The following is a 72,089-nucleotide window of genomic DNA, read 5'->3' as shown; positions in this document are numbered from 1 at the left end:
ATACAAAACAAAATAGCTGCCTTATGCATATGGTATGGCAATTGGCCAACAATTTCAACGTCACGGAGGCCCCCCTAAACGACTTCGGAATAATTTTAAATTTGGTGTGGGGTAATATTTTGCCCAATGGAACATTTTGAGACTAGGGACAAGAAATTTGTGTAACATAAGGGGCAAGAGATGCACCCTAACGTTTATTTCAAAAAACACTACAACAACATTTGAAAAATGTTGTCCACGATTTTACCCCAACACAGTTCATTAACTGATAAATGTTTGCAATATGTCTCTGGTTTTATTGGATTCTCTAAATCACTGCTCGATTGGCTCAAATCTACCAATCTATCTCTAATCAATGTTTGCGTTATCTGACACCTGATCCCGTTAATCGAGTGATGATAATTAAGTATAGTTAAAGGTGGATGCTCAGATTTTTTTCATATTTTATTTTCCATCTAACATTGAGGACTACCGTTAAAACGATAATTATTTTTTTCCTAATTTTGCATTCACTCCCCCATCATAGCATGCCCAGCTCCCATCATTTACAAAGTGTAATTGACGTTAATGCAAGAAAGTTGCATGTATAAACAATAGCATTCTGAAAATTGTATTTTAAAATTTCATATTTTGGCAGACTCAAAATATTTTAGATGTAACGAGTCAGGCCTTAAAGGTTATTTGTAACACTGATGTGTATGCCTCTAGTGGTGACTCAGTTGGTCCAGGAACCATTCTATTATATAATATGTAGCAGATGGTAGGGATTTGGCTCTTTTTCGCCAACCTGACACAATGTACAAAGTGAGTAACACTTCAAGTTCACAATGAGTTAAGGCCTGTGATAATTGTTTTCAAGTTTTCAAGCTCATTTGACGTAACAGGATTTTTGTTTAATTCTAAAGCTGTGTATGTGTAAAGGCAAGATTATATGATTGGATTTGAAGTTAAAATACTGCAAGCCTGCATATCTAGCTGCTTCACACGTATATCTGCTTCACACGTTTATCAGCAACAAGTTAAAACACTAGAGATATCTATGATATTGATATTGGACAAGAATATGAAAGTCAACAAATATGGGTTCATTTTTAGTTTAATCAGTGTACAGCAAATAGTCAACTCTAAGGTGGGTCATGAATTGAAGGTAATTGAGCAAAGTACACTTAGGAGTTGTTGTCACATAGGCTGCAGGTTTACTTAAGGCCATAATGTACGATCTTATAATATGAAATTGGGTAATTTATTTTAAATCTGAGTTTTTGGCATATTTGTAATGTTCCAACTTACAGCTACATGAAACCAGCAATTTTGACATAATGTCGTATTCCCGGGGTCGTATTCCACTTACACGGATGAGTGACCTGTTTGATAGCCTCGTCCCCACACCTTTTTCTTTGAAGTGAAGATTTTGATGTCAGAAGAAACTCATATTTTGTCTCATAATCCCAGTGAAATTTTAGGACCAGAATAATTATACTCCGTTTAAATGTTACGAAAAAGTGATAGCCTCATCCCCAGATGTGGTATACCACACATACCATTCTATGGACCATTGTGATTGGATTATTTTTGTACAGGCCTCAATGTGAGGTACAAAACACAATACAGCTCAACTGATCATACTTTTCCTACATTCGACCTTGCATGATTTTTGAGTTGACACAGTCATGAAAATAACTATAGATACTTGACAGACCATTAGTAGCCCAGTTCTGAACCTTTTCATTGATCATTCATAACAATAGGTATCTGATGGATCAGTGAAGATAAGAAGGGATTATAATATATCCGTAACCTTGATATTATAGTACATCTCGAGGAAAAAGTGCAATGGACATGTTTTCATTTTATGTTTCAAATATCCCGCGCATGAAAATTGAGTATTTAACCCAAAATGGAAAATGGAACAATTTATTGGAATTTTTTGATCTTTTTCTGCACTGTATTATACCTAAATTAAGAAATTTGATAAATATTCAAAGAAAATATAGGTCATCCAAAAATGTGATTTTTACACATTTTGGGGCAAAAAGGAAAAATAAGCAAAAATATCAAAATCTGTTTTAACAGCTTCATTCATCAAGTCATAACAAACGGCCTACATGCTTAATTTCTAATAAAATATTGAAATTGTGAAAAATATAGGTATTTATTGATTTTCATGTTTTTTCTTGCAAATATGCTAATAATATGCAAATTATGAAATTGCAAAATAAAGTTTCTACATAGCATACATCTTTCAAGTGTGATGTTCAAAATGACAGACATCAAAAAGAGATTCGATGAAATGTAAAGGTGTAGTAACAATTTTGGCATGGACTGTCTGGTTAGGCAAAGTACGGTAAGTTGAGCTGTACGAAAAATTCTCTGACCACCTAACTTTAAGTGCAGAACTCCGCATTAAACGACCAAGGGATTTCTTCCACTTTACCTTGTTATGAACAGACACCTTTACTGACAGGTATTACTAACACTATTTCAGCATTTTGAGTAAAGAATAACTAAATTAAAATTTGATGGAAATCGTACATTATGGCATCAAGGGAATAGTAATGGGCGGACCATTTCCGACTTCATTGTTTCTGAAGTTTTAGAAAAAACTATATAAAACTACATTTTGAAAGGGAAATGAGTCGAGGAATCCTATGGTAACGTCAGATTTTAAACAAAAACCTCCAGTTTTTGAAGAAATAAAAGTCACAAAAATGCACTCAATATTTTGGTGACAACATAAAAACAAATCAGTTCGGAATAGAACTTTTAGTTAGCGTTTCATTAAGTATAGACACGAAATTTTGAATGTTTGTTATGTTTTGGAAAGTCACCTTAATTTTTTCGAAGTATTTAAAAAAAACATGTGAAAAAGTAATGATGTCACCATATTCATATTCAGCACAAAATTGCACATATTGTGTATGGTTATGGTGTATATTTTTTGAGAAAACATTCCCTAGACATCGATGTGCTTTAAATTCTAGTGTAAAAAGTTAACAATTTGCTTGCATACTTTTTGATTATCTTGTCACAAAGATCGTGTAACGTTGTCAAAAGTGAACTAAAGAAAGTAAACATTTTAGTAAACGAAAACCAGACTGATACAGACTACAACATCCGGCATAAAAAAAAAACACTCGCGTATTCATGCCCAAACGACGTGAGTTAATCGTAGATTCATCATTTGAGCTCCATATTAGTTGTATAATATATAACCCTAGCACCTTACCCGGGGGTAGGACTGATAATCAAAAGTGACCGGGGGTGAGGCCCACCATAGGTTTCTACAGTAAAATCTTTGAATTTCATTTTGATCTTGTAAACGTTTTAGTAATACCAACAGACTATAAAACAACCCTCCCCATTAGTTTTTATCCGTCATGAACAAACGCACGTATTCACACCCAAACGACTTGAGCTAATCGTAGATCCATCCTTTCTAACCCGGGGGTAGGACCGACCATTGAAAGTGACCATGGGGAGGGGGAAGGCCCACTATAATGTTTCTACAGTAAAATCCATGATTTTTATTTTGCTCTTGTAAAATTAACTCAAGAGCTATCAACTTTTGACTTGGTACTTATGTTGAAATAGTCATTTCCTGTCATATTTAGTAAACGTTTTAGTAAAAAAATACCAACAGACTATACAACCAAACATTGTACCAACCCTCCCCATTAGGTTTCCATCCGTCATGAACAAACGCGCGTATTCACGCCCAAACGGGTAGGACTGATAATCAAAAGTGACCGGGGGTGAGGCCCACCACAGGTTTCTACAGTAAAATCTTTGAATTTCATTTTGATCTTGTAAACGTTTTAGTAATACCAACAGACTATAAAACAACCCTCCCCATTAGTTTTTTATCCGTCATGAACAAACGCACGTATTCACACCCAAACGACTTGAGCTAATCGTAGATCCATCCTTTCTAACCCGGGGGTAGGACCGACCATTGAAAGTGACCATGGGGAGGGGGAAGGCCCACTATAATGTTTCTACAGTAAAGTCCATGATTTTTATTTTGCTCTTGTAAAATTAACTCAAGAGCTATCAACTTTTGACTTGGTACTTATGTTGAAATAGTCATTTCCTGTCATATTTAGTAAACGTTTTAGTAAAAAATACCAACAGACTATACAACCAAACATTGTACCAACCCTCCCCATTAGGTTTCCATCCGTCATGAACAAACGCGCGTATTCACGCCCAAACGACTTGCTAATCGTAGATCCATCCTTTCTTACCCGGGGGTAGGGCAGACCATCGAAAATGACAATGGGGGCCGGGGAGGGGTGAGGCCCACCATATGTTTCTACAGTAAAATCCGTGATTTTCATTTTAATCTTGTAAAATTATTCCAAAAGATATCAACTTTTGGTCGTTATGTTGAAATAGTCATTTACTTTCATATTTAATAAACGTTTAAATACCAACAGACTACAACCAGTTACCAACCATTGTACCAACCCTCCCCATTATGTTTTCATCCGTCATGAACAAACGCACGTATTCACACCCAAACGACTTGAGCTAATCGTAGATCCATCCTTTCTTACCCAGGGGTAGGGGCGACCATCGAAAGTCCTTTCATAATAGGAGAAACTGGTGAAAATGACATGCTCGTAAATTTAGCCAAACTATATTTTGCCTATACATAGCTCTCATTATGACGTCATAGCAACATTACGTGGGGATGTTTGTACTTATTTTGGTATCACTGGATAGAAGAGACCCATAGCTATACACGGGGGCAATACATTGTTACCAAATATGACGTTTAATATTGAAAACTATTGCAACCCCCCTTGTTACAGGTTTTTTTTAAAATGAAAACCAAACCTTAGTAGCTTTTCGCATGATAAATACCAAACAGTCATTAGAAATCCAAATTTGATGACGTAATTAAAAATATTTATTTACTGGAGCTAAAATACAATAGATACAAAATAATAAAAGAAAACAAGCCAACACCCTTCTGATATGTATAGTATCATTCTAATTAGTATTACACCACACTTGGACATAAAGCAGTGTGGTACAAGCAGGACACACCCATACAATAGCACTTTGACAGTATAAGCACTTCGATGACTTGTGTCATGTCATTAGCACTGATAATACAAATGGTTAATTGCTCATCGTTTATATTCAGATAAGATATTAATTTCAGATAAAGATATTTTTGTCACAGAGGGCACACAACGGACTGTCTTACCGCGCATCTAAACAAAGTAGATCCCACAGCAAACATAAAGTTCACTTATGAAACCAAGAAGAAGGATGGAAAAAATCCATTCCTTGACACCTTAATCATCAGAAAGCTAGACATTTCTGTGAAATTGCTCGTCTATAGGAAACAAACACACACAGATCAAGGTCTGTCATTCTCATCTCACCCCCCCCCCCCCCCACACCACATATTCAGTGTTATGCGCACGTTGCTAGACAGAGGTTAAGAGATCATCGCCGAGGATGGGGATAAAATCGCAGAAGAGAATCACATCAAGAACACGTTACAAAAGTGCGGTTACCCTAGTTGGACAATAGAAAAAGTCAAAACGGACAGAGCTAATAAGGTCAAAAATCAACCAAACACAATCCAAGCGCGGAAAAGAGCAAAGGATGTGTAGTGATTCCATAGATAGCAGACATCTCGGAAAGGATAACCCGTATTATGAAAAAGCACAACATCTCGACGGCCATGAAGCCCCATACTACCATCAAAAAGATGTCCCTTCACCCGAAGGACAAACAAGAAAAAGAAAGAACTGACCTATAAAATCTCGTGCAAAAGTGGCCCCAAACAACATCGGTGAGACTAAAAGACATTTCGACGTCCGCATGAGTAAGCACAAAAGGGAAGCAGAGAAAGCTAGTCAGCATAAATACATCCGCCCCTATTACATAAATAAACAAATCCGCAATTACTGATCATAAAAATGTGAAGAGAAAACCATATCATAGACTTGGACAGTTCAATCATTGACAGAGAAGAAAATCGCAGAGCAAGATGGGTAAAGGAAGTGATATTGATTCGAAAGAGAGGGGGCAACATCATGAACAGAGACGAGGGCACGTTCTTTCATCACATCAGTCACATCTTTGATCCTCTACTTAAGACCAACGCTGGAGACAGGAACACCACTACCGGGAAAATCAAAACATCCGGTCAAGGCTCCCGCTCCAAGCAGATGGATCAATATTCATCAACGCTTTGAGAAAGGTGTCTGGCGAAACTGTCAGCAGAAAAGTTTTTCATTTGGTCTTGACAAATAAACTCAAAATAGATGGTAGCCTTGTACATAACGAGAAGGCATTTGATTCTGTCGAAACCAGCTCAGTTCTAAATGCACTTAAAGAACAAGGAATCAACAATGCATACGTGAAGATTTTCAAAGACATCTACTCAGATTGTTACAACACAGTCAAAATGCAAAAGACAGTGACAGAATTATGATAAAGAAGGGAGTGCGCCAAGGAGACGCTATTTCACCGAAGCTCTTTACAGCCACCCTAGAAGAAATTTTCAAAACAATTCTATCTATCTATCTAGGCTATGTCAATCCACTGTTGGATGTAGCCCTCCTCATGATCACTCCATACCTTTCTATCTAATGCTACTCTCGCCCATGTTGTACCAATATATGATGTTATATCATCTCTCCACCTCCTCTTCTGTCTACCTCTTCTTCTTTTTCCCATTCTTGGTTGCCATTCTAACAATCTCTTTGTCCATCTGTTATCATTTTTCTGGCAACATGTCCAGCCCATCTCCATTTTGATTGTTTGATTTTTCTCAAAATGTCTGCAACGCCGGTCAGCTGTCTGATGGTTGAGCACCTTACTTTGTCTCGCAGTGAGATGTTTAACATTTGCCGTTCCATTGCTCTTTGAGCGGATTGTAGTTTAGTTTCTAAGTATTTAGTTAATGACCATGTTTTAGAGCCATACGTCATTGTTGGAAGGACACATTGATTATATACTTTCCTTCTGAGTGACATGGGTATATTTTTGTTGCATAAGATTTCTTTATGTCTTCCAAAGCAACTTCATCCTGCTTTTATCCTTCTCCATATTTCTTCCTTCGAACAATCCTTTAACCTCAGTGTTTGGCCCAGATATTTACACTCCTCAACTCTTTCAATTTCCTGATCTTCAATAACGATCTTTTTATCTGTTGCCATATTTGTCATATATTTTGTTTTTCCTTTGTGCATTTTCAATCCCACCTTCTTGCTTTCTTTGTTCAAGTCAGTAACTGGAGCAAAAAAGAAAGCAACATAAACGGAAAGCACATGAGTCACTTACACTTTGCAGATGACATTGTCACTATGTATCAAGCAACCTAAATGAACTTGAGACAATGCTGCAAGAGTTGGACGAGGCAAGCAGGGTAACTGGACTGCAAATGGATAATATGAAGAAAACAAAGGTCATGACAGGATTAGAAACAGTTCCAAAGATAGTGAAAGTAAAAATAGTTAAAAAATAGAGCGGGTCGGGGAGAGACAAAAACCAAGAGTCTAAAATCCGAAGGAGAATTAAAGCCGGAAGGCAAGCCTTTGGAAGATACAGCACCATCATGAAAGGCAATCTCCCAATATGCCTTAAAAAGAAAGGTCTACATTAACCAATGCATCCTCCCAGCTATTTGGCGCAGAATCATGGACTCTAACATGGAAAGACAACTAGCAGCAGCTCAGCACAACGTGAAAAGAAGCATATTAAACATCACCTACAAGGACAGAAAAACTAACAAATGGATCAGGGAGCAGACCCAATTTCAAGACATCTTGGAAACCATCAAACGCAGAATCCTGGGCCGGCCATATCAGCAGCAGACAAGACAATCTTTGGAGCTCAACACTCCTACATTGGACACCTTATGTGAGGAAGCAAAAATAGAGGACGCCAACGGAAGCAATGGAGGGATGAGCTGCAAACCTCCTGAGGGAGAAGTGAACTGGTACCAACAAGCACAAAACAGACAAACATGGAGACATCATGTGGACTGCGGAGGCCTTCATCCTGCAGTGGATTGATAATGACTGAAAAAGTAAAAAGGTCAAGTAAATTTTTCGGTTCGGAGTCCTGGCGCACATCCCCACCCAAACCAAAGTTGAGAATCCCTTGGGTCTTGCTTTGATAGTTTCTGTTTCGGAAAATTCAAATGGTTTCGGACGAAAACTTGCACGTTCCTCCAGTGCATTCGCCATCGTGTCCCCTACAATGTCTCTGATATTTACACTTAAATATTAATGTTCCACCTGTTCCACCTGAAAATTTGAAACGTTCAAAATCACTCATATTTTTAACCACTGGAATCTCAAGGCAGCCAATGTGTAGCATATAGCTCAATTTGGACTCAAACTTGTATATTTTGCATAGGGTTCCATGTAAAATTAAAACTTCAAGTGCATATTTCTGGAATTCCAAGTGCTTTTTTCCTCTGGCGTCAAAAAATTAGAATTGATTCCGGATCAAAGTTTCGCAACGAGAACGCGCATATTACTTAGGGCTTTCGAGATAAAAAAAAAAAAAAAAAAAAAAAAAGCCGCAAAAATTGAAATCGATATTTTGCTCCACAGGCTGTGTACTGTACATACTCAATGTGTAGCTGATACAGTGAAATTTGACTGCCACACTCTTGCAGCCAATGGGCTATTCCATTTGACATGCATACACCCCTAGATGGAGGTCATGACCTCAATCGTGCACACAGGGGTGTAGATCTCAAATGGCATCACCAATTCAGGTAACAACATTTGAAATTCACACTCCTGTGTGGAAGATTAAGGGCATGTCTTCCATAGGGGGTGTATGGAATTCAACTGGAATAGCCCAATGGTTTAATCACCTGTTTGAGTTCTGCATGTAAAATCATCTGCAAGTAAGTCAAAAAATTAGAATTGATTCCGGATCAAAGTTTCGCAACGAGAACGCGCATATCACTTAGGGCTTTCGAAAGAAGCGGGAAATTTAAATCAAATTTGCTCCACAGGTTCCAAAGTACACAATGTGCTTACACTCAGTGATTTACCAGCCTACCTTGTATGTCCGATGTGTGAAATGCAGCCAATGCTTAATGGGCTGTTCCAGTTAAAATCCTTACACCCTCTAGATGGAGGTCATGACGTCAATCTTGCACAGAGGAGTGTAAAAAAGCGGAAATTTAAATCAAATTTGCTCCACAGCTCCAAAGTACACAATGTGCTGACACTGTGATTTACCAGCATACCTTGTATGTCCTATGTGTGAAATGCAGCCAATGGCCTGTTCCAGTTAAAATCCTTACACCCTCTAGATGGAGGTCATGACGTCAATCTTGCACACAGGAGTGTAGATATCAAATGTGGTCACCCATTCAGGCAACTCCATTTGATATTTAGACTCCCTGTGTGGAAGATGTCTTGCCGGGTGGGGAGTATGGAATTCAAATGGAATAGCCCAACATTTCTTCTTTTGTAGGATTTGAAGGATTTCAATATTTAGGCCCTATGTCACATGGGGAAAATGGTAAATCACACATATTTAGCAGCATTTCTCCTCATTTTTCACAATTTTGCAGAATTCAGCAGCCTGTTTTAACAGATTTTGTCGTTATTTTAGAAAATCTGGCTGTTTTGTGTGATCTCCCATTTTCCCCCATGCGTCATGGGGCCTTCTAGTACGACTTTCATCTTGTGCAGCATCGTTTAAGGAAATCTGGAACCTAATAACGTCCAACTTGAGTAGATGTGGCATTTAAGACAGAAACATCACCATTTATGCAAATTAGGGTTAGAGGTTAGGGTCAGGGTTATGGTTATGGTTAGGGATTAGGTTTAGAGGTCGTTTGTCTTTTACCCAACTTTGAACCTTGTGGCACGATCACCTCTGAGAAATAGCCTAAGAGTGTATACACTGTAGACGATCGTGGAGGAAATCGCTACAGCTAGTGGTCCATCCCTGAAGCACATTGCTGAATTTAACCAACATGATCCCAACATAATTATTCAATTTTACCACATTTTTAGAGTACATTAAACTGTAGTTTTGGTAACTGATTTTTTTACGATGGACTTTGCTCGGGACGTCTCTGGATGGCTTCAACACGAGGTAATACTGAAAGTGTAGATAAATAAAAGATAATAACTTGAATCGTGTTGCATTCAGATTGTGTCAAAGCAGGTCATCTCAATGTTTCAAATAGTATAATTCAATATCCATCGTGAGTGAAAGACAAATATCATCCATATAGACACAAAAACACAAGAGTGGCTTTATATTGTCGTTGATAAGAAAATGGAGAACCAATTCCTATGCAATTGGTTATACAAATGGCTTCCTGACATTTAGAAATGTCTCTCAGACGACTTTTCAGGAACAAAGTTGTAAACAGGGTTGAACAAGCCAGTGGAGTAGATTGTTTTGTTGAAAAGGGGGAGGGGGATTGGAAAACAAATCTTGAAGTATAGTGAATCCAGCACCTTTTGATGATAGATTCAGTTTGTGGCACAAATGCGCGCGAAACATTTTGCCATACTAAAGTGGAACAAGTCGCGCGAAGATGCCAAAAAATTGGCAATTTTAGGCTAGTATGAGGTTAATTTGGTCAGAAACCCACTACAGGCGTCAACATTGTGGAATGATTGTATGGACCATACCCCCTAATCAAAATATTTGGGGATTCATCCCCCGGGATCTACTCCTGTGGAACAAGCAAACGATAACAAACTCACCGTACTGTAACCTATCTAGACACATGCCAAACAAATTTGTGATTAACTCCAATGCCATATTTTGACCCAGGAATACCAATAATATAATGCGAACAACAACTAAGGGATGAAATCAAAACTCGACCTCCGGTTCCGTCCGATTGGAGCCGGTTTCTATTGTTCTAAACAATAGAAATCGGTTCAATCGCCGGTTGACCGGCAGTCTAGTTTTGATTTCATCCCTAATAGGGAATTTCCACTGCCTGGTCCATTTGCACACTTCTTCTGACCATAAACTAACGGTAATCCCTAGTCCCAAATCATATCTAGGCCTATATATTCACACACAAAATGTGCCCGGGATAATGGCGGGTTATGAAATGAAAACCCTACTACACGAACAAAATAATGTCACATCCCAAACACATTGGTTGTGTTTGTAGCCGGTATTATCTATCCGAGATATAAACACGTTTGTTAAATCATTTCATTTGCAGACATCAAATCCAACCAGTGTCGTTTCATATTCGTTTCAGCATGTCTACATGGGGACGGCAAAGAGTAAGTTGTCCTTAAAATGACTACAAATGGAACCAAAAATTGACAAATTAATGGGAACGAAAACTTGGCTTCCACCCCCCCCCCCCCTCATAATGGGACAAAAAATTACAAATGGGAACGAAATTTTGGCTTTGCCCCCTCACACTAAAAAGCTGGCTATAGCTCCTAATAAATGCCAAAAGGGCAACTGTTCTTTGGATACTGATCATACTGTGTGACAGGAAAGTGAATATTATGACCTGTTTTTGGAAATCAATGCAGTATCAATAGTGATAAATCGTTAAAAGTGATTCACTTTGATTTTGGATTCCGGGTGTCAACCCGGTACGAGGGTCGTACTGGGTTGGGTCAACTCAAGATAAATGAGTCTCTGGCCAAGTGGTACTATATAGTACTCCAAACAGAAAGTACCAATGTTAGAATATTCGGTAGTCCAAGAGTTGTTGATTCTGGCGAGATATGGACTGTTTGCTTTCAGTCTGTTCAGATCAGTACACCACTGTGTAACCAATGCCAAATCCCTGTCAGATAGTCATGGTAGTAGATTGCGTTTTAATTATTCTGTTGTTTCAAAATATCTAAAGATCCAATCGGAGAGAGCTTATTCACTGGTACTGGTAGCTTATGGATCCAGTCACATCGGGTACTTTGTTGCATCCTTTTTTCCATTGTAATTAATCTGTGAAGGTTTCTAATTATAATGTAAATGGTCATCGTATTAAATAATATGTTGCAATGTTGAGTAAAATAAGAGAAGAGATAAGGAACATCTTCTCTGGTAAACTCGCCCCAACTCCATGTAGTTTAATTTTGACACCAATTTGATATCAAAATAACGACCCATCTCAACATATTTGGGATTGGGGTCCACCCCATTCCGATGAGGAGGTACAAAATGTATTACGTATGACGCCACTCATGTACTTCAGTTCAAGCTGTAATTTAAAAGGGTAGCCATATATACTGCGCCAAAAAGTATCCGTACACTTGGAAAAATAATCACAATCATGCACATTATGACACCACATTGAATCCAATGTGACCTCCAAAAGTAAAGTTACAAGCAATTGACTAGTCGAAGGTCCAGTTTTAAAAGTGACAAACTGGCCTATATACAAGGTGCAAAAAGATTCCAACAAGCGCAACAAAGAGACAACACGGTTTCTTCAATGAAGCTTTTATATTTAAAACAGTTTTTATTTCAGTTTTTACTTCTCTGTACTTTTCATAACTTTCATTTTATTTGTCAGCTCTTTTGTTTCAGTTTTCTTTTGTTCCGTTTGTTTTAAATTAAAGGCACACACAAATTAGCCATTCACCACTCTCAAACCAGATGTCTTGTCCTTGGAGATTTGAATAGGCCAGTTTGTCACTTTTAAAACTGGACCTTCGTCTAATCAAATGCTTGTAACTTTGCTTCTTAAAGACACATTGGATTCAATGTGGTGCAGGATTAGGGAGTGCATCTATTAAAAAAACAAATTTACCCCAATATGGTTCCGTTTTGAAATTGTGATTATTTTTCCAAGTGTAAGGATACTATTTTGGTGCAGGATAGTATTTGGCTCCATCTCTGAGATAGTGAATGTCAGTCCCATAGAGATTTGTACAAAGTCTGCGTCGACATTTGTTTGTTTTGTACAAAATAGCTTATTATATTCAAATGTCCCTTCCTACCTGACGAAGCGACTCAGTTTTTGAAAGTAATGTTGATTGATTGCTTGAAGTATTCAACATTTTAATGTTGTGATCTTTAAAACAGAAAACAATACTGCGCAAAATTTTATACATCTTAAAATGTAAAAAAAAATACATTAAAAATAAAAAGATGACAATTCCAAATAAAATGTTGTTAAACCAGGATCACCCATGAAAGTCATAAATAGTAACTTATTTCCAATGTGGTCCTTGGGAGGAGGCTAAAATTGAAAAAGCAGGCACAGATTTGAAGGAAGAATATTAAACATCATAAAATGAAATAAGTTGCTCTACTACTGTTGAATTGCGCGTACAAGAATAAATTTATAATGTTTTCTTTAATGACGAACAAACAAACAAGTTATTAATATTGACCATTGGTTTTTTAAACTACTGAACCACGAAGACTATAAAGTTTGTTCATCCCATCTTCAGAATTGATATAGCACCACTCGAAAGCAGATAGCTTGATTAAAAATCTGGATAAAACCTGGAATCCCGGCCTGGAATCTTGTTCAAACTTAGTAGGTGCCCACATTTAAGCCCATTTAGCCCAAATTTAATACCTGCATGGCACAGAATTTTCACAATATAGTGCCCAATATTTTCATTTAGAATGTCAAAACATCGTCAATTAACACGATACACCTTGAGGGACAGACATTATTTGGTGTACAGAATCTGTTTTTGTGTATCAGTTCTTTAGCACAAGTTCCCAAATTCTTACAGATTGTCACGCTTTACATAATCATGATAGTATTAAAATCAAATACTTTGGACTCGGTTAATGAGGTCACTATATTTGAACCCCATGGTTAAAGCCCATGAATGTAAAAATAGATAGGTATTATCCAATTTTACCATTATAGTATTCTATACTATGATACAGAGTTGACTCTGATAGTAATGACCTATGTTCTGCAATCGGATGTTCCTTACCATTCATTTTCTATCAATTAAACAGATTCTATCAATAACAGATAATTACATTATTATATGATTAAGGGAAGTTTCCGAAATGATGCACAGTGTCATCGCCCCGATATCTTCATGGCAGAAATCGCCATGGTAGGTTGAATCCACCGCCATGCATGGCCATTTTGTATCGACCTGTTTAATAGTTTTGAGTCGTATAATGGGCCGAAGGACATCTGACTAAGGCTACTGAAAATAGCCCCGATTAGCAGCTATTAGCTCGGTGACTGACTTCGCTGTGTGTCAGTCGAGCATGGTACATCATAGGTCATATGCTTTTAGATTACCTCCACGATTGGCCTATACACTGCGCTATTTATATAATTCGGCACATATAAATCAGAATTATTGTCAGTTTTTGACTCAATACGCAAGCTACTCTCTCAAGACGCAAGCTAACGACTATCATATCTGTTCAAAATATATATTCAAGTGCAAGGAACCACATCTGGTTTCTTTTTACGAAATCATTTACGGGAGATATTCATCATTTTCTATCCCGGTATCCAAAGATTTTCTTCTCATATCAAACTCGTGCATAGCAAATTCACGTGTATCGATCCCGGGTATTTATTTTAGTATCTCTGCTGACAAAGTAATTATAAGCCAGGCGATGTCGGTGTTTGATGTTCCTCGCCAGTGGCGTAGCGTGAGGAGGAGCGGTCTGTAGTTCCCCCGGTCATCATGGTCCCTCATGTGTACCGACAGTCCACATAATATGAGTAAAAAAATTGGCCAAAACTCGATGCTTTTTTTTTTTTGATTAGCCTGTTTTTGGGGAAATTAAATTTGCGTTGGTGGTTGGATCAAAGATACGCAATATACTCGTATAAGCATCATTAATTACTAAAGCATTATAACATCTCCCTATTAAGATATTAAGTTGAACACAAACACACCCCATTATCTTTAATTCAACATTTCATACGATCAAACGCACTGGCGGCATGGGGGGCATTTCCCATATTTTTCTTGCCCCCCCCCCCGTAAAACCATAAAATATCCTCAATGCCGCAGCTTGCCGCCGCCCCGAAAAAAATTCCAGGCGCCGACACTGATCAGACTCAACCCCAGACAATCTTGTATCGAAGCAGTGATATTTTTGGGTTAATTCGGATCTTTGCACAAACTGGGCGGTTCTTGGACCCTTAACCTGATAAGGTGTCAAATATTAACCCTTAAATCTATGTCAATTATTACACCTTTTAACCATTTGGTTACTTGAAGTTCCCTTTCCAAAAAAAATATGTATCGATAACGTAAGCAAGAAAAATAAAAACAAAAAACACAGTAAGACAGAAAAACGAAGAAAATGACATGAAAATTAAGACTAGATAAGTATGTCAATTTTTTAGATATAAAGTACAGCAATCCTGTCCTCCTTTCGTCGTTAATTTAAAATTGTTTTGCGATTATATCGTTTATAACATTCATGTTAGCTTTATAAATTACAAATCGTGCGGGGAAACACTACAGCTATACCTTTGTTTTTAGGTATCACAACTGAAAGTAAAGGTTATCAATATTCTGACTTATCAGCTTGTACAAGAATAATTTTCTATAACAATATTAGAGAACTTCCTCTAACCAAAATATCTGAATGAATGTTTTAAGGATCTGTTACCCTTCGAATAGTCAGTACAGCATATAGATGGCTATCATATCACAAGCGTAGCAGATATCGGCAATAGGCCGACTCTGATTGATTAATGGACTTTCGAATTTGAACTTTTTTGCGTCGATCCTTGTGACGAATAGTGAGTTTTACATCCAGAAGAGCCAGGCGAGCGGTTAAACCAGCACGCCCAAACCAACCCGTCCGACCTGGATATTCTCCTATAAAAGGAACCACATTTTACACCCCTGCTACTTGGACCTAATTTGGTTCAGTACGAGGGGAACATAACTACAGTCACCATGGTTACAAGGTTACGCGCTCTCGTGGCTCTTCTTATTGGTAAGTAGTTTGTACTTTTTTATACACCAAATTAGCAATGTTTCTTTTCACGACATTAACTTGGGTAAGGGTATGCCAAGTCATAATTCGTACTTTATTCCTCTTCTGAATCCTGATTCGCTTTGTTTGTTGGTTCAATTCGACACATCAAAGCCTTTTTTAACTAAACGAAACGTGATTTCCACATTTCTTGAATTGTTTAGGTGCTATGAAGGTAATTTGAAAGAGAGCAACATGATGCTCTATCTGTCTATAGCGAACTCTATATGACTAACATGGCTAAGGGGCGTGGCAGGACAAATTTCCAAGGATTTGCTACGGGCAATGTGTCTTCTTATTCCATGGAGTTGAAATAACCTGGAGTTTGACACAAACTTGGATGTCGTTTTTGGAATAATTATTGGAGCAGCTTAAGAATATGGAGACTTTCTGCTATTGTGAATCCTCAAACTAAAAGAGTTTCAAAATGTTTTTCCTCGTTTGTTTTTTCACTTCGGACATGTCTGAAGCAAACTCGGTTGTAGGGTGTCTAAAATGGCAAATACATGTTGAATTCAATTGATTGATGATACACTAGTCTCCAGTGGTTAACTCATAATCGGGCCGTTGCGGGTTCGAGCCCCGGCGATGCCATCGTGTTGTACCCTTGCGTAAGGCACTTTATCTCGATTATTCATCTCCTGGGTACCGGCATTCTTAAATGCTGGGAAGGTAACAGACTCGCTGTGGAGGAGTGTGGCGATCTTTCACAGTGGAGTCTGGCCTAATCGCTAACAAAAGAAAAAAATGCAGATTCGACCCGTGTGTACGTAAAACTGATGGATACATATAAGAGCTCGATACATATCCTTTGATGCCCGCTTTGATGCTACCTGTATACGAATTAAAACCCCGTTAAGGTTTCTGCAACAAATACAAATCAACCTTCCTCAAATTGTTGTCCAAAATTGTGTTTTCATTGCTGAAGTCATGTCAACTGCAAGTAAATTTAACCAATGACCTTGAACAAATCTGGACGATAGGCAGGTATTATTATTTATTCTGCACTTAAGATATCTAGCAAAGTAGGATTTCCCTAAACTTTCCTAGGTCAATTTGACATGATTCTAGACATGAGTTTGGGCCAAATTTGACTAGGATATATAGAAATATAGCTAGATCGTTTTAAGAGTGTGACATAGAAGACAAGACTCTTGATTCAGTTGGAACACCTGCTTAAAAAACAGTGTATATAGGATTGTGTGATTCGCGGTTTTCATAGTTTTAGGCTACTTGGAATATGAAATGATTGTCCCAACGTGGATCATAGATCAAATCCAAATTCAACTTTAATTTCAAAGATGATGAAACTTAACGTGGGTCTTTCAGGTGCGTTGAGAATAAAATCACGGAGTACGAGCGCGGATTGTAGGACATTTTTGAATGAATCTCATAATTGTTGAATGAACCTCGTAAATTGCGACATAATTGGTTAAAATGCAAACGTTACAAGTTTAAAGATCACCAAGTATGTAGACATTGTGATGTGATCGATGCCCTGTCTGATAGGGACCTGATATTCAAAGTTCCGTTCTAGTTCACGAGATGAAAATTATCAGACTAGTATATTTGAATAGCTAAATATGAATACGTTATCAAAGAGAAAAGTTCAATGACAATAAAGGCATGGTCATAGAAAGAGATATTCTCATAATGTGACCCTATGAAGCAAAATGAGGACAATAACGGCAGGGCCATTAATTTTGTGAGTCTTACTAAAATGGTCAAAATGGGCTAAAAAGTACAAAGAAGGCATAAAAAGTCTTATAGACCAGGGCGGCCTGCATCTCACGGAGGAGGGGGATAACACTGCAGTGTCCCCTACTGCATAATGGAATGGAGATTATGACGTCATATGAGGCATGTTGGTATTCTTGTATCAATGGAAAGAGAATACAATACCTATCCCATGATGGTATACCAAATAAGCAGACGTACAATATGTATATGAAAATCAGGGGGAATTTTTGCCACTTTTTTTTTTTAATGAGCGCAAATGATAGTCCTACAATAATAAATTACATAGAGGTGTTTGGCAATAGCGTTTTGCCCCATGGTAAAGCGTGTTGACAAGAAAGCAGAAGGCATGTATAGCACGCTAAATGCAGGGTTTAGAAGATGTAAATTCCCCTAATACATTTTGGTATATAAAATCCAAAAACTACTTTATCAATTCTCTTGATTTAAATTTTGGAACACACATTGATTAGTTATGAATCAAGTGCTACACGCTTTCGTCACTTTCACAGAGCAATACAGGGTTTATGAAATTTCCGGCATAATAAAATAAGGTTGCATTTTTTAAGATAGGCTTTTTATGTATAACATCATCTCATTTACTCTCCTAAATACTCCAAAAAAGAGTTTGAACTGGAGGTGGGTCGGAGAGAGTAGTCTGGTTGGTGGAAATTGAAGGGTCCGAGAGAAGTGCCTTTTTGAAAACCATTGGTGAAAGCTGGGCTACTGTGGTGTGAAAGAAAGAGTATGTTCCATTATCTGGTGGTGCGGATGAAGGAGCTTGCAAGATCCTCTGTGCTTGAGTGCTGCTTGGGAGTGTCCTTTTTTGGATCTGGTCAGTGTTAATGTCTAGTAAGCCGTGACACTTCCTTCTTTCCTGAAGCGAGGTCCACTTCAGTTCTTCCAGGATGGCAGTAATACTGGTATCTTTCCCGTAATTATGTTGGACACAAACCTAGCTGCCCTCTTCTGAACTCTTTCAATGATGTCGATATTCTTGTAAGAATCCCAAGAAGATGTGGCATAGTCTAGGGTCTAACTAATGCCAAGTATAATTGTTCCGTGACAGATGGATATGGATCGGGATGCTTTTATTTGAGGTAGCATACTACGTCTGTTTGTTCCAGCGAAGATCACGTTGGAAGTGTGAATACTATAGGTGTTATTTGTCTCCTCCACTCCCGGCCTCCACTTCAACTCCCATCATCATCGGAAGTAGTTGGTTGTTGGTTTCCTCATTTTACGCTTCATTTCCGGAGTTATCCAAGGCAGATTTTGATGATTTGATGATAGGAAATCGTGCACACAAAATTGCTCACTTGCAAAATGTGAGGGTCTACTTTATCAAAGCAGTAAATCTTTCTCTGAGGTTGGTAGGATCTGGATCCCGCCTACGGGTGATGGTTTTACATTTTAGATGGGTTAATTAATGTTTGCTGTGTTAAATCTCATGCCCCATGTTTGGCCCTCCACGTGTACTGAGCTGGTGCTATCAAGCTTTGAGTTGAAACTCGAATCACTATCTTTAAAGAATGAGTTTGCAAAATTGACAATGTCGCATGTTGCTTATGTAACCAATTAATTTATATTTGATGCATTTTATAGAGCAGTTAATGAAAATAGGGGCCTTCATGTCACAAGTAGAACACTGAATAGTCTTTAGCGGCCAGCAACCACCAGTAAATTCTGTTTTGTCTGTCATCCAAGTAAATTGTAAGTCAGTTCTTCTGTGGTGAACTGGCCAAGCTGGGCGTTCCTGTTTTTAAAAGTTTAACAATAATGAAATTTCATGCACAAACAAAAGTTCCACTTTTCTAAATTCTCTTTTTGTATGCATTACCATACGTACATTTTTAGAACACATTTTGTATATTTTGGCTATTATTCGTTACCCGGTACAATGTATAATATTAAATGTAAAAAAAAAAAAGTTTTTGTTCGAGACCACGCCCTCGTTTTTATTTTTAGACGACGAGCTGTCTTTAGTTCATTTAAACAAATTATTTACCTCAAATTTTACGAAACAATGGTACGGGAATGGGATTTTCATCTTTTGCCGCAACGTACGTTTTATAAATAAATGAGATATTTGTGTACATAGTTAAACTTAAATCGGGCAGTACATAACTCCAAGTAAGTGGTGCGCGCGCACGATGGAATATCTGGCTTAACTAAGTTTTTTTAGTAAGCTTACCTTGCCAGCATTTTACTTTTTACAGCAAATGTAAACTGTAAGCTTAAAAAAAATCAGCATTTTACCCTGGGGCAGGGGCCCCTATTGTAATTTTATAATTGAATTATATTATTAGGCTCTAAGCATCTGTATATAACATGTGTCTGAGCCTTCAACTCAAGTTCAGCAATGAAGTGGACACTAAAGAAGAAGAAGAAGGTGTGACCGTCATGACCGTGTGTGATGTCTTGCATGACTGTGTGTGTGATGGTGTGTTTTCGTGAAATAGAGGTAGTCATTGTGACGTCATCTTGTGGGTACGGAGTGCTAAGATCACTGCGTTGACGCTTGACTGAAGAGGTGCGTCCACGTGCTGCGACTTTCCCGAGGGCGTAATGTCTAACGATGACATGCAGAACGGCAGTACCCACAAGATGGCGAATCCCGCGGAAAGGCTGACAGCCTCTACATTTTGTATATATTGCCTTAATTTGAGAACTCTATTTGAGAACTTTATCTTCAAATTTGCACACAGCAGTTACGCATTTAATATAGTCCGAATCTATCATTTTTTGGTAGATCAGCAGTGTGATCTTTTTCCATTGATGTTAGATGATGATTTAGATGATAGTTGATCCAGACTAGTCGACTCTAGCTTTCAATTTGCACACAATTTGAAACTGGAATGAATCCAAGCCATCGTTTTTTGGTAGATCAGCTTTGACATTTTTTTCAAAGCATGTTAAATATTCTGTTGATGTTTAATTTGGGAGGAAAGTTATTTTGATGAGTCATCATGAGTGAACAGTATGAATGTATCAGTAGGGCAAAGCCTAAAGGTCCGTTCATACTACCACCGCATTTGCGATGCGTTGCGATGCGGTGCGTTGCCGCACTGCATCATACTGCAAACGACTGCATTGCGATATCGCAATGAAGTTAAATACATTTAAACTTAGAAATGGGACGAGTTGCGGCAAAAAGTAAGCGATATATCGGTATCGCAAAGCAACGCATCGCAAATGCGGTGGTAGTATGAACGGACCTTAAGGGTGCCTATTTTGAACAATCTAAAATTTTAATAGTTGAATTGCAATTTTAGCAAAACTTTTGAAGCAATCATCTGCCATGATTGGCTGTGTTTACTTCTGAACTTTCATTACTTTACATAGTGTCATGCTTAATCAATTTCTACAAAATGTTGATAGCTTGGGACTCTAGCCTGTAGAGTGTGAAGCTATTGGTGATGCAATTCGAAACTAGACTTGAATTTGTGCATGAATCGAATCCATGGGTTCCTACAGTCTGAGGGCCGTTGACACACATTTGATGGGTGTAGACTTCTCCATCAATATTGAGTTCTTTTATTTTTGGCTACATGTATGTACATATGATATAATAACAATTTACAGAAGCTTAGGGTGAGTTTTCAAAATGTTAACTTTAATTTGGGGTTAGGGGATGTGCCCTGGGATGTGCCTACAATGTATATGATGCTGTGCCCCCCCCCCCCCATGAATTTGGTATGAAATCCAGTTGTTTCCATTATACTAGATGCAATAATTATAAATAATGAACTCCTGGGAAGGGTAAAATCGGAAGGGGAAGACAATTTTGGCAAGCCAAATAGGGGGGGGGGGGGCAAGTTGGGCGACAATTATGGGGTGGCGAAATAGTTTCAATACCAGTAATTACAATCTAAAATGGTGCAGAAAAATAATTGGCTAATCATGCTAATTTCCTGCTCACTACACTCGCATAGCTTTTATTTAGCTTATGATTTATGGTTTGCAAAATTGTATTTTTATACAGGTACAGTGGCAGTGTGCAATGCTGCTCCACCAGGGAATCCAGAAAGTAAGTACAATATGAGTATATAGTATACTTAATTTTACAGGTACTTTATTACTACTAACCTGTATTTTCATGGATCAATTCAGACTCAGGTTATATAATGTAGTAAGGTTCTTGTTTCCTGCCCACATCAATTTTTTTAAATGAAAAATACATTTTTTTTCCCTAATGAGAATGTAAACACCCAACCATTAGGTGAACTAGGACGCCAAACTCAAGGGGTGGCAAGAATGGAAAGAACAACAAAGTGATTAAAATCCTAAATGAATAAATAAATAAAATCAATTGTTTCAGCATTCAACCCACAGCTATGTAGCCTGGGAGTGTTTAATTCAACAAAGTGAAATGTAGCCATATAATGATAATATTATTGCTTTATTCTATACAGCATAAACAAATTAAATACAGGTAATAAATATTGTTCTATTCTGTACAGCATGCATGATAACAATATTAATGGTGTCCATTGTAACTTGGCCCTCTCTGGTCTACTGACTACATAGGGATTAGGGTTTGCAATCCTGAGGTCTCAGTGTGTCCACTTTAATTGAAAACTAATCTTGTTTAAGTAGGGGGCAGTGCTTTAAAGTGCAAGATAAAAATAATGATATTTACCTAGTCTCACATGTTATCAACATGCATCAGCAAACATAACTCTAATTAAAACATTCTGTTAATGAAAATAGAAGGGAGAGAATTAGGTGCAATCATCATAATACATGTATGCAGAACTAGTTAGAACCTGAACTGCCTGTGTTCAAAATGGATTTTTGTGAGTTTAAAAGTGTATTCTTTAAAAACAAATCAGAAATACCAGCAAAAACAATGTTTCTTCAATTTTCCTTGATATCGTTTTAATACAGAATATTTAGACAACTCTGGCACAGTGAACATATGACCAAATCATGCTAAGATTATGGACCAAATCGAAATTACTCTTAACTTGGACATAACCAGTTTTGGCTCTAAAGCCGTGATAAAGCTGGGATATAAAAACACCTGTTTTTTATTTTGTCTTTATTTCAGTACTTGCCACAACACCAGGGTTACCCGGATGTCCAGATAGTTGGTATTTATTGAATGACAGGTGCTACGCCCTCAGGGGGTGGAGCGATGGTGATCAACTTGATTTCAGAGATGCAGAGGCTGCCTGCCAACAAGAAGCTATAGATGTTGGTGGCGCTAATGGCCATCTTGCTAATGTACCTTATGATGGAATTAATTGTGAGTATTAGGGCTCTTCCAGTTGAAATACATTCACCCTCTATGGAAGACATGACCTTACAGTTTGATCAGCTTGTAATTGGCGGGAATTGTTAGGCTTTTACCACTATGCGAAAAGTAGACCCACATTAAGAGTGATATAGTTGACCTGTCTGGTCTATTTTTTGTGTGTTAAATAAAGTAGACAATGTAAAGGACTTGAATTAATAATTTGTGGTACTTCTGGCGAGATGTCACAAGATAATTCTCAAAATAAAATATATATATTGATATTAATCTGCTATGTTATACGGCCTGCCGATTATGAGCTGATATATATATATACATATTATACATGTATTGTGTTTTGTGTTGCCTTTTTAAGGCCTCCTGCCTGCTTGATGGCCTGCCAACGCAGGTTTACAGCGTGTCTTGGGGGTGTTCGTACATTCTTTTGTTAATTTTGATGTATTTTTATGATGTGATTAATAAAGAATGATTGAATTAAAAAAATAGCTTTCCGCAAAGGGACTGTGAATTTCAAAAGGGGTTATCTGAATTGGTGGCTGCATTTGAAACCTACATCCTTAGTTTTTTTATTTTTATTATTTATCAATTGTTCAAAAGCAAACCCATCAATAATATTTTTAAATTAATGTCTTTTTTAAATACATGTAGCAAGTGAACAAAGCATTTATTTCCTTGAATATGAAAGTTAATGTATTTGTTTTAATGGTTCATTTTTATTTTAGCTTTGGTAACTGCTTTTATGAAGGTTTTGCCTGTTGATGTATGGATAGGCTTATGGTCACAAAGTAGTGGAGAGCTTAGGTGGATTGATACTGACATGAGATATACTTATGAAAATTTTGACAGAGGACAACCAAGTTTAGACCTGGTAAGATTCGCCATCACAGATAAACATTGTACATAGTCCTTACGCCTTCACTGAGGCAGTCATTCAGATATTGTTCTTTGTTTTATCTCTAAACATAATGATAATGTACAATATACATTGTATATATGTATACATTTTCAGAAAAGACATGATGCAAGGTACAGATTCTTGCAATAATGAACAGTTTTTGAGAAAATCACAAAATTAGGTTTTACTTTACTGCCTTGTGGAAAGCATACAGACTATAGAGTATCAAACATGCTAATCTGCTGGGACAAAGTTCTTTGACTTCAATATGTTTGTACACTCATAGAATGACCTTTGAATTGGTTGGGTACAAAATCTTCACAGCAACTTGAGGTCAAATTTTGGGCTGTCCCATTTAATATCCACACTACCCCTGTGGAAGATTTTGGAAATATCTTCCACAGGGGGAGTATGTTTTTCAAATGTAATTGGTCAGAGTTAATCATTTTGAAAACCATACTCCCCCTGTATTATGGTTTTACCTATATCTTCCACAACTGGAGTAAGTATTTCAAATGAAAGTTACCCAATTGTGTATTGTATTTAAAATTGATACTCACTCTGTGGCAGAGTTTAGCTAAATCTTTCACAGGGGTAGTGTGGATTTTAAATGGAATAGCCCATTATCGAATGGAGGCATAAATTCCATTCCATACCATTCTGGTATGTGCTGTAAACATGGGTCACATTGTCAGCCATTTTGGTGTATCAATTACTCCTTTTAGTAGGCCTTTGGATGGGTCATTTTTACCAAATAAATTGAGACAAGTTGTCTAAAAACAGTAGAGAAAAACATATGAAATCGATAGTTTCGGAATCGGGTCAAGTTTGAGGTTATCAGTTCTGAATTGGAATTGGTAAAAATCCTCTCATTTGCTGATCTATTGAGTGGATCTGCAAAGCGGTATTTAGCTTAACTGTTAGATAAAACTTAACTAGCTAGCTAAATCAATTGAATTTACCGTTGTATATGTAGGTTCACCGAACCTAAATGTCTGTATACCCAAAACAAGTTAGAACTAGTCTAACTTGTTTTGTACGTACGGACCTAATTTGAAGTGTTTAATCACTAGGTGAGAGGTCATGTCAGTTGTCATTAATCAACATTATCATTTTTATGGAGATATTATAATGTGTTTTAACTGTTATGTTTTCTACTGCACAGAATCTTGATGTATGCATCAAGATGTTAAATGACCCAGACAGACCAGGTAAATGGTTATCAGTGATGTGCACCAATGAGTTCAATGCCTACATGTGTCAAATGTCCCCTGATCCTCAGTGGGACCCCAATCCTCCAATCGTCAATCGCTGTCCTGATGAAGGCTACCAATCATACTTCCTCTCGTGCTACAAGTTTGTGACAGATATTAAGAGCTTTGCAGATGCCCAAGCTGACTGTGAGTCCGAGGGCGCCGTATTAGCCTCTTTCCCAGATCGATATGAGCTTGCTTTTGGTGAAACCGTGATGCACTACAACAAGATTGAGAATATTTGGATAGGCTTTGCAAGAGATGATGTGAGTATTTCCAAATATAAATTTTAATTTCATATCTTGTTTTGTCTTGTCTGGTTTGCTCTTGTCCGATCTAATACATAATACTATTCAATGTCTAAGTTGGAGCAAACAGGGTGCTCATGGGTGTTTCCAGGGTAGACTAGGGCAGTTGGGGGTTTCACCCTACCGTATTTTCTTGAATAAACGCCCCGGGGGCGTTGCATTTTCCAAATGGGGGTGGGGGGGGGCGTTTATTAGGACAATAATTCTCGATAAAATCATTAGGTAAGCTTAAAACTCATGCTGAAAATGACAAACTATGAACTAGAAACACTGACTTCTGGTTCACTTCCGGGTTTCCGACCAGCGCCAAATATTGATGCTAATATAGACCATGTGTGCAACTTGGTATGCTTACTACACAAGATAGCATGGAAAAATCTGCATTTTTGTAACATCTTGGTTGAAAAAAGTGGTGGTGGGCATTTATTTGAGGGGGTGGCGACTTTTCGAGGAAATACGGTATTTGGTCCATCAAATCTTCTGATGGTGGTCAGTTTATTCAAGAATTGTTATTCACAGCTTTGTATTTTTTTTCAGTCTGTCAAATCCATGCTTCACTTGTTGTCAGGTTCATCACATAGTAACCATGGTAACGGATATGAACAATCAGGTCAAATCTATAGTGACAGATGATGAGATTTCACAAAAAATTGGTTTTACATGTAGTTACTAATAACTTTGAAATTATGTGAACAGTGCCTTAATAAACTGTAGCAGAAAAACCAGCAAAAAAACAAAAGAAAAATCGCTGGTCATATATATTTGTCATCCTATTCTTTAACAGATTAGGATGACGAATATATATGACCTGTGATTTTTGTTTTTTTACTGGTCTTGACTGCCACTGTCCACACGATGGCATTTCTGAACATAGGCATGATTGCGTTATTATCATCATCAGCTAGCCCTGTAATAAAGCATACTACCTCAAATATCCTACACATCCTTAGTTTACTTGTGTGCACAGTAAATATCTCATAACACTATTTCTTGCTCTGTATTTTTGCCTCTACTGTTTTTTACTCTGCATTCATAAATAATCATATCAATTCACAATTACCGCCTCTGATCTCAAATTAAGTATCTATAATTTGCATACTGTATTTTCAGCAAAATCAATATAAATGGATTGATGGCTGGCCTGTTACCTACACTGATTGGTACCGCAATGAACCAACAAATGATGGATGTGCTGCCATGACACTCAATGGTTGGAATGACATTGACTGTACAGAACAACATGCATACTTCTGTAAAACAACACAAGGTAGGGTAAATAAGTGTAATGTGTGTCATTGTTGCTACAGAAGCATGGAAAATATGATTTGGAATCTTGGGTCTGTTTATAGTATTTTTATTCTTGCCAATATATTTAATGATGTCAGCTTCTTGAGGCATTCATGCAGTTATGTAGCTGCCGTGCATCTAGATATGTATGAATGTGTGTACACCAGCCCTTTGAGCAAATTTGACATCTTTTGTGGATTTTTTTAACTTACTTAGGGAGAGGGGAATGGAGGATTTGAGGGGGAATGTAAAAATTTTTGGTGAGCAAGAGAGGGAATACAAAATTTTTTACTAGGAAAGAGGGGGAATGTTAAATGTTAAAAATAAGCAGGGAATGCAGAATTTTTGAATGGAAGCGAAGGGGAACACAACATTTTTCGTCAAAAAAATTGAAATCCGCCATTCCCCCATGGCGTAAATAGTGACTAGTCCCTTACCCAGCAAAGAAATTCAACAGTGTGATTTTTGTGACTCATGGGAACATCACTTCTTTAGAATAAATCAGGTCACATGATTAGTGTACTGATGTCAATGACCAATGGGGGTGTTAGGGGGGAGTTGAACCCCTCAAATGAATTGTTTTGCTAAGTCAGCCCCAACAGAAAATTTCAACCCCCCTTAAACCATCCCCCAAAGAAATTTCAATCCCATCCCACCCCCAAATTGTGTACAATATAAAATTGAAAGTGTGGCCTGTGTTGTGCCCAAATCTATTTCTCTTGCAAAAATTTGATTTGAAGTTATATCCACCACACAACCATACACTAACCTAAATTAAGACCCACCTTCAAAGGTTAAGGAGTTTAAGCCTTCAAAGGTTAAGGAGTTTAGGTATCTCCACTGTAGTTCTCATACCAATGCCTTTTTCAACTCTGTTTTTGTTTCCTTTCCACGTTTGTGGAATGAACTTCCCACTGTTGTACGCTCTGCGCCCTCCCTTACCTTGTTTAAGGCTATGTGTAAAGAGCATTTTATGATGTAATTATGTTTTTCATAGGCTTGTTTACTGTTAAGTTATGTCATAGTGTGTTTCACTAATTTTTTCATGCAAATGTTTTTGCTTTAATTTATGCGTATCTTGTATCTATATTATTATTATTATTATTATTATATGTACTTTAATATAAGCAGGAAAGAAGAACACATTGTGCTTGGACTGTTTAGTCTATTTCTTCTTTCCGGGATTGTCATTTAAATTGCTTTTAATGTTTTTTCATGTTTGTAATTTATGGCAATTGAAATAAATATTATTATATTATTATTATTATTACCTGCTGCCCCCTGGTATGGACCCTACTTTTGCTGTGGAATGATCCAAATTTGCCTAGTTGTCCTTCACATAGAAGAAGTAGAGAATGACCATTTCATAGTTTGGAAGATCCTATTTCTTGGATGGGCAGTATGTTTTATGATTGATAAGAATTCATTACTACCTATAATCAGATGATATATGTTGTTGGTTTCCCAAAATCTAATTGTACTATTTTTTATGTCCAGAGACCAGACCAACACCTCCTCCTCCTCAATATGGCTACTGTCCTGAAGATGGTTCAATCCGTTGGAACGACACCTGCTACTATTTCCCAGAAAATGCTGGAGCAATGGATTGGGACTCTGCAAACTCTGAATGCCAAAGCAAATCACGGAGCTAGTACATTGGCTAGTGTCCACTCTGATGACGAAGCTTTGTTCCTAAGGACTCAGGCTACATTGGCTTGGGGCTCCCCATATCCATTCTGGATTGGTCTAGAATTGGCTGAGGATGGTATGTATATATGACTGCATGGTTAAATACTATGTATGACCAGATTGAATTTGGTATTTGAAATTTGGTTATGATCTTTTAATATTAATGCTCTGCATGCTATAATTTGGTTCACCTCAAGTTTGGTAGTGACGTATGTGTGTATTTCGTTGGCCTAAGCAGTGAATCGCACGCGTCAAGTTAATCACACAAAGTGTACACTCATCCGCACAAGAGCAATTTGTCGGGACGCTTGAGGTGCCATCGCGAAAAAGTATTGACATCACTACCGAACTTGAAGTGAACCAAATTATAGCCATATATTTCAATATTAAAAGGCTTGTTTGACTGTTTGTACTCATTTTAATGCCTTTTTCATACTGATTCCAAATATATGGTCATGAAAATCTACAATTCTGAAATGTTTGAAATGTGTGCGTACATGCTTATGGGGATGTGCATATTTGCATGTGTAAGACATGTGAAACGGGATACATTTATGTTCAATCTCGATAAACCAGGGATACGCATGCGAACGAGGATATCCCAGTTTTCGATACTATACTAATGGGGCTATTTAACCCTCCTAGAGGGCGCTAAAGGCCATAGACATGGAGGAGGTGAGCCCTATTGCATAGTACAGAATTAGATGAGATACACACATCTGATTCCATACTTTCTAACTGAGGATACATACACATGATTTTTTCTAGCAAAGTGGGGATATATCCACACATGTATAGCAACATAACATAGTTGCAGATGGATATAGTCCAAGTTGGATAGCTGCACACAGATGTCCCCGAATCATGCACACATCCTACAAGTAGGGGTGTGTATGTGGTACATCTAATATTGCAATTACCGTGTAGGGTTTTAACCCCATGAGAACTACCTGCCTATTGGTCGAAAAGGATTTTTCATTATCAATTGGACCAATCAGCCACATTGTTAGAATAATTTCACCACACAAAAAAATTGGGGTAAATTATTTGCAAAACTCTATTCTGATTGGTGATTAAAATGAGGATATCATGTAATTGACCAATCAGAGGCAATGTTAGATCGACAGGTAGTGCTCAGGGGGTTAATGAACCCTTTTGTAATTGACACAGTGTATTATCTAAATCTCGGTTACATACCCGCCCACACAGGTTACTATGACTGGAAGGACAACACACTGATGGACTATCAAAATTGGAGAATAAGTGAGGGTGAACCCAATATCATCTGGCCTGATGGTGGTAGAGGATGCGGATTTATGCCACCAGAAAGCACAGAATTTCATGATGACACATGTGGAACAAGCAAGAGATTTGTATGCAAAGTACCACTCAGTAAGTTCATTTTATTTTATACTATTCACCAGCTTACATTTGCACTTGTTGCTGATTTTAGACGATATATTTATGTAGCTTGGGCCAACATGAACATGAAAATGGGGTTCTGATTGGCTAATTGAGTAATATCATCGAAATATAGGCACCTCATTTGTTGAAAATCCTGTGTAAGCATCGCATGACCTACATGTAAGTGATGTCATGAAATATAGGCACCTCATTTGCTAAAAAATCTGTAAGCATCGCATGACCAAAGTGTGAACGAGTCAGGCAGTAATTGCCATTGCGAAAGGACCATACCAATTAAGAATTATAGGTTTCTACTCCTTTAGCTTTTTTAGTAGTTGACACCAAATATATGATGACTATTTGCAGGTCTAATATAACTAAAATCTCACAGTCACAAACACATTAAGGGAAGGTCAACAGAATGGATCCACTGTATATCTGATTTAATTTAACAAAAAGTCTAAAACTCTGAAGTCTGGTCATGCATGTCAGTTGGATTCAAAAGTGTGTTTGGTTTGGAAAATGCAGACTTTTCAAACACACACAGGATCATGACATATAGGCCTATAATGTAATGTTTACACATGTCCTAATTTAGATATAATTGGAATCAGCCAAATTTGTTGTATTTTGTAGACCAACAGAGCATAAAATCCTGCATAGAGCTCCACAGTTAAGTAGCCAAGATAGTAAGTGGGTTTGCTTGGATTTTACCCCTTGTATACTATGGCTTCAAATAGGTCCTAGAAAAGATAGATGTATTGAATATTGTCGCCTATAAAAAGTAAATGGTCAGATGTAACGGTCTGAAACCACTAGGTGAAGTGGTAAAACATCTCTAAAAATGTCAGTCTGACACTGTAATTTTGTCTTGGAATGGTACAAAAAGAACCATGTTAACAGTTGAATCTAACATTTCAAATGAACTTGTTAAAGAATAAAGAGATGTATTAATGTATTTGTTTATCTTTTTACAGCTTACAGTGAGGAGCCTGGTTGCCCATCAGGCTGGTATCTCCTTGATAAGAACTGCTATACTTTGCAGGGCTATTCTGCTGGTACTCAAAAGACTTTCTATGAAGCAGAAAAAGAATGTGCAATGGCACCTGGCGGCCATCTTGCCAAGATAGAATATCATGGAATCAACAGTAAGTATATCAACTTACAAGCATGTAAACATTCCAAAAACAACATGGACGTACATACCGTACAAGAAATAAGCTTTTTTTCTTAGCCTAATAGTCAGTTTTTCTATTTGATTGTTTTAGCTTTGATCACTTCTTTTCTGAAAATTGTGCCTGTGGATTTATGGATTGGTCTTCACACAAACAACGGAACTGGATCATTCACCTGGATCTCAGATGACAGCGCACCTTCATATACCAACTGGGCTGCTGGTCAACCTAGTGGTGATCCTGTAAGCTGGAATTTTTGTTCGATACAAAATCATGGAAAGTCACAGAATGTTGACTTTGGTCATAGGAATTCCAGAGAATGGTCAAAAGTTGTGGAATGGTTTTGAATTTGTTCAAATTGAAAATGATAAATTTGGTATAGATAGAGACAGAAAAATCCAGGGTTAAGCAATTACAGCTCAAGAAGGGCTTGCTGGACACTGATTTTAAGTATGTTATTGTATATATATTCCAGTCTGGAATTTTGGAATTAGGTTATTGAAAAATTATGGATTTTTAACTTGAAAATGTGTGGGAACCCTGGTGAATCAAGTGTGCTGTAAATGCACCTTATCGTACACAATGTTGCCCATGATATGTACAAATGACATTATTTTATTTTGACCAATCTGTCCAAAGAGTGTAGCAAAATTCCAACAGATTTCATAATTTGTGTTGTGTTCTGTATATTGGCATATTTTTGCTGGGTTCATTTTTCACGATTTTATCAATTCTGGACAGTTTAGTGGACAGTATGTGTGTTTAATTATTTATGTTTCCAAATACTGTAGAATTCCGTCTACAAGCATATACACCAATCCGAGAAGCGTTTACTGTATTTGGCCCTCTATTGACGGCAACACAGATGTACCAGAGCGGGAGATTTAATTCGTAATTCAATACTCATGATTGTGTATTGAATATCACTGTTGTGTACAATTCCCGGGTACAATTCTGTATAGCACACAATAAATAATGGATAGAACCCCCGACCTCGGGACACCGCAGTTTTACATCGGGGACACCGCAGTAATGGCGAAGTCGGATAGGTGTATATGCCTCTAAACGAGGTATTTTTTGACGAACGAGACGAAAGGCAAATACCCTCCACAAACACATTACAATAGATTGGTCTTATAATAATATGTGTTTGTACACTGTACAATGTACAGTGGCCTATATCAGTAATATAGTTGTTCAAACTCCAAATAATGTTTTTGTGGAGAGTTTCTGCCTCTCGTCTCTTGCATTAAAAAAAACCGGTTTAGAGGCATATATGTATATGCTTGTAGCCAAGGTTTTACGGTATATTCACATTAAGTACTAGCTTGTGTAATAAATATTTTTGCAGGGTTTCAAATTTGCGGTTGCCTGCAAAAATTAAACCCCCGCAAAAATTTCCCCCAATACAAGTATATGCATAATGATCTATTAATTTCAATTATTTTTCATTATATAGTATCAAGCCTTCTGTGCCAAGATGTTCAATGATCCAGACATGCCTGGTGAATGGGGTGATGTATACTGCAATGAACAAGAAAATGCCTACATGTGTATGCAACCACCAGGTATCTATATCAAATTTATTTTGGATAGCAATGTTTGCATAGTATTTTTGTGGGACCTGAGAGCACATCAGACACACCAAATTACATTCTGAATACAAGGAATATCCTTCTGATATCAGATCATTTTGATTTTTTGAAATTCGCGATACAATACAAATTTTATGGCAAATTATTAAAAAATGATTTTTTTTGACATTTTTTTTGACATTTAACAGTCCTTAAAGTAAACTTTATAAATCTAGTGATATGTACTTAAAGTGTAACTAGCTGGGATGAAAAGCCATCCATCATATGAAGATACACATTTTTTCCCAAAATGACCGAAAAGTTTTAGTTCTCAAGAGTTCCTCCATCCGCACAAAAAATACTGTGAAATGGTGGGTGACCGACCCTTTAATTGAGTTTGATATTATTACCATAGTTATTGGGTGAAGCAGAGACATAACATTGCATTGCATAACTCATGAAATAACAGACCGGGCCAATGTACAGATAAAATTCAAGTCAAAGATAAAATTCAGTCTTTTTATAGCTCTTGCGATTCAGTGCTTATGCACTAAAAATGTCATCCAACATGGAGAATTGCACTTTAAGTTGCTTACAATTTAGCCAGTGTTAAGTCTGATCATAGCCAGATACAAGAAATTTGTATGTGTGTCTTTCTGCATGCACAGCAAAACTATATACATTTATAAATTCATAACCTTATTTGTCTGTGGCATGTTTGTAGGGGCAAGTGCGTGTCCTCTGTGAATGTTTTTCATCTGTGCATGTTGGGGTTTGTGGATATCACATACTTTTGCTGATGCTCAAATATGTACATTAAAACAAATGGTCTGTTTTTTCAGATCCTACCCTTCCTGCCAACCCACCAATCGCAAGTCGCTGTGCAAGAGTAGGCTACCAATCATACTACCAATCTTGTTATAAGTTTGTGGATGCATCTGTAACGTTCGCTCAAGCTAAACAAGCGTGTATAGATGACTCTGCTACTATTGCATCATTCCCTGATAGATATGAACAGGCTTTTGGTATCACAGTTATGTATGCAAACCAGGTGGATAACATGTGGCTGGGTTTGGAAGAAGATTCAGTGAGTAGGATTTCTTTGTGTATAAATATCCTTAATGTGTTAACCCCCTGAGCACTACCTGCTGATCTAACATTGACTCTGATTGGTCAATTACATGATATTTTCACTTTAATCACCAACCAGAATGGAGTTTTGCAAATAATTAACCCCCAGTTGTTTTGCGTGGTGAAATTATTCTAACAATGTTGCTGATTGGTCCAATTGATAATGAAAACTTCTTTTTGACCAATAGGCAGGTAGTTCTCATGGAGTTAAGGTGATGAATATAAACCCTTTTTGGGCGGACAGACTTATCAAGTAGGGTTGTTTAGTCTGGATTTTTTTTGGGGGGGGGGGGGATGTTTTTTATGTTTTGGAAATTTGCTTAATTTTTTTCAAAATATTGGGGAAAAATGTAATTTTGTCACTATATACTATACTACCAATAATGGTGACCGCGATGGCATATAGTGTATTTCAAAATACTACGCAAATGCACGACCTTGGATACAATAATGAAAATACTAACGAATCACAAGTGAGTTGGCATGGTTGGATTCACTTCCTCATTACGCACAGGGGCATTCGGACAATTGTCACAGATAGCCTTTGACCTCTGACTGAAAAGCTACTGATTGGGGTATAAAAACAAATGCTCAACAACTTGAGATCAAATTATGAGCAATGATTGTTGAATGGATGCCATTACATAATCATAATGAATCATGCTTATATTGCAGACTACAGGTATACTATATATTGCTTCACCTCAAGATTGGTAGTGACGACAATATTGCGCTGCAAGCATGCCGACAAACCGCCCTTGTACGCCTATGTGTACACTCTGCGTGATTAGATTTACTCATGCGATTTGATATCACAACCAGCGAAATATGCACCTATGTCACTACCGAACTTTAGGCGAACCAATGTATTGGCTGGGTACATACACTAACTGAAAAGCCAATTATTGGGGTATAAAAACGCATACTCAACAATTTCTCTTTGGAACGCCCTTCCTCAATCTTCAGTCGACATGCCCACCTACACCACTTTTAAGACTTCCATCCAAGATCAAGACCACCGATTTCACAGCCCCCGTTAGACCACCGGACCACTCTCGTCAACTTCCAGTATAGTCCCTGGTAGACTCTTTGGGAGTGATTTCTACAAGGTACAAGGTACTTGAGGTCAAATTATGAGCTATGATAGTTTAATGTAGGTTATTGAAATGTGCCATTTATTAGAGATGATGCCATTTTGGTTCATAATGATTCATGCTTTTATTGCAGACGACGGGTCAACTAGGGTGGGTAGATGGATGGCCTTTGACCTATACTGACTGGAAAGCTAATGAGCCTGTAGATGGACAATGTGTTACACTCACTAGGGCAGGCTGGGCGCATGTACCTTGCACAGAATCACATGGGTACTTCTGTAAATATACACAAGGTTAGTGGTGCATTTTGATGTGTATGTAAAATATTTATACCCAATGCCAGAAAAAGATGACTGTAAATGTTAGAGACAGGCCCATATGCAGGATTTATTTGGGGGGGACATCCAAAAAGTAGACCTTTTTTGAATGAAAATTACACTTGCGCAGATTTTGTTCCCATTTTGAATTTTCATATAATTTTTGGTATAAAATTCGCAAAATGTTTTACTTGCTTGTAATTCGTACCGCACAAAATATTTAAAAAACAACCTGTTTTTTAATATTGTATGTAGCAAAATATACCGCTATATAACAAAAATGCAAATGGACCAACCAACTCTGACTTGGAGCATATAGCCTTATGATAATATTATATTGATGATTTTTTTCTGTAATTTCACTTATATTAAGTTGTTTAAGGGGATGCCCGCTTCTGGCATTCCTGGTGTTTTAGACCTATTCTCTATGTCATTGTTCTGTCTTTTTTATGTATTGAAATATTTCTTTTGTTTTTTGATGATACGGAAAAACGTTTTACTGTCTTGTTTTAATGTATGCTATCATGAAGTCTCAACAGTCTTGGAACTTGTTACTTCTTCCTTTTTCATCTATAGAAATCAGGCCCACAGTGGACCCCGACCCGCCAGGCTACTGTCCATCTGACTGGGACCGTTTTGACAACAACTGTTACAAATTTGACGAATCCTCTGTGGTGGAGACTTTCGACTCCGCCAACTACTTGTGTCAAAGCCGGTTTGGTGGAAGGCTAGTCAGTATTCACAATGATGCAGAAGGCGAGTTTATAAGGACAACTGTAAATGAAAGATACGGAGCCAATACACCAGTATGGATTGGTCTGCAGCAAGATAGTGATGGTATGTATTAGCATGTTTCTAATGAGAATATTTTCCAAAAATGTCCAAATTGTCTTAATTGTCCCCCTGATCTGCTACAAGGACACGGTGGCTCAGTGGTTACGGCCTTGGACTCAAAATCTGAGAGCTTGCTCAACGTCCCACCACCATATTACGCCCTTTGGCAAGGCGCTTTGCCTCGCTTGTCTCACCCCACCCAGGTGTAATGGGAAACTGTTAGGGGTAGTCACAGGCTTTGTTCTAATGAACCCCGCACCATTTGTAGGCAGCAAACATGGTTCCGACATATGCTAATGACGGCGGAATGAATGTAAAGCTTTGAGGCTGTTTACGGCATAAAGCGCTATATAAATATCTACATTGATATAGATATTTACATTTTTACTAAGATGACTTTACTGGGACAAATGAGCAAAATAAATGTGCAATTGAATGTTAAATGGACCAAAATGAGGGTGATTGTGACCTGAAACCTAGCGAAAGGAAACTGCACAATACAACTTTTGGTCAATTTTGTTCTGGTATTTCAAGCTAGGGGAGCAACTTGCCTCCATCCCCCAGTCGGTACGTCTCTGCTTTCAAATTAATGATTTGTCTTGTTTTTAAAATTGATGGCCTACTTATAATTAATGTAACCTATTCACTACCATGTTCTCTTTGTGATAGGTAACTACCGTTGGATAGATCAGACTCTTATTGATTATCAGAATTGGAATACAGGAGAACCAAATCGAAACGGTGATGCTTGTGGCTTCCTGATGACTGGAGGACACACGTGGGGAGATGATGGCTGTACTACAACAAAGAGATATGCCTGTAAAGCTCCACTATGTAAGTTCTTGTGGGAAAACTTTGGAATGTGGCTGGAGGGTGATAGGGTTAATGTAGCTAATTTCTTTACTTTAGTAGGGTTAATACATTTTCATGTAATCTATCCATTTTTTTAATCTTTAATACACAACTTTGGCTTAACCACTAGTAGGTGCTAAAGGTGCAACAGACTGAATTTGAATGAATTTTACAATTTTCTGAATGAGGAAATCGCTTTATATGCCTTTAACCAAATAAAGCAGATAAGTAAAAATAATTTTGATACAGAAATCACTTATTCGCTGGCGAAGTGCACGTTAGAATATGACCGTTGCTAGATCAACTGGCTCACGTTTCTTTGTTACGAACCACTGATCGAAATGATCACAACATAAAGCCTATGGCATATCATAATTCGGAACAGGTGTATGAGCCCAGGTTTGAACCAGCAACCAATGGTTGCTAACGTCCACTACGACAGCGAATAGTGACTTTATTTGGCACAATCTTTTAAAATGTTACCAATTGTTGTTTTTGTTCAGTCGGTACTACTGGTGGTTGTCCATCTGGCTGGTACAAGCTTCTTGACAAATGCTATGCCCTATTTGGAAGAACCGGTGATGATAAGAAGACGTACGATGAGGCCAATGCTGCCTGCAGATCCTACCACCAAGATGCATCTCTGGCTTCTATCCAGAAAAATGCACAACAGTGTAAGTTGATCACTCATTCTTTGTCAGTGGGAGTGGTCTAGTTCGCGGACACATAATCTGATTGGATAATCACATGATTTTGGGTGCCGTCTATCCACGTCATCATGAGTGTTGATAACGCATAACACGCTTTTAGAGGTTCGCGTATGTATCGTGTTGTATGCATAGACTAGTGCGGAATACACACACCCGCTAGCAGTACGCGCAACAGAATATGTAAAGTTGTAAACAAGTTTTGTTCATTTTATAATAAGGGGAGTTTTTATGACGGTAACTTAGTTTTTGCTTACAAAAATAGTTTACAGTTATTTAAATAATATTTAACTGACTAAGAACGAGAATAAACGATAGGAATTTTTGTTTTACTATCCTCTACCTATGATAGATTTACAGGCAGGTCCAATATTTTTATTGTAGTCAAAATGTTGGACCTGCCTGTCGTCTATCACATGGTAGAGGATAGTAAAAACAAAAATTCCTGTCGTTTATTCTTTAAACCACCTACAGGCATACTAAATGTAGCAGTGGCACATTCTTTATATGGAACTGATAGTAACTTATTTTTCATCAAAATAACTTAAATTTGATATTAAACTAGAACTAAGAATATACCTTATTGTTGATTCCAAAATGTCAATTTTGAAATTTTTGACCGACCACTAGGACCCCACATCATTCCATAAACCATTAGCAACAACTCAGGGACGTTACTGCTTAGAAGCACACATCCTAGACATTCCTACATGCCAATTTATGCTCATTGAAGAGGTGTAAGAATAATACAAGCCCCATGATCCATTGCCCACAATTTAGGTGCCTATGTAATTCGCTGATTGCAAGTTCATCTCAAAACAAGATTTTTAGCAAGCGTATTGCGTGTGCGTACTCTTTGCAAAAGCCTTCTGGAACATTGCTAGATAAGCGCAAGAAACAAAAATGCACTTTTTGCAGGGAGGACCTCGTTTTGGTAGCAAGATAGCGGATCCATGCAAAGGGGGAATAATATACACAACTAGCTTTATGTATAAGTAACTAAGTATTATGTATACGTAAGTACTGAAAATATTAAGTCAGCATACATTTTGAGCACTATTGGAAGAATTTTTATGGAATATTTCATAATATTTTGAACAATTACATATTTTTATTGCAGCTCTGTTAACATCTGTAATGAGAGCTACAACAGGAGATATCTGGATTGGTCTTACCAATAGAGGCTCTACACAGGAATGGCACTGGCAGGATGGGTCACCTCTTACCTATTCTAACTGGAACTTTGGACAACCTGATTCTGTAAGTATAAATAATTCAACCAGGCCTTGCAGAATCCCATGCCCTTTAGCCAGGGACAACTAAAATCTGATGTTGGGCAACCAAACACTAACATGTCAGTACAGTGCTAGATATAAAAATTACAGATATGATAAAAATGTTATGCAAACAGATATTCCTACATGAACTATAAGGGTGCCCCGCACTGCATTTTACACCTTGTCTTGATGACTACCATATCATAAACTTTTAGGTGAATGTGTAAAGGGCAGGGAAAGTAAAATGTCAAGTAGGGCAAGTGAGAAATGTTAAAATGCTGGATTTCTCAAATAAAAAAACCCAAAAATGTTTCAGTTTCAGTTTCAGTTTATTTTCACCATACAATATTATACAAAACAAATAATGAAAGAAAACCTGTGCAAAGTATAAATAGGAGTGTCATTTGGTGTAATATTTGAAGTAATGAGGTGATGCATCATGTTGCAAAGGATTCTGGGAAGGGTAAGATATCTGCTCTGGCAATATACTATCAAGAAATCTATTTTGTGTTATTTCTTATTAGGGCAGCGATGTGTGCGGTAAAATGCACAATGACCCCAACAGCCCAGGACGATGGATTGATGTGTTTTGCACTGACCAGAATGCTTACTTGTGTCAACAACCAGTTGGTAAGCCAATGTGTTATGCCATTTAAAATCCACACTCCCCCTGTGGAAGATTTAGCTATAGTCTTCCACAGAGGGAGTATGAATTTTGAAGAAAATAGACAATTGGGTAACTCACTCCAGCTGGGCCCAACAAACTTTGATTGAAAGTACATGTTTATTTGTCTGTGTGCAGTGCCTTGTGTTAATATTGGGTGGTCAAACTGTACATATGTAAACCAGTGTCGGCACATTTTGGGGGGGGGGGCAAAGTTAATTACAGGGGGGAAAAATCAACAAATTTTGCCCAAAATTGCTGCAAAAAGTAGAAATGTTCGTAATTTTGAGTTTTTACTGAGCAGGCAACTGGGGGGAAAGAGTTCTGACTGGAGGGGCATTCCCCATGCCCCCAGTGGTGCTGCCACTGGTGTAAACCTTTGTAATTTGGAGAGATTTTTTCTTCTTTTTTTGTCAGCACCATTGCAGATAAATTTCTTTAAAACTAACAATTTAACAACCAAAATGAACAAAATTTGTAGATGTAGTATTTTATAGAATGAATGTTTTCGAATGATGACATATTTTCATGATCCACACCACAGATCTGGCACTCCCTGGCAACCCACCATTGATAAGCAACTGCCCAGACGATTGGCAATCCTATTTTGGTTCTTGCTTCAAAATCCATTCGGCATCACCTCTCACCTACCCTGAGGCCAAGACACGATGTGAAGATTACTTTCCTGGAGGCACCTTCTTGGCATCGGTTAAGGATCGCTATGAGCAAGCTTTCTTAGAGACATTGTTTTACATAGAAGAAGTGGAGGAAGGATGGTTTGGTCTTGAACGCAATGCTGTAAGATATTAATTATTAACTTTCTTGCAAATCACACATATTTACGCGTTCACACATCTTGTGGACCCCTTCAAATCCTAAGTTCAACGTACGCGTTGAAATATTGCATAAATAAAATGAGCAGCAGCGTAAGCCGGCTGACTCATAAAGGTCCCATGTGACAGGGAAAATTGCCCAGAGTTGTCAAAAAATGTCAAAATAATATACAAGAATGTACATTACTCAAAGTTTCTTGCTTAAAACATTCTCAAAAAAAGTTATTCAAAGTTTCACAAACTTGCTTAACATTTTCTCAAAATTTCATAAAGTTACTAAAAGTTTCACAAAATTGCTTTACATTTTTTTTCAAAATTGCCTGAAGTTGCTGAAAACACTCTCAAAAGTTTTTAAAATTACTCAAAATTGTTCCACCCAACGTTACTGCTTAAAGTCAGCGCGGATTGCGCTAAGTTGTCTAAAATTGTTCAAAGCGGTCAGGCAATGTTCCACAGCTTCAGGCCACTTTACGCAACATTATAAAATGTTGTTTCCCTTAACTTAACGGCCCTACATACACATCACCTCCAATATGTAACCGGGATGTGCAGATGAGATCGGGACTCCAAAAACACAGATACTTTCAGTCTTATATCACTTGCAGAGTATCTTAGCCCACTTAAACCTTTTTAATCAGATCTGTAATGATTTTTTAGATTGTCTGATTAAGAGTTCTACTGATAAATGCCTTAACAGATAACAGGACGCCATGCATATTCCAATGGATGGCCTGTGGACTTTACTAACTGGGGTGTGGAGGAACCCACCGGTGATGGATGTGTTGCTCAAATCAATGGGGAAATGTCAGCATATTGGGAAGACACAAATTGTCAAGAACAGAAACCATACATGTGCAAGTATACACTAGGTAAGGAAACATGTACATTGTATTCATAGCAGGGCTCCCATGGAATCTGAAAAAGTCACAGTTAATTTTAAGAATTGGGAAAAAGCATTGACAATTCTTTCATAGTCAGATTGGCCATAGAAAGCGTTGAGAATTTCCCAATGGGCTGTGATGTCCAGGGCTGGTTGGGGCATGGTTAGGGCATGCAATAAGAAAACAGGAAAGATAGAGAAAAATTAGAAACATATAAGTTGTTTTTTAAAATTGCGGTATATGTGCTAAAATTTTGCATTTCCTAAATAAGGTTTCAGTTTTTCACAATTTTGATATAAAATTGGATTGATTGAGCACATATTTATTGGCCGAGATATGAGTTTTAAAATATTGGATGAGACGTAGTTGATTCCACTATTTTAAAACTCCTATTGAGACCAATAAATATTGGGGGTAAAGCATCCAATTTTATCATCATTATAAGTTTTGGATCCAGTACTTTCACACAGGATTAATCAAAACATAATAATGAAAAATATGGGTCCACCAATTTGAACCAGTGAAATGAGCCCGAAATTTTTTTGACTGCGCCAAAATATAGTCCAAATTTTCCGAAACGGTTAACAAGCCAGCCCTACCCTGAATTCTTTTCAAGAGAAAGGAAGAATGTAACTATTTGGACAATAAAAAAAATCATATGACGTCATCAGTGAGAGATATCCCCATTGTAGACAAGATATCATCACAGCATCACCATCTGCTGAAGACGCTAGTCCGACTAGTGAAAACGTTCCAGGTGAGCGAAAAAATAGTGTAGTGTTGAAGTTGAAAACTTTATTTCAAGTTACATTCTTGCTTAATGAGTGTTAAAGAAAAAGAATTTGATTTTTAATGTCTATACAGAGACTGTGCCAACACCTCCAACAATTGACCCCAATGGCTATTGCCCAAGCGGATGGGAGGAATGGCGTGGCAGCTGCTACAAATTTGACAGAGAAAATCGCGCCGAAACTTGGGATGCCGCTCAGTACGGATGTCAGACAGATTTTGGCTCCTCACTAGCCAGTATTCATGATGATGATGAGAATCTTTTCGTCATGCATTACGCTATGGATGCTTTCGGGACAGATTCCAGTATTTGGATTGGCTTGAGACGACATATGTATGGTAAGTTCAACAAGTTTAAAAGTAATAAAGTTGCTCTAAATGTGTGGTTAATTATATAGATTTTAATAAAAATGTTCAAGTTGAAATCTATTGTTTGTGTTTAAAAATGTATAAATCTAGTCATTTTGCAAATTCAAATGTCAGGTATTTGAAATAATTGAATTATAAATTGTCATATTAAGTATATGTCTTAAGTTTTACAAATGTATTCTTACATGTACTTACATATAATGTATATCTATATAAAAGGATGTACTTGTCGGCTGTTACATGTGTCTGTTTTTACATAATAGTTAGAAATAAATACCAGACTCATCTCAAACTTGGAGGTTACTTCAAATCATCCCCAAGTCACATGGTTTAGGAATATGGAGAACATTCCTAAACCATGTGACTTGGGGATGATTTGAAGTGACTTCCACTTGAGATGATATGAGTCTGGTATTTATTCTTAGCTATTATGTAAAAAAAGACATATGTAGCAGCCGACAAGTGCATTGTTTTGATATGAATGAACACATATATTACACATACGTAATATACCATTCAATTGTCAAGGAAATATGATACATACATTTGAGCAACATGTCAGTCCTTATTTTGTTACAAAATGAAAGGGGAGGCCCATAGCTATATACACCAATACCAAATTGTCATACAGTGGTATTAATATACAGTGGCAGCAATATGTACAACTTTGAGTGATGAAGATGCAGATTTAGAAAATCAAAGAGGGAAAGTTTCAGTAGCTTATTTTGCTTGACAATATTTATGTGAATTGTAAAAATACATGCTAACAGGATCAACTATTTTATTCAATTCATGAAAAATTTATACCGTATTGGTTCCATTATAAACTGCCCATGCGTCTATAAGTGAACTGTGATATTAATTTATTAACCCTAACCCTACCCATGGTTTTTGTGCTATCGGAAGGGAAAGAAGGAAAAAAAAAGGAGAGAAGATGAAGAAGAAAGTCACTTGGCACCCCCGGGATTCGAACCTCGGACCCCTCGCATGCCACGCAGAAGATCCCGGCATGTAGCTACACAGGTGGCGTTGGCCCGACCAGCGATTCCCTGGGTATACATGACTTGGTCTGATTAACGTCATCAAGTCCCGTGGAATGCATGCACGCAGAGTGGTTTTAATAGTGAGCTTTAGTGAGTCCTAGTTGGGTTAGGGTTAATGGACTGAAACATATGACACACTGCTAAAGATGGATGAATATTTTAAGCCTTTTTTATGTATTGTAGGCCTAAATAAGCACCCACCTAAAATGACTTTGTTAAACACCCTGAGTTCTCACATTTTTGTTGACCTCTGCTGATCTTGTATTTTCATTATATTTGTGCACATGCAGGTTATTTCGAGTGGGCCAACAGGGAGTTTGTCGTCTTTGAGAATTGGGGAGCCAACCAACCTGATGGCAAATTGAGCAATGAAAACTGTATAGAGATGCAACTCAACAATGAGGGTCTCTGGAATGATGATGACTGCTCTGATTCAGCCAACTATGTATGCAAGATGCCTACAAGTAAGTGAAAACAATGAGGTGTCCATGGGTTGGGGGTAGGGGAAGGGTGGCTAGGCAACTAGATAGTATTATGAAGAGTGAGAACTGTATTAAAATGAAGGTCAACAATGAGGGTGTTGGGAATGATGACGACTGCTCTGATTCAGCCAACTATGTATGCAAGATGCCTACAAGTAAGTGAAAACAATGTGTTGTGCATGGGTTGGGGTAGAGGAAGGGTGGCTAGGCAACTAGATAGTAAAATGAAGAATGAGAACTGTATTAAAATGCAGGTCAACAATGAGGGCGTCTGGAATGATGACGACTGCTTTGATTCTGCAGCTATGTATGAAAAATGCCTACAAGTAAGTGAAAACGGTGAGATGACCATGGGGTAGGGGTAGGGGAAGGGTGGCTAGGCAAATAGATAGTGAGAACTGTATAAGATGCAGGTCAACAATGAGGGCGTCTGGAATGATGACGACTGCTCCGATTCAGCCAACTATGTATGCAAGATGCCTACAAGTAAGTAAAAACGGTGAGATGACCATGGGGTAGGGGAAGGGGCCGGGAGTATGCAACCAGAGAGTAATATGAAGAGTGACACACCGGGGTGTGTGTACATGTTGGAGCACTATCTGGGTGTGCCCAAAACTTAGTGTGTATACATAAAAGTAGATGGATTCTATCTTGTAACACCTGCTTATTAGTGATTCAGTGTCTTAGACCGATCAGCCACCTTGCCCTCTTCGCCCTTTGCATAGTTTTCCATCTTGCTACCAAACCGAGGTTCTCCCTGCAAATGCATTCGCAAAAATTGCATTTTAATTTCTTGCTCTTTACTAGCAACGTGCCAGAAGGCTTTTGCAAAATGTGTTCGGTAATTAAAACACACATTTGACAGGTGTACGCAGACGCAACACACACTATGTGGGTATACTTATAACCTTGTTTTGAAATGACCCTGCGATCGGCGGTCTCATTTCTATGTAGAAAAAGATGAGTGACCTGCCTCAAGGACTGGTGACAATTCTTACAATTATTACAGGTTATTAATCCAGAGAGCTGTTTGGTGTTTTTATTTCATGCATTAATCTTACTTTTCTATTCTATTATACATGACCCTGAATTAAAATAATTCCAACCAAACTGGTATCTAACACCATATTTTTTCATGTATTTTCATTTAGTTGGAGCCCAAGGTGGTTGCCCAGATGACTGGTACAAATTGGATAGGAAATGTTACAAACTTGAAGGCGTCAACGAGCCTTTGACATGGCATGAGGCACAGCATTGGTGTGAGGATAATGCTATTGGAGACGGTAACCTAGCAACAGTCTACCATCCAGGATTGCAATGTAAGTGTGCTCCTCTCAAAAGAGGAATTTTAGTGATTTTGTTTACTTTCAATGGTGAACAGAGACCTTGCATGACTCTGACGATTCGCAACACCTTCAATGGGCACTTCTTTGATAAAAACAAACTTGTTAGCATTATTTTAACTTCTCACAAGTGCTTTTAACTAGCATATAAGCGCTAAACGCACTTGTCGCCCGCATAACCTCACACTTAAATGCTTTATTTATTTTAACTTCCATACTGTTGTATCCATACAGCTTTCTTGACTGCCATCATGAAGGCATTCCCCATAGATGTTTGGATTGGTTTTTACACTGACAATGTGACTCCTGACTGGAAATGGGCTGATGGACAACCAGTTGATTATACTGCATGGGGACAAGGACAACCTGATGGTGATCCGGTAAGACTCTTGGTGGAGGGGGAGGTCGGACGGGATGAAGACAAATGTGGAGATGGGGAGGCTTTAAGGGAGAGTGGCAAAATAACTTGTGGTCTTTGGACTTTGGCTATTGCAGTTGAAAATCCATATACCTCCTTCGGAAGACATGATTTCTCCCACACAGGGCATGTAAATTTTAAATGGAGTTCTCCATTCAGGTAACTCCATTCAAAATTCATACTCCCTGTGTTGAAGATTGAAATCATGTCTACCGTTGGGGGTGTATAGAAATCAACTGGACTAGCCCAATGAGCCGATTGTGTGCCAGTGGATTAGATTTGGATTCAGATGTGTTGTCTTCTATTTTTGTATCCAAATCACAAAGTGTTCCAGAAATTGGAGCGAAAAATTGTAAAAAAGCCTGTTGTCTGCCAGTGCAACTTCTTCAAGTTTGATTGTTTGTATGAATACAAAAGTGATGAGGTCACTGCACCAGCTCCCAGTCTGACTTCCTGGTGTACATGCAAGTGATTGGAAATTGTACAATTGTAATGCTTAAATGGGTCAAAATTTTGGGTTGACACAGGTCAAAAAGGAAACAGCACATCACAAATGTTGTTCAATTTTGTGCTGGTATTTCAAGCTGAGGGAATTAAAGATGTCCCCCAGTCAGTATGCCACTGCATTTTGAAAAGCAATCATCCATATCTTGTCAAAAGTGATACTTTACTGATGCTAAGATTTAACCAACATTTTGGACCAGAAGCTCGTGCAAATTTACACAGGGCCTATAGATTTTTAGGCCTATAAGTATCTGAATGGCCCTTGAAAAGTGTGGCTTATTTCTAACTCTGATAATCAATGTTACCTGTATGTCATTTTCCCATCAACAGATGCAGTGGAGTTGTGTGAAGATGTTGAATGATCCTGATATGCCTGGCTTATGGAATGATGTTGCCTGCGATGATAACGATGGTGCCATTGATCCACAGCTTAATGCATTCCTATGCCAGAGTGACTTAGGTAAGGGCAAACAAGAGTTCAGTCTATTTTTCTTTGCACAGAATTGCCTCTATTGCTGATATAAGGGAGCAGATTTTGTATAATTGAGCGGTACCAATGTTTTACGCCAATGCGTACTTTTATGTGTATGCCGTGCAAATCTATTGGAAAACCAGTCGCAGTAGAGCGATTTAATTTGACTTGTGTAAGGTTGGGCTTTTACAGTTGAAATCCTCACACCTCTATGGAAGATGTGATTCTTCCACACAAGGGGTGTAGATTTAAAATGGTGTCGCCCATTCATGAGGTAACCCCATTTGAAATTCACACTCCCTGTGTTGAAGATTAAGGTCATGTCTTCCATAGGGGGTATATGGATTTCAACTGAAATAGTCTATTTTGTGAGCCACTTAAGTTTGTAATCATGTATTTCAATAAACTGAAGCCCTTACCTATGCTCTTATTTATGTGATAAGACCAGGCCAAATGATGTTTTGAAAATCAAGTTATTATCATCATCATATTGCACATTAGCCAAGTTGAAAGCATTACTATAGTCCTGTCTCATCTCAAGTTGAGAGTAACACCATGTTCAATTTCGTAGTGGCAGATTCAAATCACTTGCGCTAACCTAATCCCACGGGGCGTATACACACGCATAGAAGGGCAATTAGTCCCTACGCTGGCAACGCAACTGCATAAACACACTTATTTGATTGCCACTACAAAATCTAACATGGCGTTACTCTCAACTTGCTTGTTCTAACTAAATCATGTACCATAGGAGAGACACCAGTACATGTAGTTGTTTATCTTTTTATAATATTTCTTGTTTCCTCTTATGTAATTTGAATACAGACCCCACACTACCAGGTAACCCACCTATCGTGTCCAACTGTGCCAGAGAAGGCTACCAATCCTATTTTGATTCTTGCTTCCGTGTGGAAACAGCAGCAGCAACCTTTGCCGATGCTCAAGCTGTATGTGACGGCGAGTCGGCCCAACTTGCCTCACTGGCTGATCATTACCAGGAAGCATTCGTCAAGACTACGCTGTATAATAACAAATTTAGCTCCATGTGGCTGGGTTTGATGGGTGACCAGGTAAGGTGCCCCTAAATACTGTTAAAATGGAAATATTTGTGTCATTAATTTTTTGCATTTTGCCAATTTTGAACTGTTTTTAAATTCATGATTCTAAGTTTCCTTACATTAGCCTGTACACAAAAGGAATATATTTGCGTGTTGTTATTTTCATGGTAGCAGCTTGCAACGCGAAAAGCACGAAAATAAATTTAGCAGAGAAATTTTCACTTTTACAGTATATCGGGGGAAAACACCTTCTTTTGAAGGACCAGAATTTCACTCAGATAATTTTGGAACATTATTGATTGTTCTCAGTGGAGTGAATTATTCGCTGTTGGGACACACAAATTCATTCAAATTAGGCTAATTTGTCAAGTTGGCAATACTGAATATCAGAGTAGCCCAATGTTGTGGAAAGTTGGCAACACTAGATATCAAAGAGGTCCTATTTGGTGTATAAGTTTGCAACAGTGGATATTAAAGTTGGTGGCTACAATGAAAATACTGGATGTGAAAGTAATGCAACACAAATAAATATGTCACAGTAGGACACAAATAACACTTTTGTATTTCAATGTGAGACGATAGGTTGTTATGTGAAGCAGCGATTTTTACAGTCGGCAAGATACATCACTATGTCAAACACATGTGAATGAATTACGTTTAGCGCACATGCCGTTATGTGAAATGGACGAGTTGAAATAAAGTTCATATGACCATATTAATCAATAATTAATTATCTCTAATTAAGCAACATCCACAGCGAGGATTTGGGAATTTTGAATATTGTCATTGTTGTCTACTTACTTACTCTTCCAAAATTCATGATAAATTTCAAAAATATCACATACAACGTTATGTGAAAGAGACAACAAATTTTAATTGCCAATTTTAATTTCTCCTTCAACTTTTCAGGACACAGGAACTTATGGCTATGTAGATGGCTGGCCTTTGACTTTCACCCAATGGGGTGAGAATGAGCCAAGCGGTGAGGGATGCGTTACACTAAAATCAGATGAGACATGGGATGCTATACCATGTGATGACATGAGACCATTCATCTGTAAATACACACAAGGTATGACAAAGTAGAAATCACAGACTACTACAGGCCATGTATCGACAGTCAAAGTCCTGTGCATTGTATGCTGTGAATTCTCGCATATTCATGAGGGCCGATTGTATGATTGTGCCATGTCTAACAATCACGCCAGCGTTGCATGCGTTTACGTATACGGGGTAGAGCGTTGCGCGCCTGCTACGTGATAGAACGTAAAAATATGGGGTAAGTGCGTAGCAGGTTTGCCTGTTGCATTTCATGGAACAATCGGCCCTCATTATCGGGACATACTGAGACTTTGACTGCTTGTACACAGTCTGTTATCAACAAGAATGGATATGGGGATTGTGTGAATGTGCAGGGTAATGATAAATATTAAGTGGGCTTTTATGCAAATTAGTGAACTTTTCCAGTATTGACACTTGTGCCCAAAAATACAAATGGAACTTTAAAAAAAAAATTCTTATGAAATGGTGCACTTTGTGTTAAAAGTATGAAGTTTTGCACAGATATAATATAGCATTTAAGCCTCTATGTCAGATCTGTACTGTACAGCACCAACAATGTATAGGTATACAGGGATATAAAATTAAATTTGCTTCATTTTCTCCACAAAAAAAAAACTATGTCATTGTATTTCTCTTCTCAATACAAGTCAAAATATGTATAGTTTGCAACATCTCTGATGTTTGGTTCTCTCAATTTGGCCAGTAAATGAAAGATCACATGACTTCTTGAACATTTGAAATACTCCTATTTTGATTTGATGAAATATGCCTCAAATTGTTCCTTTAGTTATAAGGATTCAAAAAAAGAATTTAGCATAAAGTGCACAATATTTGTGTTCAACAGCTGTACAACACATACTAATGTACGAGAGGAGTGATATGATCATCACATAATTGCATCCAGCCATCTATGTCTTAACTGAACATCATAAAAGTTGAATTATGATGTGTGTTTTATTGCTACATATGCAATCCTTACATTATACTTGTTTGATGTTTTTTATCACAGCTGTACAACCTCCAGAACCAACTCCACCATCAGGCAATTGCCCCAATGGATGGGATCGATTTAACGACAACTGCTATCTCTTTGATGAGTCTCTGTCACCAAGATCTTTTGATGCCGCTTCATATGAATGTCAGAGCCAATTTGGTGCTAGGTTGGCTAGTGTCCACAACAATGATGAGTTAGAGTTTATTAGAACACGAGCTGGCTCAACTTTCACTGCTTCTAGCATTTGGATTGGAATGCAGAGATGGGACGGTAAGAGATGGATATCAGTCAAACAGTTTAAACTTTTAGAGAGTCCAGACCACAGCAGCAGAAGGGAGTATACTATTATGCTTTGTGGTACCACTATAGAACTGCACGTACCGTTGAAAATGTACAAAAAATCCCTCAATTCAACTTTCAATTACTCACATAAATAAGGTTTGCCTAGACTTTTGTTTGAAAATATAAACCCCTTAAGTATTATGCAACTATCCATAGGTCTCAATATTTAAGCTGCTCTGGCTTATTTTTTTGTATATATTTGATATCAAGCAAGGGGGATACACTGCAATGCATGATGGGATAATTCCTTCAGCTGCTGTGAGTCCAGGCACTGCCATGTTTTGCTCATTGATGGTAAAATAGTATGCAATTGACCTTTTTCGTAAATCCCATAAGCCTTTGCGAGTACACCTGAGATGTTGTCATCTTCCCTTCAATGTATGGGTCGTGTTGGAGTTGTGTGTGGGAAGAATCAGGCAGCCATTTTGGTGACTTTCGTGTGATAACATTCAGATAAATTCAATTCAAATTTTTATCCCCATGGCTTTATCCTTCCAGATCGATTCCGATGGACTGATCAGAGTTTGATTGACTATGTGAATTGGGACACGTCACATCCTGGAATGGATAACTGTGTGGAAATGGACATTGATAGCCATGGCAGATGGTCAACAGATAACTGTAATGATAACAGTGCCTTCATCTGCAAGAGCCCTGTCTGTAAGTAATAGATAACTGTAATGATAACAGTGCCTTCATCTGCAAGAGCCCTGTCTGTAAGTAATAGATAACTGTAATGATAACAGTGCCTTCATCTGCAAGAGCCCTGTCTGTAAGTAATAGATAACTGTAATGATAACAGTGCCTTCATCTGCAAGAGCCCTGTCTGTAAGTAATAGATAACTGTAATGATAACAGTGCCTTCATCTGCAAGAGCCCTGTCTGTAAGTAATAGATAACTGTAATGATAACAGTGCCTTCATCTGCAAGAGCCCTGTCTGTAAGTAATAGATAACTGTAATGATAACAGTGCCTTCATCTGCAAGAGCCCTGTCTGTAAGTAATAGATAACTGTAATGATAACAGTGCCTTCATCTGCAAGAGCCCTGTCTGTAAGTAATAGATAACTGTAATGATAACAGTGCCTTCATCTGCAAGAGCCCTGTCTGTAAGTAATAGATAACTGTAATGATAACAGTGCCTTCATCTGCAAGAGCCCTGTCTGTAAGTCATCAAGATCTAGTCATTGATTTTAAAAGAACAGGACTAGTTATAAAGCTATTTATTTTATGATTGACTGAACACAAAAGTCAAGATACATGTAGTCTTCAAACCTGCCATCAAATATGTATATGATTTTGCTACTTGTGGCCGCTCAATAGCGCCAGCAGTCACCATCCAATGGAATTGTGTGCTCTGAGCCTCTGTGCCAGTATGAAGTTGAGACATAGTTATCAATTTTAAATTCAACTTTTTTTAAATGAGCACTCACACAAGATTTTATTTCATTTAGTAGTGTATGCTTGTGTAAAATAACATTGTTGCAGTAATTAACACAAGGCTTCAGGACAAAAAGGCTGCCATATCTGCAATAGCTGTCTCTTATTTCTAGATATTTACAATATTGAATGCAGAAATTATCAAAATATCTACAGGGCAACTATTGCAGGTAGGCCCTCTTGCGATTCCCCCCTCGACAGGTATACTTCAAAAATGGTGATTATTTTGCGACTTGGGAGTGTCATGCGATAATCCTATCCACAAATTCGGACCATTTTTGAAAAGGGCTGTACAATAATAATTATTATGATAGTGAAGAGCTACCAAATCTTTTAGTATTGAAGGCCATGACACAACCACTTTTTACTTATTTCATATAGCAATACATGCAGAGGTTTCTGAAACAAACTTCTTGTCATTGTTCTATATTTTACACTTTGTATATTTCTGCATCCTGACATCATCTCTTTCCTTTTTTGTTGTTTAATTTAGTGGGCAATGAGGGTGGCTGCCCGTCCGGTTGGTACCGTTTGAGAGACCGCTGTTACAAGCTTGGTGGAATGACTGAAGCTACCCGCAAGACATGGCAAAATGCTCAGGCAGACTGCAAGGTTGATGGAGGAGCCAGTGGCTATTTGGCATCGATCAACGTCTATGGAATCCAATGTAAGATATACAGTGACATAACTCACAAAGAATACTTCAAGAATTTTGGAAATAAATCTAATACGGGAACTTAATTTGTGCAACTTTGCTATGTTGTGTCTGGAACCACCAGACTTCATCAGGCAACTGACCCGCTGGACTGGTCACATCAGTTGCCTGAGGAACCTGCTATGTAAGAGTAAACTTAAAAGATCTCAAAACAGCTGATATATATTTGCGATTGGTTTCTTTTCCAATCTCCCTCCCACTCTATCCCTAGGCAAAACTCTAGAATACTTTGAAAACTTAATTTAGTATGGAGAGCATCAGAGAAGGTATCTTACACTTCCCACAATGCATTTCTTCCCTGTACTGATCTGCTATTCAGTTGAGTCGATAGTGATCACCATTTTTTATTATATACCTCATATATAGATTCCTGTCATCTGATTGGTTGAAAGTGCAGTCATTGAATTAACTATGCCCGCAAAATGAACTATGGACCGGTCCATGGAAATGAACTATGGACCGGTTACGTGCGTCACGACGATCAAACTGCGCGTTTTTCCCAGCGTAAAATGATATTACGCATGCGTTAATGTTTTCACGCTTATAATTACGCAGAAATCGCAGATTGTAATCTGTGTGCCGTTCGCATTGAAACTATTAATTTCTCTTCCCAAAGTCGATGCTTTTAACCAAACAGATGACAAGAATCTTAAGATTTGGTATATAAAACAAATATTGACTGCTTTTTATTAGGGGCATAGTTAAAATTATAGGCCACGGTGATCTCAAAACCATGACTATGCCCGGCTCACGCCTCGGGGCATAGTCATGGTTTTGAGATCACCTTGGGCCTATAATTGTAACCATGCCCCTCATAGCAGTCAATATTTGTATACTATTGACTCATGTTGCACTGAATAGCAAATCAGTATAGGGAGGATATGCATTGTATATTGTGTGAATTCAACAATTCTTCCTATACCTTTGTACAGGAGCTAAGTGTTGTTAATCGGTGATGAATCCACAGTCCAGTAGCATATCACGCTGTGAATGCAAGGTTACTCGTCACGCGTTACATGTGAGCTTGTAGAATTAAGTCATGCCTGGAACGTAAACATTCTCTTATGTTGGATGTAGCAGCTAAACATTACTGCTTTATTCTTTAGTTTTATTGCTGATATCAACAGAGAAATCACTGATCATTTTGTAAGGTTGAGTGGTAATGACAAACAGACATTCGTTGTTGGAAGGGATTCAATCATGTTTTGCCGTTTTTCATTACAGATTAACACCTTGCGTCCGTCGCGTCTGCATGGTTTACTTCGCTCGGGCAATTAAAGTTGCCCTCGTGAAGCAAACCACGCAGACGACGCGTTGTTAATCGGTGATGAACACGGCGTAACATGATTGAATCCCTAAGCGTAAGATATCTTTTCTGGGAAAGTATCTTATTTGGCATGACAAAGATCTCACAGCCAGTTCCGATTTGGGTAACACCTGGATCTTGTTTTTCCTGGGCATCATTGGAAGGATAATGTTGTAACATTTCATGATTAAACTAAGGAAAGGAGATGTTTTTGATATCATTTGTATTGCATTGTAGCTCTTTTGACGGCCATCTTGAAAGGAGTGACCGCTGATGTGTGGATTGGTCTAAATAATATTGAAGGTGACTTTGAATGGGCTGATGGTACTCCAGTAACTTACACCAGCTGGGCTCCAGGCCAACCTGACTCTGTGAGTGATTTGAATTCAAAGTTATTTAGATCAATAATAAAAAAAAAAAAAAAAGGAAAGCTGAGGTGAACTGACATAAACACCTCAAATAAAGAAAGTACACACTTATGTAACCTGTCCCACACAAAAACCTGGCGTTATGACAATTTGATTGATAAGGTCGTTTACAGAATCTTGTTAGCTCCAATTTGACACCAAATTTGCTTCCAAACACTCTAAATTGACAATTGATAACAGTATATGAAACTGGTGCATTTTCAAAAGTTGCAAATCAAAATGATGCACACTCTCAAATTGCTAAGTGTGGTCAAGCTTGCTTGCCCACAATAGGTGCCTGCCAACTATCGCAAGTGCCGGTACAATGAATATGATATAGTCCCTATACCTTCCTCGAGTCATTAAAGTAGACTCAAATTTTGAGATTTTCTCAAAAACTATTCATTTTTGCAGGAATCCCTGCATCATTTCCTTTCTGAAAATGTATACTTTTGTATAAAGTTATCTAAATTACTGACTCGAGGAAGGTATACAGACTATAAGTCGTCTGTAGAAGGGGAGGGATTGACAGGCAGGTGAATATAGAATAATACCTTAGAACCTCTAAAGTGCAAGCAATTTTGCCTTGTATTATTTTCATGAAATGCAAGCCATTTTGCATTTGTATTATTTTCATTATTTGAAATGTTCAACCCTATCAAATGACAATTTGTGACACGATCTGGTCCATGGGGGCCAAAGGAGGCATTTTTGAAAATTTAGTTACTATAACTATTACCTTATACAAACATTAGGCTATCATATACTGAAACACCAAAGGTCTAGCATACTTGGTTCTAAAGTTATGAAGTTTCGTGATGTATATTTTCTTATGTATTTTATTGTTTTTTACTCCATATTTTTGCCTTTATCTCAATTTCAAATTTGCCGCCTTTGGCCCCCATGGACCAGATCGTGTCACATTTTAACCCCTGCAAATGATATCGAACAAAGACTATACACAATATGATAATAGTTGTAGAGTAACAATTTGTTTGTTTGTGTTGTTTCCTCCAGGGTGATGGTGTATGTGTGAAGATGGGTAATGATGTTGATTACTTCCCTGGTTCCTGGATTGATGTCTACTGCTCACAGGAAAATGCTTATCTATGTCAAACAGTGACTGGTAAGCAACACAAGATATTTGTAGTGAAAACTATCAGGGATGCTAGAATGTTGTGCACGTCGTTCTGAAAATAAATAATTTTACTAACCAACACACCCCTACAAAACATGCAGTTTTCTCCCCCTCTCTAGCAATTTAGTGATAACACTGGTTTTAGAGCGTTGTGAATGTGATGCTGCAATTGATCAGACAGGTAGAGCGTTTTCTGTTGTGTTGGGAAATCACTCTCTTTCATATTAGAGTGTCAAAACTGCAAGTCGTATAACACTTTGAAAGTAGCATAACTTTTTGCCATATCTTCAATTGACTTCACAAAACCTCATGAAGCACCTAAAGTGGCAACATTTATTTCTCATTTATTTTTTCTTCATGTTCTTCTTTTGCTTTGTTTTTTGTTTTGAGCACTACGTTCTAAATGTAGCAGCGCTATACAAATATTTAAAATGTATGTATGTATGTATGTAACATTTTGTTGTAAGTTTATAGATTTCACAAAAGTTGTTTGCAATTTGTAATGAGTGATAAATAATTGGTCTAAATCACTTTAACTTATGACAAGTTACTATGACAAGTAATTTTGAGTAAATAAAAATAAAAAAATGGGTTAAAATCTGTACCCATAATATCAAATATGTTATCTTTCAGACCCATTACTCCCCGGTAACCCACCAATCCCAACCTTGTGCCAAAGGGACGGCTACCAGTCCTACTTCCAATCATGTATGAGAGTTGTCACCACTCCAATGACCTTTGTCAATGCCCAAGCTTATTGCGCAAATGAGGGAGCCATGCTTGCATCTTTGGAGGATCGATATGAACAGGCTTTTGTTGAGGTCACAACCCTTAACAACGAGGCTGATACAGCTTGGATTGGTCTGCAAGCAAATTCGGTAGGTTGTTAATTAACTTTGTGATAGACATATTACTACATACTGTGCATAAAAGTTCGGTACACTTACTACAAAAGCAATTTCTTAAAGACACTAACATTTAATTACAAAATAAAGTGATCAATAGATGATGAATGTTGTGCTGCATATTTTGAAACCTCATTCTGGACAAATACCATAAGGGGCGCTTAATAGGGGATAAGTAGAATACGGTAATAATTCTACAAGTTTGACTTGATTTGACAGGCTACTGGAGTATATGAATGGACAGATGACTGGCCACTAACCTACACCAAATGGGCTGTCAATGAACCCAGCAGAACAGCTTCCTCTGGAGGTTGTGTAGGACTCAATCATGATTACAACGGCGCCTGGGAAGACTTTGACTGCAACACAGAGAGACCATTTATCTGCAAATATACATCAAGTAAGTATTGAAAAAAAAAAAAGTGCAGTGATTTATAGTGCTCTACGCACAGGCACAACGCCTAGGCGTTGATCCACAAGCCTCAGAACACTTTACAGGTTGTCGATGACCACTACGGCCCCACATCTTTCCATAAACAATTTAACAACAAATCAGGGAATTTGCTGCTACAAGAGCGCACACCCTAGACATTCCACAAATAACCATCGCAACCAGGATCAGCTCCCCGAGTTTCGTATGTGTTACAACGAGACAATTAGCAGGAAGTTCCTTGTCCAGTGGAATTTCAAGCTAACTCAATTTTTCCACAAGAGCGTACTAGGCACCGCCAGGGTTCGAACCCTCAACCTCTCGCACCATAGTCGAACGCCTTATCGATTGAGCTAACTTGACTGCCTGAAACACTTGAACCACTTGGTACTGTCAGTAGGTGGCTAACTTCACTCTTGGTTTATAGCCATGTAGACCCTATGCAATAAACCAACAGGAATGGTATAACAATTGAAATGGCAGCCATGTTGGAAGATAGTTCTAAGATAGCTTAAGATGATGGGGGACAGGTCTCTAGATCAATTCCACAACCATTCATACATATCACCTGTTTTATTTTATTACTATGTAAATTGTCCCGTTTTACCTTATGGAGGACAGAATTGTATGTAAATGAGGATGACTCTGTCATGAGTGATATCATAATGTTGCATATCCTCTATTTTATTCTGCACCGTGCAGATGAATATATTGAAGTATTTAAAGTGAAACAATCAATTTAACAAAGAAATTAACTTAAATTGATTAAAAATGATAAAAATTGATAAGATTTAAATTGTGATTAAAATCAATTGATCTAAATAGTGCCAACCCTGTTTTATCATAGTGGATACCGGCTGCAGCGACATACATGACTCAAGTTATTGGACCTGCCTATCACATGATAGATAGAGGGTAGTAAAAACAAAGGTTCCTGTCATTTATTCTCTTAAGTAAATGTGGTATGGTAAAACAGTTACTTAAATCTGGTTTTGTTTTTCTTCCTTTGTTTGATTTGTGCAGAACAAACACCACCCACACCACCAGTGGAACAAGGTTACTGCCCTGATGGCTGGGATTCCTACATGGGAAGTTGCTATAAGTAAGTAGAATGGACAGCAAAAATGAACTAGGACCTGGGCACTTATTGCTATATAAATGATGAATGAATGAATGAATGAATGAGAACTAAATAGACAGCTGGTGTGATGGTGATAATAACAACAATGACAATGATTTTTACCTCCACTCCCATTTCAGCTTCAAATCTAGCGATGGTATGCAGACCTGGGACCAAGCACAGTATGAATGCCAAACAGACTATGGATCACATTTGGTATACATCCACAACAATGAAGAAGCTAATTGGGTGTCATCTAGAGCTAGGGCTGAATTTGGAACATCCGCATGGGTCTGGCTTGGTATTAGGAGAGATTTCGATAATGGTAAGTGATGCATGAGAGCCAACATTCCTCTATAACCAGTGGGGCTGCCTCAAAGAAAGCCATTTGACCCTAAATTAACTCTTCTAGTGGGGCTGCCTCAACATGTTATGTGAGCATAGATTAAGCATGTACGGGCTACGATCAGCCGTAGCATTTTCCATCATATTGTGCACGTAGGCAAAGCTCTTTACCTTTGTTGCCTCTCTGCACCAAGGCGTATAAAGGAGTACCTCCTGCAATAAGGCTTGGAAGGTAAAACTGACTCAGTTCTGCTGAGTAGTCTGACCCAAATGCCAAGGAAAAAGAATAAAATTGTTTGAAAAGAATTTTAAAATCTTGCTACAGACATTTTGTGCACTAGTACTTTATGATAAAGTACTAGCGCACAAAATGTCTGTAATTCAATTTGTAATAAACGTCGTTGAACAACATTTAATTCTGTTCACACATTTGTGACCCACTCTAACAAAACCAGGAAGAAGTCACATTTTTGACATCTCATGATTTCAATACAAATATAAGCACTTGGTAATAAGCTTTAAAATTACATCAACATTATATAAATAGCATCAATACTTTTCAAGATATGGATAATTTTGTAAGTGATACCTTGATATGAGAAAGGTTTTTAACACAAGTCTCCACATGCATAAATGACAGCCACTGACCATCCAGGATTTGAACCTGGGACCTTCGGATCACTGGACCGATGCGATACCAACTGAGCTAATGAGTCAGATGGAGAAGAGCAGTGATGTTATTATCTATAGGCCTTCAGTTCAATACCTGATATCTTGATACATTGGCCTAATTGCTATTCTGAGAAATGGGGCAATTACACAAGTATGAATAGGGATTATCCCAGTTCAACTGTTAATTATTGATTAAATAAACCTCTTTTTAATAAGTACTTTCAAGGATTTGAAAGTCCACTTTGTCCCACAGTCAAATACCATGAAATTAAGAATTTCAAAATTTGAATGTTTTTATGGGAATGTCATCTTTAGAAACCTATAACTCAAAACATGTCTGGCAACTCATTCCGGGTTTTGTTGGAGTCGAGTGGGTGACATTTTTATTCATCATCATGCGGTGTTACGTGGAAGCTTCACTTTTATCATCCAAGGAAAAAGAGATGGGCACTTTGGCTTGTGGGTTGTATAAATACATGACTATATACTTTTTGCAGATATGTACATGTGGAGCAACCAAGACTTGGTAGACTATGTGAACTGGGCTTCAGCACCATCAATTTCAGGATCATGCGGAGAGATGCTTTCATCCAGCTCAGAATGGAGAGAACAAAATTGTCTACAAAACAGGAATTTTGTCTGCAAAATCCCACAGTGTAAGTTGCATTCATTTATATTGTGATGAAAATCCACAGACACTATGAAGAGGGAATTATTAAAGGGAAATAAGTTGTACGTTGTGTGTGTAAACTAATTTGATATATGTAATTTCTCTATTTGTGTTTCATCGCCAGTGGATGATGCTGATGTCAGCAAATGAGAATTTACTGTTCTGCCAAAAATAGTCATGAAGGTTTAAAAAAAATAATAAATTTATGCTGTAAATAGTATCTTGATATCTCCTCTTTGGAACCGTATATATTTTTCCTTTATAAAATACATGTTAACATGTTGAAAAGTAGAGTTGGGCGACTAAGTCGCCAATAGTCGTTAGTCGCGACTATTACTGATAGTTGCGACTACGACTATTGAAAACCAAAAGTCGACTAATGCAAGTATATTTTTGTGTTAAAAAATTACTTTAAAAGTGCCAGTTATTCGCACCAAAACCAACCAAATACTAACATAGAAACTGCGAAAAATGTGAAAAAATGTTAGTCATTGTCTTACCAATAGTAACATTAACCAACAAGTAATCATAATGTCCATAAATCATCATTAAATTGGTGTTATTGACTTGTTGTCGAACTACTTTCCCACAACATAAAAGCCGTCAAAAAACTCAAATTACTTAGAACTGTCGAACATCTCATTATGATTATAATTTATGCAGCGATAAACAGGTGTAGCAGCGTCATAGCGTGCATGTACAGACCCAGGTTGGGTGTTTGTACCAACTACTGAAGGTATGAGATTATTTCAACTTTGGAAAGAAACAGCGAGAACTTCCAAGAAGTGTTTTCCAAAAGGGAAAATTTAGGAAAATATTATTAGATTAGAAGTACTTTTCACGTAATTTCAAAAAGCTATGCTTATTGTGGTAACAGAATATTTAGAAAGCAACAGGAAAATAAACAAATTAGTTGACAAACAGTCGTAATGTTGCAATGCCACCCCTGTAGCGACAAATGCAGTAGTCTAGATGAGGTCAGGTGACGTAGGTCGGAGGTGAAAGTTAATCGTACATGCACGATGCAACACGTTCATGAGCATACCATGGAAAATATGCACTGCCGTACGGCATGTTTACATATTTTCATGCACAGCAAAACATGGAAACGAACGAAGATCGCTATTGGAATATTGAAGGTTTGAGAAATTATATGAAGTTTCTTGTGCTGTTGCTGGAAAGTGGCAAGTGAATTTAATTGAACAGAAAAGTTAGGCCTATATTACAGCATTTTACAGTCAAATATTTGCATCGCAAATGTGCGATACAGTGTAGCAATTTGTATCGCAACAGTGCTGGTTTGTGTAGCAAACTGTGATGCGATGCCGGCAATCACGGGTCCTGTAATCATGCATTATAAATACTAAATTGCCACCAATCTTTCAATCCAATTTTAACCACAGATAGTCGCGACTATAGTCGTAGTCGCGACTATTTGCTGCCGACTAGTCGACTAGGAAAAAAGTGATAGTCGCCCAACTCTATTGAAAAGAGCAATTTTTTTATAAATTTAATTTAATGTGCTTCAATTTTGAAGGCTTGTTTTTCTGTATTTTGTGTTTCACAAATTCCAAGTTCCCTTTCCTTTGACCAATCATCACTTTGTAACCATTTATCCATATTTAGTACTTTATATTAAAATGCTAAAATCTCAATAAACAAAATTTACGACACGTGCCTCATTTACTCTCATTAGGTTACCTTTATTTATTTATTTAAATACTAAATATGATATGTTTAATGAAATATTTGTTTCTATCTCCTTTACAGTGGGCCCTGTAGGTGGTTGTGAAGATGGTTGGTATAAACTACTTGACAAATGCTACAAACTAGGAGGTGCTTTGGATGGAACACAACCTTTGACCTGGTATGATGCCAAGACTCAATGTAATACAGCTGCTGGAGGACACCTTGCTCAGGTCTTCAACAGTGGACTTCAAGGTAATAAACAGAAATGAAGACTTCAGGGTTAACTCCCTGGACACTACTGGTCATCTAACAGCATTTCTGATTGGTTAATAACTTGAAATGCTCATTTTAATTGCCAATTATGACTAGGCTTTAAACTATTTATGGTCAAACTTGCATTTGCAGATAATCTTATTAATACCCTCCTTGATTGGTTCAAAATTGGACACAATATTAATTTTGGCCGGTCGGCATGTAGTTCTCATAGTTACAAAATAGTAAAAGTTGGTAAATTTTTGGGTCTCTTTTTCATCAAATTTGGCATATTTTTGAGGTGTTTTGTTTTATTCCCTACCAAATCCAAAATCCCCCCTGGGATGAATTTACTTTATGATGTATGCAATACTTTTCCTACCTATTCTCTCTCAATATTACTTCAGGTTTCCTGACAGCTATTCTTAAGGGTCTTGAGGACGATGTCTGGATTGGATTGAGTACGGTTGGTCAGACAGGTAATCCTCGTGAATTCAGATGGGAAGGTGGTGGTGCACTTGACTACATTAACTGGACTCCAGGACAGCCTGATGGAGACTTGGTAAGAAATTCAACTGCTGGCTTCCACAATTTGTCTTTTTTGATCTTAAAAATAGCATGGTTGGATGTTTTTGGACTTCACTTTGAGGCCTGTACCAAGATAATCTGATTCTCAAGTTTTGAGTTAAATTGCACTAGCGGTTTTGATATTAAAATCAAAAACATGTTTCAGCATAGCCCATAGAACAGTATAGTTGTGTCCCATCATGGCCAATGAGGTTATCACTTTCTTATTCATAACATCTAAATCGAACATATTTCAGGCCTAAAGTTTCACCAGGATTATGAAAAAAATATGAGCTGCTTTAAGGGCTGGGGTATGAACGTTTGGACAGTATTTATTTTGGGACATTAGAGCACATCAGACATATCGAATTGCATTCTGAATACGAAGAATGTTATTCTGATATCAAATAATTTTATTTTTGAAATTACGCAATTTAATACACATTTTATGGCAAATCATTAAAATTGATATTTTTGATATTTAACAGTACTTGAAGTAAACTTTATAAATCTGATGATTGATACTTAAAATGTATGTAGGTGGGATGAAAAGCCGACGATCAATTGAAAATTTTGACCTTTTCAGTATTGAAGATATGGATTTTTTTCCCAAAACACCAAAAAAATTAGGTCTTTTGGGAAAAAATCCATATCTTCAATATGAAAGGTCAAAATTTTCAATTGACCGTCGACTTTTCCTCCTGCTACATACACTTTAAGAATATATCATTAGATTTATATAATTTACTTCGAGGACTGTTATATATCAAAATTTGAAAAATATCAAATTTTATAATTTGTCATAAAATTTGTATTATATTGTGATTTTCAAAAATGAAAATTATTTGATATCAGAAAGACATGCTTCAGATTCAGAATGCAATTCGATAGGTCTGAGGTGCTCTCATGTCCCACAAAAAATACTGTCGAAACGCAAATAAACGCTCATTTTAGATCCCTTAATGCCACATTCTCCATTTTGATAGGATAAAGTGGGAGATGAGGCTGTCGATCTGGTCAAATCCCCTTTAACATTAAATCTACGAATGCCTAAGTGCAGTATGTAAGCGAAAAATATCTTGCATATATGCAACTGACAAGGATTTAAACCCTGACCTCCTGCTTACTAGGCAGCTTCTCTGCCATTAAAATGTTTGATAAATAGACTTAGGCAACATGGTTAGAGGTAAATTTATACCTAACTCGGTATACCCAACTTCAGCATGCTGAAACAGTGTATACACAACAAACCTGTTGACTGTCATATGTACCCTGGCATGAGCCTAAGGTTTGTGTGAATGCACAAAATATTGGATTCATTCTTTGAACATAATATAAGGTAACCTGCATTTTTTACAGGACGGAGTGCCCATCTCTAGCGATTAGGCTAGACTCAATCATGGAATGTTGCTGTGAGGGGAGGGGGGTTGCCACACTTCCTCCACAGCGAGTCTGTTACCTTCCCAGCATTTAAGAATGCCGGTACCCATTTACACGCCTGGGTGGAGAGGAGTAATTGAGAAAAAGTGCTTTTCTCAAGGGCATAACACGATGGTGTCTGGGGCTCAAACCCGCAACCTTCCGATTATGAGTCGAAGCCTGTTCCTCTCGGCCACCGTGCTTCTAAAAACATTATATGAAAAACTTAAGCAGCCTTGTTTTAAGGAATGGTTTCTGTTTATCAATATGCATCTTTTGTTTACCTGGTCCTCAAGTAATTATGCATTAAGGAAAATACACAATTTGATTATGGAAGGCAGAAACAGACGTGAATGTAAATAACTAGTCTCTATCACAGGCCTATACTGTGAATAGAGATATCACAACACTTGTATTGCAGACTGCAACTATTTTTCATCTTAAATATGGATCAGATAAGGGTTTTGGTAAGCAAAGGGTAAATTTAGTGTAACTTACTCAGACACCTTTTTGCTGTAGTGCAATTAAAATTGCCCAAATCTTTATCTTCTTTCTATCATCAGGGCAATGATAACTGTGTGAAGATGCTGAATGATCCAGATTTCCCAGGAACTTGGAATGATGTTGTTTGTACTGAACCTATCCCTTACCTCTGTGAAGCTGATCTAGGTAAATGCAACTCTATAATATTACAAGTTCATAGCTCACTCCACCTGTTCATAACAGCTCCTAGTGCTTAGATAAATATTACCGTTGTAAGGACCTTGGCAAAGGCTGTGCTCGTAGCTGTTAAAATTTGCATTTTATAGTGCATTTTTTATTTTATTTTTAGGATAGGGTATTTTAGTCACAGGAAAAACAAGGGGGGGGGGTGAGGTGGGTTAGCCTAGTTTGACTTGGGTGCACTTCTAAGGTCAATGTTTTCAAGCATTTCATACTTTTGACCGCATTATATAATTTTCACTTTTTTGGATTGATGGTTCCATCAGAACTCTTTGATAAAATAAATTCCATTCTAGTTGTCTGTCTGTTTATTCAATGAGCAAGCCTAATTTTGTAAGACTATTTAAATGTATAATTTTAACAATCTATTGTAATTTTTTATACCCTTCCTCTCTCTCTTATCCTCCCTTCCTCTTATCCCTCAATCTGTTTCTCCTATCCCATCTCAACCCTCCCCCTCTCCCTTCCTCCCTCTGTTTCTCTTACCCTCCCTCCATACCTACCTGCCTACCTGTTCTTTTGTTTCTATGACAGATCCCACCCTGCCAGCCAACCCACCTATTGTGTCTCGTTGCCTCAGAGATGACTACCAATCATACATTTCCAACTGCTTCAAGATTGTGACCACACCAATGACATACACTCAGGCTAGACAGTACTGTGTAGATGATGCCACCGAACTGGCCTTCTTTGCTGATAAATATGAACAAGCCTTTGTGCAGACAGTAATGTATAATAATGAAGTTGAAGGCTTGTGGCTAGGCATGAACCAAGAATCTGTAAGCACACTTATTGTTGTTATCTTATATTAACTAGTATTATTAGTAATTGGGTGAAGCGAAGACATGTTATGGCAACTACCATGCACTCAGTGTCATACTGGGTTCAGCCGGATTCCCACAACATGTAGATGCTGAACCCAATAACAAATTTATCATACCATAAAATTATTCTTAATATTTTGAAAATAATATTTTTATACATTATGATCACAAATTACTGCATGAAACAGCAATAGAATAATTGAAAAGATCTTAATATTTCCACCCGCCGAACCTTGTGTCATACCTTTTTAGCACAATGGAGTTGCCCAATGAAGAAAATATGTGGTCCCGACCTACTATGAACCAATACTAGGAAGTGCACATACAATATGCGCAAATGACTTAGTATCAACAATTCAAGCAAGCTGGTAACTTTATTGTTTTGCATTAAAATGCTGAATGGTATGATAAAGTCCACCCTCTGGTCACTTATTTATGGGACCAAGCATTGGCTGAAAATTGAATTATGTAAAATTCTGCATTGAATGTCTAATGAGCTGAAATTGGAACAACATCTTATGGAGAAATAACACTGTAAAAAAATGACAAAATTTAGTTTAAAATATATTATATCTTTAAGGAGTGTCAGAGAGGAGCATAGCATATATATAGCAGTGTTTGCACTCAATTATTGATACAAAGAAAGATGACACTCAAGAGGAATTATATGGGTTTTATAAATGAGATTCCAAGGCTTGAATAAGGGGTGTCATTTCCGCCCCATGTGCATGATTTTTCTAGGGAGGTGGAAAATGCTCAAATACTATTGGCCCTTCCACAAGCCCTATGGAAATATAGATGCGATTATTGGCTTCCTGGATTCGATTCCTATAAGATCAATGTAATACCATAATATTAAGAAGTACGTGAAATTTTTAAGGTAAATGGCTAAAACTTGAAGCATATGTCGCTGGCTATCCCACTGAACATAATGTGATTTGATTGTGTATTATTATACTAGGGGAGCAATGCATACAGCTGGGAAAGTGGCTGGCCACTAACATGGACAAACTGGGGCATGAATGAGCCATCTGGAGAAGGATGCTTGGCTTTCATTAGGACTCCATCATGGGAGACACACGACTGTAATATGGCCATGCCATTTATGTGCAAATATAATTTTGGTGAGTATTTTATATAGTATCACCAGTATGAAGGTTTATTATTTCTAGTCTTATCGAGCAATAATGCCCCATCTGAAATAGTTGCCAGGTGTTATATCAGATCAGGGTCTTAGCTAACCACCCGTCTGGCCGTCATTTTAGACAGCCAGTTTGCTCCTGGGACGGGCAAAATTAATGCCTTTGACAGATGCTATATTATAAAATGTATGTTTTAAGAAGGTAATTGACCTTTTTAGTAGACCAGGTTTGTAGAACAAGGCCATATCAGCACATATTTGAACTCTTGGAACCCCCAATGGGCTATAATAGATGTCTGGTAAATGTTTTAAAGGTCAAATTAAGACAGGCAATTTTATTCAAATGACGGGCAACCCTCAATTTCTAGCTAAGACCCTGTATCAGATGTGTACAATCTAGAATGCAGAAATAGTCAAAATGTTTATAGGGCAGCTATTACAGATAGGACCTTTTTGCACTAGGACTTTTATCTGTTGTATTTCAAAACATGGGCGGTACTTTTTATAATGGTATAAACAATTAAGGGATCTAAAATTTCGACAGTATTTTTTGTGGGACATGAGAGCACCTCAGACCTATCGAATTGCATTCTGAATACTGAAGCATGTCTTTCTGATATCAAATAATTTTCATTTTTGAAAATCACAATATAATACAAATTTTATGACAAATTATAAAAATTTGATATTTTTCAAATTTTGATATATAACAGTCCTCAAGTAAATTATATAAATCTAATGACATATTCTTAAAGTGTATGTAGCAGGGAGGAAAAGCCGACGGTCAATTGAAAATTTTGACCTTTCATATTGAAGATATGGATTTTTTCCCCAAAAGACCTAATTTTTTTTTGTGTTTTGGGAAAAAAAATCCATATCTTCAATACGAAAGGTCAAAATTTTCAATTGATCGTCGACTTTTCATCCCACCTACATACACTTTAAGTATAAATCATCAGATTTGTAAAGTTTACTTCAAGTACTGTTAAATATCAAAAATATCAATTTTAATGATTTGCCATAAAATGTGTATTAAATTGCGAATTTCAAAAATCAAAATTATTTGATATCAGAATGACATTCTTCGTATTCAGAATGCAATTCGATATGTCTGATGCGCTCTAATGTCGCACAATAAATACTGTCCAAACGTTCATACCCCAGCCCTTAAGGCAATAATCAATTTAACATTTGCAACTGATATGACAATAAATATCTTGGATTTGAGGCATATTTTACCACAAATTCTGATACATAAACAATAAAAAATATGCCTTTATGTACAGGAAACGATCATGTTATGTTTGAACACAATCATTTACATCCTGCTTTACACCTGCAGATTCTATACCTACTGAAGAAACACCACCAACTGGAAACTGCCCAAGTGGGTGGACTAAATGGGGAACTGCTTGTTACTACATCGAGGAAACCATTGAATTAGGCACATGGGACGATGCACAATACGCATGTAACACTAACCGTGGCTCAAATCTTGTCAGCGTACACAGCCAGGGCGAAAATAATTTCTTACAGGAACGAGCTTCCTCTGTGTGGGCAAGAGCTAACGTATGGCTGGGAATGGATCGTGACGATAACCGTAAGTATATACTTCATTTTGCAAATTTCTTGCATGAGGCTAGGATATAAATATCTTAAAAAATGTAATTACCCCCTTTAAATAATGGCCATTATTCAAAAACGGGCAATTGTATTACAAATCTGTTAAATGCGTTGGAAGCAGAATTTATTTCTGCCTATTTTGACAAGATAGCCCAGAAAACAATAAAACACTGGTCAATTTAATGTAGTGAGGTCCAGATTTGAAAGTTGCATTTACAACAATACAAAAACACTTTGATATCATTACACAGATTTCCTTCCATTATACTGAATACAAATCAGTAGAATTTACTGCAACTTTAAAATCTTGGGTTACATTGATTTAAATGTACGCTGTGACATCAATATTTAGTCAATTGCTACAAATGAGATGTCAAAATGTGCAGAAATATTTTCTGCTTCCAACACATTTTACAAATTTGTAATACAATAGCTCGCTTTTGAATAATGACTATTATTTAAAGGAGCTAATTACTTTTTTTTGAGATGTTTACATTCAGATGTTTGTATCACTCACAGCTAGAGGTTTAGTTTATACCAAGGTCCTTCAGCAGTCTGCCCATTTGGCATTGTTTACAGGGTAAACATGGTTCATCTTTACATCAACACCTTCAACAGACAAGCTGCGTTGCCAGAGTGCCCGCCTATTTTTAACATTGTTATTAGGATATTTTTTTAATATGTAAAGAAAATATCTACTGGGCCATTCTCCAGGGGAAAAAAACCCTTTTTTATATGTTTTTTACTTGAATGGTATTATATGTTCACTGATTTACATATAGAAGGATGAGCTTGCAAATTCCAAACTTCACACTTCAGAGAATTTTAGAGCAGAATTATTCATGCCAAAATCTTTATTCCACGCAATGTCACTAACATTGCCAACCTTTTTATTTGACCTCTGTTCCAAAGCTAGGTATCTGACATTTTTGCCATTGACATTAATCAATGAAACATATACCAACAAACCCTGGGTGTTTAACAGATGTAAGAAACTTGATGCATTCAGATTAACCCTAGTTCCCGGGCCCTAGTTTTGGTCACATGGCCCTGAACATTACTCTCATCTTTTGTAATACCAGTTTATGTAGTTGATTTCGATGAACATCTTTCTCGTTTTGCAGAACAATTTGAATGGACAGACCAGAGCACAGTGAATTACGTCAATTGGAATACTAATGAGCCCAATGGTGCACCAGCTGAAAACTGTGTTGAGTTTAACTCGGAAACTGGCACATGGGGTGACGAAGACTGCACAGACTTTGCCTATTATATCTGTAAACTGCCATTGAGTAAGTATATAGGAATGAGATATTCCAGATGAAATCCATACACCCCCTATGAAAGACATGAAGTTAATCACCCACACAGGGAGTGTGAATTTTAAATGGGGTTCACCTGAATTATTGACTCCATTTGAAATTTACACTTCCTGTGTGGGAGGTTAAGGCCATGTCTTCCATAGTGGGTGTATGGATGGATATTTTTCAACTGGAATCTTCAACAGAATATTCCTTCTTCTTCTTCTCAATACCTCAATTTGAGTATTGTCGCACGGACTTAACTTGCACAGTTTACCTATGCACGATCCTGGAACCTAGGATTGATTGCAGATATCAAAACCGGGATGGTACCCCCTTCTCTTTCGAACAGCTCTGACACTTAATGTGCACACATCCAGGGTTTGACTCTTCTTGTACACGGGACCAACAGCTTTATGTGACTTTTGAATCACGGACATCGCACATAGAATACCTATATCTGCACATGCTAAGCAGTGTATGGCGGTGAGAAGAAATTCTACAATTAGGTTCTGTGATGTAACCAAACTTAATTGAAGGATTCCCGATAGGCTAAGACACAACAACTGAATTTGTGTTCAGATCAATCATCAATGCTGCTTAGGTAGAAGAAAGTTGGAATATGTGTAAATATTACAAATATTCCACACAAAAAGTCATGTTTGAAAAAAATAAACAATTGTTTAAATTAACTTAAGGGCTTAACACTGATATTGTTTTCCACATTTTCTGTCATACTTTATAGTGGATACGATACCACCAACAGAACCACCAGTGCCAACAGAACCACCAGGTACTCCACCAACAGCCCCACCACAAACAGGTAGGTCCAAGGTCAAAGTGGCAGATGAATACAATAAAGATGCGCGTATTGGTTGTCATTTGTATGAGTGTAAATGTTCAGCTTCATATTATAGGCACTAGAGTGGGACAGAGAAGAATATCATATTCGAATCATACATCATTACAGGCTTTTAAGGCTAAAATCAAGTTCGTTTCTGGTAGATGGCCTAAAAATGCAAAATGTGTTTTTTGTTTTTTTGTTTTTTATTACAGTTATAGAGTCACAACTATTTATTAATAAATCAATGCAGAGAAGGTTAATAAGCTTAAGGAAATTTATAGGATTTTTTTGATTTCATATTGCAAAACAAAATATGTGGTAAAAAGCGTGTCAAATTTGAAAACATTATTTTTCTGGATTTCTCAAATAAAAAAATGAAATGCTGTAAAGTGTCTCACAGGAGACTTACACAAGTCATTATATCACACATAGCATCTGAACTGCTCTTCATGTCCATCCTTGTCTACACATTTCCATTTGTTTTGCCTGTTTTTTATTCATTTTGTGATGTAGGGTACACTAAGAACCATCTTTTTTATGAAAAAAAATGGTACCCAAAGAAAAAGTACACAAGAGTGTACAGGGACCAGATTCAGGTGCTTGAGCCTAGAGCCAGAGGGAAAAAGAATGCATAGCATTAAAGGTTGTTGAAAGCATAGTAATATACCAATGTGTGTGTGTGCTTGTAAGTGGATAAGTGTCCCAGCAAGGATACACAATAAAACTTTGCTATAGTATGTCTGGTCTCAAGTTGAGAGTAATGCCATGTTGGATTTCACAGTGGCAGATTTGAATTGCACACTAACCTAATCCCGTGGGGAGTATACAGAAGCATAGAAGAGCAATTTGTCTTTATGCTGGTGATGCAACTGCGTAAACACACTGATCTTGATCTGCCACTTGCGAAAACAAACATGATGTTACCCTCAACTTGAGACAAGACACAAGAATTGTGGATAGTCCTTGTTTTATGACTAAATATAATGGGTATCAAATTACACAAAATTGCCTTTAAAATTGGTCCTTTGTCAGATGGCAAAAATTCACAGTGGATAGGTAAGAATACAAAATTATGTGTGTGTGTAGTGGGTGTGTCTTGTAAGTGTATGAGGAGGAAATTATTGGGAAGTATTCAGATTCCCTCAGTCTCTGCCCATGTGCATCATTGGAGCATGAGCCTTACCAAATTGCACCTTTGTATACAGATGTGGCCAAACAAAATTGGATGGTTCTCAGTCAAGTAGAAAAAATGTGGAAATTCACTAATTATTGCTGAAAAAAAAGAAACATTTTGAGAAGAAAAAATCAACAGGCAACAACATGAACATAATTGTCATCATAGAATAGTATATTAAAGTATAGCAGCATTCACAATCATCATAATTAGTAGAAACTCTGCCCACATATATCTGAGAACCTCTTTTATTATTTTGTTTGGCCTAGGTCTGTCCACTGGTGCAATTGCTGGTATAGCAGTGGGTGCTGCAGCAGGCTTGCTCCTCTTTATAGGCCTTGTGTACTTCTGCAGCAAGGAAGATAGAAAACGACAGGATGATGAATTAGGCGGTGGGCAGCACAACCGGGGCCATGATTCTTCAGATGAGGATGACCAACTTTGATGATACAATTGAAATGATTCTGTAGACATGTGCCATATATCTCACTCATGCATGAGGGAATACATATATTACTATTATATGTTCCAAGTGTTATTGTTTGTGTTCACAATGTGTCCTTACATTGCATGCAGTGACTTGTAATATATTCTTTACTTAGATTATTTGATATTTTATTCGGTTTTATTTGGTCACAAAAAGTTGAAAATCACAACTGCCACAATCTGGACTGAAGAACAAAGCGGAGTGAAGCTTAACAAAAAATGAAATGAACTGAAATAACCAAAAATCTTGAGGCATTGGTTCACTTTTGGAAGTTGCCTTGACCCAAGAAGCACGTTATTCTTCAAATTACAGTGTAGAAGAAAAAAAACAAGCTGTTTCTTTCAGAAATACAAACAAACAAATAAAAACACTCATAAAATTAAAATAAAGTAAATTGAAGTTTGTTCCACTGTAGCTTTTGTTTTCAAATATGACAATATTTTTGGTGGTATGAAGTTAAGCATCAGTCAGATTAAGCAAAGTCAGATTTGGTAATATTATTAATATACTAGTATACAAATATAAATGCTATGTCATAACATTACCTCAATTGTATACGTAGGCTTATCAACCGAGAAATCGTAGGTATTGCAGTCGAGCAGCCGCTGGACTACTTGTCATTATCTTCCTCATATATGCATGCACTAAAGACAGCAAGAAGCCAGACCAGGAACTTGGCGGCGGTGCTCATCCTAACCAAGCATACAGAGGCGATGACGATGATTCAGATTAAATCCGATGATCCTGCCAGTACTTGTTTAACTTATAATTTATAACGTTAATACCAGTAAAAGTGTTTCATGTTTGTAAAACAGTTACAATGTACATTTCACGAATTAGGATAGAAAATCTTTGTATTATATACAGCTCAGTGCCAAGTGGGTTGCTTCTGCCACTGTACCAACGTAGAGAATAGTTCA

General features: G+C 37.5%; 1 protein-coding gene across 1 annotated transcript; it reads left to right on the top strand.

The window, feature by feature from the left end:
* The first annotated feature begins 19,683 nt into the window (after nt 1-19,683).
* Nucleotides 19,684-71,712, top strand: LOC140142010 (uncharacterized). Its single transcript, XM_072163912.1, is given in 47 exon segments — nt 19,684-19,730; nt 21,653-21,697; nt 22,721-22,918; nt 23,650-23,795; nt 24,988-25,341; nt 26,494-26,650; nt 28,168-28,292; nt 28,294-28,435; nt 29,569-29,751; nt 30,741-30,911; nt 31,032-31,180; nt 32,398-32,506; nt 33,355-33,599; nt 34,871-35,030; nt 35,631-35,891; nt 36,558-36,722; nt 37,244-37,414; nt 38,568-38,707; nt 39,249-39,354; nt 39,933-40,186; nt 40,919-41,090; nt 41,967-42,230; nt 43,594-43,767; nt 44,937-45,104; nt 45,363-45,508; nt 46,381-46,510; nt 47,348-47,592; nt 48,490-48,652; nt 49,652-49,906; nt 50,477-50,638; nt 51,911-52,084; nt 53,676-53,809; nt 54,863-54,971; nt 55,617-55,861; nt 56,108-56,288; nt 57,342-57,420; nt 57,579-57,763; nt 58,953-59,111; nt 60,896-61,066; nt 61,474-61,628; nt 63,616-63,721; nt 64,310-64,554; nt 65,561-65,723; nt 67,083-67,340; nt 68,488-68,655; nt 69,410-69,487; nt 70,952-71,712. Coding segments are annotated over 47 exon segments (7,983 nt in total). The 5' UTR covers nt 19,684-19,693; the 3' UTR covers nt 71,128-71,712.
* The last annotated feature ends 377 nt before the right edge of the window (nt 71,713-72,089 follow it).

Source organism: Amphiura filiformis, chromosome 20 (genome assembly GCF_039555335.1).
Source record: "Amphiura filiformis chromosome 20, Afil_fr2py, whole genome shotgun sequence".
Lineage (NCBI taxonomy): Eukaryota > Metazoa > Echinodermata > Ophiuroidea > Amphilepidida > Amphiuridae > Amphiura > Amphiura filiformis.
Note: the sequence above shows the minus strand (reverse complement) of the source record. Positions and strands in the feature narration are given on the sequence as shown.